The 72,089-nt window shown below is 42.8% G+C and overlaps 1 protein-coding gene across 1 annotated transcript; it reads right to left on the bottom strand.

Annotated features, from left to right (window-relative positions):
- Positions 1-40,081: 40,081 nt before the first annotated feature.
- TMIE (transmembrane inner ear) lies at positions 40,082-68,074 on the bottom strand. Its single transcript, XM_074157646.1, has 4 exons — positions 67,976-68,074; positions 60,392-60,509; positions 44,545-44,694; positions 40,082-40,446 (listed from the first exon to the last, which is right to left on the bottom strand). The coding sequence occupies exons 1-4, from the start codon at positions 68,072-68,074 to the stop codon at positions 40,082-40,084; spliced, it is 732 nt and encodes a 243-aa protein (XP_074013747.1).
- Positions 68,075-72,089: the final 4,015 nt, after the last annotated feature.

The following is a 72,089-nucleotide window of genomic DNA, read 5'->3' as shown; positions in this document are numbered from 1 at the left end:
CAGGCTTCCTGGACCATTTCAGGTGAACCTCCATTGACTATAATAGGAACTGACCCACCCAGCGCATGCAGTAGCACCAATGTAGAGAAACGTATCTTAATCTGTGAGCTGATGCCCACCTTAGGTGACATGGTAATGTCAAACATTTATTTTCCATCTTCCTTTCTAGTTTCACAGGAAATTGCTGACAGTTTTTTTCCCAATGGTCTTCTCCAGAGAACAAATATATGCAAAGTATGTGAAAATCACAAGCCACAGGGTGCAAGGAGAGTGGGAACAATGTTTCCAACATCCTTCCAGAGCCTGAGCTTGGGTGGTGTGAAATTATATGGTTGGCAAAGACTTGCACTGTGCTGGCCCTAGGATCAGAAAGAAAGCTGGGGCACAAGAAAATGCTATTTATTCTGAGACAGGGCAGCTCAATGCCATGAGAAATACATGGCAGCATCTCTTTGCCATGTTAACTTTCACTTGAAAATATCACCAAGAACGACTCAGTCCTGTTTAGGAGTTGAGCCCAGGATTGGGCTGTGTCTATACCCACAGATTAAATTGTGCCAGGTCACGTTGCATAGCCTTCATCAGTTATATTTTAAAATACTTAACATTGGGCCCTGGCGTGCTTTTGACCTGTCCCAAGTAGTGCTCACCTTGGTGATTTCTGGGCTGGATTTGGGTATCAATGCAGGCCAGAGGACATTCCCACTAGGCAATTTGGAAGTGGTCATATCATTTGGGAGGATAAGAGAATTTAATAGAGTGGATGTGGCCAGGTACTGCCTAATGGCATCGGGACAAGACAATGCGACCTGGCCCTGTTTAGTCTACTATTATAGATCTCACGTTTTTGTTCAGATGGCATAAGGAGGATGGCAAGACTGGTGGTTGCCCAACCTTCCTCAAGGACTGTAAATCAAGCACTGGATTCTGCTTTAAAAGAACTGGAGACTTTCTCTGCATGGGCACAAGGCAGGGTTCAAGAGCAGATGCTGTTTTTGTAAAGACAGACTCTTTACTGCTGTGCCTCTGCCAGCTTTCTGGTTCCTCACACTGTTTCCACATACCAGATGAGGAGTGACCTTTGTGAATTTCTGAGTTATTACTTAGTCCAGGATGGAAATAGTTGGGTACCACCAGTGATCTGAGCAATATAGAAGGTCTGCAAACTTTCTTTTATCTGGATCAGATTTTCAGTGGTTCCGTGATGGAGAGGAGCAATAAGGCTCACATTGTCTGATGAGGTGCATTGATATATGTAGATATTTGTAGTATCCTTGTATTATTTCACCCAGAGTATTATGGCTTAGAGAACATCTTTAATTTTGCACTGCATTTAGGGGCTCTGGAAAATAATATAGGACTTGTGTAGCCTTCAGATCTCTTGAGCAATCTGTGATTATGGGCTTGATAATAATCTATATGCTGTATATCTCTCTAATGATAGGGTACATTTGGAAGGAAGATTATATGTAATTTTGTTAGAGTTATTCTTATTTTTCTCCTAAATTTAGGATACCAAGAATGATCAGAAAGGAAGACCACACTCAGTCATCAGAAGAACCAATCCAGATTCACATTGGAGGAAGAAAGAACGATGCCAAAAAAAGTTAACATTTCACAGCTCGCTTTGTTGATCTCTGAAATTAGAACATTCCCTGTCCATTTGTCACTCTGTGGCCACTATTTCTGCTTACATAAGAAGTCAATTCAATTTTCTGATCCACAACAAAAGCATCCGCAAAGATGTTCATCCATAAAAGTGGTGTCCTGCCATATCTTCAGTGTTCCCTCCTTAATTTCCTCCTGCTGGAGTGAATGCAATAAAGAGGAAAAAAAAGAAATAATTAAAAAAAAAAAAAAAAGACGAAAAGGGAACCAATCCATTTTCTCAAAGTGATATGTTATCCAGGAGGTGCTATTAACTTACTGTGACATATTTTCCACAAGAACTCACAAGAAAAAGCAATACGTTCTGTCTCACAGAACTGGAGATTATGAGGACACGGACTCCACAAGAGGGGTCCTGTGGCATGGATGACACCAGGACAAACCATAGCTAAACCTCAAACTGCTTCTCAGCAGGGTGTGCAACTTGTTCTGGTGTCCTCCAGTCCTTCATCTTCCCATCCTTACTCTTCAGTTCTCTTTCTGGTTTCCTGATTATTGACCTGCCTTCTGGTTGTGATCCCGGTCTTTGCTCTTTAGGCTATATATTTTATCCCACCTCCATTTGGAAATCTGAACTCTAAGGCAAAAAAATCATTTTGGATATCACTGAATCAAACTCCATTTACTTAAAGCTGCTTCATTTTCCTTAGACAAAAGAAACTCCAGGAAAGGCTGGCCTGAGATCCAGTGAGTTTGGCAAGCCAGTTGGGATTGAATCAGAAGAAAAAGTTGGTTTGTAAAATCTACCACAAGTCAGCTATGGGGAAAAAAAAAAAAAAAAAAAAGAGGTGGCATTTTCCCAGCTATCTGAAGGGGTATTTTCCACAAAATGTTAGTCTGTCAGCATTGAAGCTCTCTAGCAATGGTTTGACGCATGCATGGGGGCAGGTCTTGTACGTAAAACTAACCTTGTGGAGAACATGTAGAAAGACATTGCCAGTGAATGCCATAGAAGTCACTGCCAGTGAATGCCATAGGAACTTCTATCCCATAGAAAATATGGCCAAACTTTGCATTCTTTGGGGAAAGAGAAGGGAGTTAAACCAAAATATTTTCATGATCAACAAAACCCATTGAATTTGCCATCTCTCCCACAAATCTTTATCTGGGCAGGTTTTTATTTTTGCAGTTTCTTCTACTTTTCCCCTAAAGGTGGTAGAAATTTCCATCTCTGAATGTTTATGCTTCTTGGCTTTGCACAGCTGGTTAGAAGACAGCAGTGGAGTCTGGATACTGATGAAGCCAGGAAAACAAAGAGAGCTGTGATAGATATCCATGAAACCTGTCAGGGACTAAGCAAGGAGCAAAGGTACCAGGCCCTGGTCCACTGTGGAAACAAGGCAATAGTTTCATACCATCCCTTCTGCCTGGAGAGCTGGAAAGTTGGCAGCCTGAATCCAGGGTTGGACAGACACACAGAGGTGTCTGTGATGCCAGAATGCCTGGGAAGGTGGGCTGGCAGGAGACCAGTAGACCAACCTGACCGCCTGCTTTCCACTGACAATCTTGAAGAAGTCATCACATTCCTGCAGAACATTGCAACACTGCACAGACAGCATTTTCCAACGGAAAACTCCTGCCTGAGAAACTTGGACCAACTCTACAATGGTGAGAGCAGGCTAAATTCTTGGAGGGCTGGTGCTGTATTGAGTTTGAAGTCTTAGCACTTGCCTGCGTAATTGTGTGGTTTCAAGAAAACACGAGCAAAGGATTAGTGATAGCTTAGATATATTCCTGGAAAGGGAAGAAGTTGGCCAGCTGTAGAAGAGACACAAGCTACAAAGCGTAGTGGGAAGAGGGGGAGGTGAAGGATGAAGAAACAGTGGGTACGAAGGTAGATGATCAGGAGCCAGGAGCATCTCTCTTATGAGGAAAGGCTGAGGGACCTGGGTCCTTTTAGTCTGGAGAAGAGAAGACTGAGGGGGGATCTTATCAATGCTTATCAGTACTTAAAGGGGGGGTATCAGGAGGATGGGACCAGTCTTTTTTCAGTGGTGCCCAGTGACAGGACAAGAGGTAACAGACACAAACTTGGACATAGGAAGTTCCATCTAAACATGAGGAGGAACTTTGAGGGTGGCAGAGCCCTGGAAGAGGCTGCCCAGAGAGGTGGTGGAGTCTCTGTCTCTGGAGATGTTCAAAACCCACCTGGTCATGTTCCTGTGGGACCTGCTCTGGGTGACCCTGCTCTGGCTAGGGGGTTGGACTAGATGATCTCCAGACATCCCTTATAACCCCTACCATTCTGTCGTTCTGTATGGCTGGAACAGTCCTCCATTCACCATGTGAAACGGGTGCAGACAGAAATCCCAGTGAGCACAGGGTGAGTTGTCCTTGTGGAAGACTACATTTTCCACCCCATGCCCAAGCAATGCCCTCTCCTGCCCATCATGGGAAAAGGCTGAGCAGCTCCATTAACACCAGGGCCACTGTGTCAAGTGCTAAATGCAAACCAACCTTTAAGTCCGAGTATTTCTATTCTGACCCACCGTGACGGAAGGAGGCAGATACAATTACCTGGCTCAGCAGGTAACAACAGTTCTTCCACCAGCTCAGATGTATGAGCCAGTTAGTTCATCTTGGTGGACCGTCTGCCACCTGCAGTTAGTGTTGCTATTGCTGTGCGAAAAGTGCTGTAGCACTTAACAACCTGAGTGCTATTCTTCAATTAGAGCTTCTGGAAGGCAGCGACTTGCATTGTAAAGGTGAGATTCCTCAGTTGGTGGGAAACGCTCTGGTGTGCAGCTGTATTTTATAGCACCGCCTTATAACATTTGCATTGTTTAATGTGCATTCTGGCCAGCGCCAAATTAAGCTTCCAGCTGTGATTGTAGCTAATTTCTCTTGTGTTTGGGGCTTAGATACTGAATGGAAGAGTGGGCTCTAATAACTTTCTACTTAAAGAGGAAGTTTGAATTGTAGCACAATATTAAATAGATGAATGTTATGTGAAAAAGAAATGTTGCTTTTATGCATGGTTCAACAAAAACAAGTCCAAAATTTAGCTAGGGTGAAAATAAAGGAACAGGAGCCTGACATATTAAGAGTGCAGTGAATTTAATGGCTTGCTTTCTTTTAGCTAAAAAGCATTTTTGTGACCCAGTTGGTATTAATATGTACCAATTTGCATTACCCACTTATCCATTGCTTCGTCAAAATAGCTCTTTTACAAATGAAAACTTGGTGTCAAGCCCAGATGCTGACAGTGCTGAATTCAACTGTATTCAGCGCAATATTTGAGCTCTGCTTTGTGTTCGGCTTTCTGATCCCACACCAGAGTAGTTGGATTGACCAAGCAAAAGGTCAAGCTGACCAGGTCATCAGAGAGGATGAATTATATTGCAAGGAAGACCACAGCTCTGAGTGGCTCACACACAATACAATGCTTTTAAACACTTAAACAGTAAGATGCATGGGGACATGAAGTTAAGAAACAAGCGTACATCTCATGTTTAATGCTTTTTTGGTGTTCAGCTGAAGAGGTGGGTAAAAGGCTCCTGTTCCTATCAACTAATGGAAATGGCATGCTGGCCTTAGTCAATTGAAGGGTTTGGTATGGCAGCAGCACTAAAAGGCCTTCATTTGAAATCTGCTTGAGCAATCACGCTGGAAGCTGTTATTTTCTCAGAACAAGGTGGTTTTGGCTGTAGCTGCTTAAAACAGGAAGCAAAATGGGGCAACTTAGAAAATGTGACAAACTTTGACTCTGCCTTCGATCTCACCATATAAGCTGGGGATGGGTGGTGGGAGGAAGAGCTTTTGCAACCTTCCCATGCAGAAACGTGATCATCTTAAGCTGAGTGCATGTGATAGCTGCTGCTGCTGACCACATCCTTCCCGTTGCCTGAATCACCACCTGCAGACTGTGTTTGGGGCTTCCTGTGCCACCACTGACAAGCCAGAAAAGAGGCAACAAGTTGCTTGCCCTCCTGCTCCCCTGCATGAGGAGGCTACAGACACACATGGTGGGGCCAACACATCGCTGGGGTCCCCTTGATACCTGCCAGGTCCCCAAAGCAAAGAAACAAGCTTTCTCCCATGCAGCCTTCATCCATTACAGCAAGTGCAGTGTGAATCTCACAATGCCAGATTTATAATGTATTTGACAGAGATTTACCTGGGGTTTAAGCGGCAGAGGAAGTGTAAGACAGAATATCAGCCCTGTGGTCCCATGAGCCCTGAACCTTGTCTCTGACAATAATTGTCACACAAAGATCACAGAATTGTAGAATCGCCCAGGTTGGAAGGAACCTTTAAGATCATCAAGTCCATCCACCAACCTAATGCTGACAAACCCACCACTAAACCATGTCACTCAGCACCATGTCTACACATCCTTTAAATACCTCCAGGGGTGGTGTTTCTACAGCTTCCCTAGGCAGCCTGTTCCAATGTTTGATAACTCTTTCTGTGAAGAAATCTTTCCTAATATCCATCCTAAATCTCCCCTGGTGCAACTTGAGGCCATTTCCTGTTTCCTGTCACTTGTAACTTGGGAGAAGAGACCAACTTCCACTTTGCTACAAACTTTTTTCAGGTAATTCTAGTTGAAAACGATCAAAGCAGGCAGCAGAGCTATAGCGTTGGATCCACCCAAACCCTTGCATCCATTGTTTACTTTTAGCATTGGTCATTGGAAGTCTCGTTGCTCTACATATGATGGAAAGGGTTCACGCACAGTTAAGGCTATGGGTTGGACTGAAGGCTCTGAGTTCTCTCCTCAGCCTGCACCCCATGTGTTTGCAATGGTGAAGAGTCTCTTGATCAGGCCTTGGCATTATGGAAATGCCAAGACATCTCCCATATACTATCTTAATATAAGATTATTATTCTCTCCCACATATTATCTTAAAGGGAATGGCTTTGCATCTTTGAACTTGGCCACTTCAGTTTATGGGTTTCCAATTTTAGGCCTTCCTGTGCATAGCAAAAAGCCCACAAGATACCCCAACATCAGTTTCTGTCCTTCTGAGCTTCTTAATGAGCAAGCAGCTCTGAACAGCTGTGGGGAGTTAACTCAAAAAAGATGTTTACCAATGCTCTTTAATGCACCTTTCTTGTCCAAACCTGAGTTAAAATTCATCTTAGAAGAAATATCACTTGTTAATCGTTTTTTGGAAGCAATCCATGCAACTCATTTCCCAGGACTGGCCTTGCTGAGCTGACTTGAAATAAATAAATGATATACTGGTGAGAGCACGATCAATACAGCATGCCTGTAGGCAAAAGTACAGATTGGATACTTTCCTTCCCACATAATATATGCATAGCATTATCAGAAATAGCATATTTCCCAGGTGACTGCAAGGGGTGTACAGAGGAGATAATTTTCTCTGGGGGCAATATTTCCTTGGTAGTGTCTATCAACTGCTACTGCACAGGCAACAGCCAATTAACTGGCAGATGTAAATAGCTCTCAAATATCTTCCCTGTCAGTGTTTTTTGACTTATACTAAATTCAATGACTCAGTTTTCACCCTTGAAGAACATAAGCACAGCGGTATGGAGGGAACGCGTTCTTGAAAGTAGACCATGTTTCTTCCAGTCTTCAGTGAGGAACGACTACTGATCACCCAAACAGCTGAGTCTAGGATCACCGGGTCTGAGTTTACTGGGAAGGAACTAAGAGGGATGAAAATACCTTAGTGGCTGTGGATAGAGCAAAACTAGGGCATGGTGGCTGCTCTCCCACTCCTTGGGAAACCTAGCTTACCGGCTGAAGACGGAAATCAGAACTCAGTTCAACATCAAAGCAGTTCTCTGAAGGTGTTTGGCCAGATCTCGACTGCATGAAAGAACTATATTTTTTATTGACCTTTCTTTTCCCGCCTGAGATGGGGAATGCTGAGGAGCTGGCTCACCTTGACCTGGAAGACAAAAAGTATTGAAGGTCAAGAAGGAAAAAGAAGCAATTTAAACAGTTAGTAAGTGCCAAAATTGCACTATTTCTAGACACGGTATCGTCCTGAAAGCAGCAGTGTAGGAATCAAAAAAAATCACAAAGAATCACAGACGTCATCTGCTATGAACATTACCATGCTGTGACACTTGGTGAGTGAAGGAATGGTTTTGGTATTTTCATACATTAGATACTCAGATCTCTTTGAAAGAGACAGAACAAAACCTTAATGCAAAGGGAAAAGGGACTGCTTTGGCTATGAGGTTACTATAAAGCCTTTTCTTTTACCTTACATAAAGTTTGTTCCCTTTTAGAACACTTGTCCTCTGATCTTCTTGTGTTTAAGAAAAACACAGGGCCTTTTTTTTCCTCTAGGGAATCATCTTTCTGACCTAGCCAGAACATAATACATAAAAAAAAAAAAAACAGAGCAAAAGGAATGGTTTGATAGAATTTCAAAAGAGATTCACATAAGAGAGTACTGAAGCAGCCTGGCTGTCGCTATATGCTTGAGACACTATGGTTAAGCTGAAGATGTTGGTGAAGTCATAATACCAAACGTACCTGTGTTTTAAGACTACTCTATATATTCAGTGTCCCTGGATTCAGTGCCATGGATTTACACTGGTTTTGCAGGCACAGTGGTTACCTGGCCTTGAAAAGCACACAAGCTGGAGAAAACACAATAGAGGAAGAGAAATATGCACAGAACTGGAGAGGGAAACATAAAGCAAGGAAGATGCTGAAGGAAATGAAGACAAACATTGCTACTTATTTGAAATGGACTGATCATCTGAAGGTTTCAGGAAGATTTCATTTGGGGACCAGAAAGACATCACATGCCCGAGATGATGGAATATCTGTATTAAATCCTGCTCACCCAAGAGAAATCCCGGGTCTGGTGTTGCCCCTAGAATTGTAAATGCATCTGCCAACATGGACCTACTGCCCTGCAAGATTTTGTTATGTCAGAGGCTTAATGGCCTCAAGTTACGCCAGGGGAAGTTCAGGTTAGATATTAGGAAATATTTCTTTACTGAAAGGGTTATCAGGCATTAGAATGGGCTGCCCAGGGAGGTGGTTGAGGCACCATCCCTGGAGGTATTCAAGAGAGGAGTTGACATGGTGCTTGGGAATATGGATTAGTGTTGGGTGGTGTGGTGGGGGGTGTGTGTGTGGGTTTTTTTTGTTTGTTTTTTTTTTTTTTTTTTTTTTCATTGGTTGGACTAGATGATCTTAAAAGGTTCCTTCCAACCTAGGTGATTCTGTGATTCTGTGATTCTGTGCTGTGTCACCAACCCGCACCACTGCCGAGACACCATATGCCACCAATACAACATGCTGTCAAGATGCTCCAATCCTGCCAGTGCTGACTGTAGACATTTTCTCCTGCTGTGGTCCCATGTGCCCTTATTATCCATATCAGTGTGATTATCTCCAGGAAAGCATGAAGAGATCATATAATCATAGAATGGTTAGAGTTGGAAGGGGTCTTAAAGATCATTGAGTTCTAATCCCCTGCCATGGACAGGGACACCTCCAACTAGACCAGGTTCCTCAAAGCCCTGTCCAGGCTGGCCTTGATCACCTCCAGGGATGGGGCAGCCACAGCTTCTCCGGGCAGCTTGGGCCAGTGTCTCACCACCCTCACAGCAAATAATTTCTTCCTGAGATCTAATCTAAATCTACCCTCTTCCAGTTGCGCCAATAGTGCTCTCTCAATACCTTCTCAAGGTATTCCCATTCTTCAACCTCTATCCTTTGGTCCTCTCGCACCTCCCTTTCCAAAAGAGGGTAGGATCCCTGAAAACAACATGATTTCTGGTTTTCTGCTGTCATAGCTCACAGAGTTCCCATCAACTGACTTGTCTTATCATCAGGAGTGTCTGCCAACTAATTTTATTAATAGGAAAAATAACAGGGATTTTCCCCCTCATCATTCAGCCATTCATCCATTCAAGTACTGGAATAGGCTGCCCAGGGAAGTGGTTGAGTCGCCATCCCTGGAGGTATTTAAAAGCTGAGTAGATGCTGAGGAACATGGTTTACTAGTAACTTGGCAGTATTAGGTTGATGGTTGGACCTGATGATTTTAAAGGTCACTTCCAACCATAATGATTCTATGACTCAGACCCAAAAGCAAGGACTGTAAGGAAATCCCTGATACCACAAGACTTAGAGCTGTGAGGAATCTTCCTTCCCTTAGGGCTGAACTAAGAGGCTCATCTGCCTTCTTTTTTTCCCCCTTTCAATCTTCCTGCCATTTTTAATCAGAATGTGATTTTTCATGCATTGCCCTTAACCCCAAGTGGCCAGGCAACAGCTCCTTCTTGTGCAGCCTGACGAGCATGGGAAATCTGTCTAACTCCACATTATTATTCATGAGAATTGTGAGCAAAAGCAGTACTAAAAGGCTCATCTGCTTGTGGAAAAGACAAATGACTCTCCAAGGCTGGAGAGGTGGAAGCTCCAGAGCATCATTCAGGACTGGCAAGCAATACCCGAAAGATTCATTTTGTCAAGCAAAGATTAGATGTCTCTTGCTGTTTACTTCTTGCAAGTGAAGCCTGCTAATCTCTCTCGAGTACATGGCACAGTTGTGCCAGAAAATAGATAACGGAGTAACATCTGTAGAAAATGGGCCCTGGAGAGACCAACAAGGCTTCACCATTAATCTTTCCATCAGCTGTAAAAGCTGGAGGATTGTCCGGATCCCTTGCAGTTAAAGATGAAGCACAGCAGCAGGACATGAGTCCAGCTCAGTGATGACCGTACAGACTTCTTGAAGAGGAACACCTTCTCTCGTACAATTCACGCCACCATCTGTCACAGGAGCCAGTTGGTTGCTGAGGACTCAGGTCTCTGCCTCCTGTACCAGGGTGCTCCGAGCCTCCTGGGTTGTGGTGCTGCAGGAAGAAAACATTGCTAAGTTATACTCAGAAAGACTAATTAGTCCTCAATTAAATCCACCTCAAGACATTTTTTAAGAGATTTCTCAAATATTCCGGTCATTTTTTTCCCATTTCTCAGTTCACCCATCCAAATGCTTCTTGGGAATTTGTGAGTTATTCACACACTGGATGGGCTACTCTCCTCAGAAAAAAAAATTTCCCAGCTGCCTCCCACATGCTCTGACTGAGGTCACCTTCAGCACCAAAAAGGAAGACAATGAATCCCATTACCTTGATCACTTTTCAGTGCAGATTTTTGTTTACTATTACAGTTTTATACAGTACTATTAAGCAATGACACTTGTCTCCCATGGTGCTCAGAGCTTTAATGATTCTGTATGACCTTGTCCTTCTTGCCATAAATACAAGGAAATTTTGGCTACGTAGACATCTGTTGGAATTGCCTGTCTTTTCAAAACCGCTGCAGGTTGATATCAAACTGCAGAGGAAGACCTAGAAGTCAGTGGTCTGGGGAGCATTGGAAAATTCTGATTCCCTGCTCAGAGCTCTGAGAGATGATGGAGAAATTCTGGCAGTTTAGGATTATTTTAGGAAACCAGCTGTCATGAATACTGCTGGTGTAATTAATGCTAGCTGAAGGGCGAATAGACTGGATGATGGCTGAAGTTCCTTCAAACCTCTTCCTCAAGCCCTGGCTATGTGAGCAGTTGATGTGTTCAACCCTGGAACTGGTGACTGTGAACCCTGTAGGCTCTGTACAGTCTGTACCAGCAAAGCTCATTAAGTGTTCTTTCTTTGCAGATGCTTTGTGTTCAATTTTTAAATTTTTGTAAAGTGGCTAATTAACAACTGTTTTGTACCTGATCCAAATTCCATTAAAGTCAGGGGAAAACTTCCCTCTCAATTTCAGTGAGCTTTCAAATGGTCTTTCTGTGTTTTCTTGTGATAAATACACTGAGAGCATATGCCTGACGCTAGCAAAATTGCAGTGCTCCAGCCTCTTTGTGGAAAAACTACAAATGTTTCCTTTATAATTAGGACACAGAATCAGCTTTGCTATCTCATTACAGCATTAATGATTTGTGTATGGGTAGTCGTTTCTGCGCTCTTTTTTCTTGCCTCCAGAATTCACTTAGCGTGGCTTTCATCGTTGTGATTGCAGATTATTCCCAACCACCTTCAAGCCATAAAAAGAAACAAATCATCAAAACACTTTGCGTGAGCGTAACAGGAAGCCAAGTAGGAAATGTTCTGCCTCTTACAAATGCAATACCCATAGGAAGATGTTTTAAAGCAGTGAAGTCTCTCATAACAACAAGAACAACAGAAAATGTGGAAGCTGATATGATTCAGAGCACGGCTATCGATTCCAAACCTCCCAGCACGTCAAGGGGGACTTGATCAGCAGGCAGAATACAAAACCTGAGGGAAAAAATATTAGAGGGGTTTCTTGGGCACCAGACTATGGTTTAAAATCAGCTGCAAAACCAGGTCTGGGCACAATTCCCATTCGAGCTAACAGTGATAGGCGTGAGTCAACTTGAACACCACCCCCAGCTGCCTTCTGAGGTCACTGCCTTACTCTGGTTCACCCACACACAGGAAAATGCTTAAAGTTATATAAAAGCATGCTCTTCCCTAGGAGATGAGGCTGCAATCTGTTTCTGCCCCGCTTGTTTCAGCTTTCTGCTCCATCTGACATGCGGTGATCGGCCAGGCTTTGTCTTTTGGAGCGATAAAGACATCTTTGTTCTCTTTTGGCACAGGACTCTTGCGCAGGAGTCAATATAACAAGCGGATAAACTCACTCGTTTGGTATTCCAGGCCCACCACATGGAGCTGTAAACTGCCGGTTGCCCAAATTAGAAGAGGATAAACTTTGTTTGCCTCTGTTCACCCTTGGCTACACTTCTGGAGATAGATAAATCCTCAGCGGGTGCCAAGCATTACAGCTTCCTGAATTGTAATGAAACAAGATGTAAAGCTCCTGTAATCAGTTATGCCTCCTGAGAATCAGCCTATTCGAAGGCATATTTGCTTTGAAAGAAAGACTGTAAAGCTATTTACTCTGGCTCTTAATAGGGCAGAAGCGGAGTCATAACATCTGTGTGCTCTTCTGCCTGAGGGACTTATCCCCACCGAGATGGGCCACTGGAGGAATTCCTTGCTCAAGGTGAAAACAGAAATATCCATCCTACCTTTGGAGTGCTTCTCATGACCCTGTGTGATGAATCTCCTTCACTCCATGCTGTGGCACGTATTAAGGATTTCTACCCCATTAACACTCAATGGGGTAGAAATCCCAGTTTGTTGCAATTGTTTCCTTTTTTTTTCATAAGAAATATTCTGTAAATCACGCAGTTAACTGGCCACTGCTGCAATTAAGAGAATTTAGATAACCAGATCAAATACACCAAGAAAAAACAAAAAATAGACTGTCCTACCCACCCCCTCCCAAACCTTGGTAGTCCTCTAAAGTTTCAGTAGAGTTCTGAACTCTTGCAGACAACGGAGATTGGAGGAACTCAAACCAACCAAAATTGATCTCAATTTAATAATCCTCATTGTACATAAAATTATCTGAAAATAAAGAGCTGAAGTTAAAAACAAAGGAATATTTTTAGTATTAGTATTAGTATTAGTATATTTTAGTATTAGTATTATTATATTTAGTATCAGCTATGCCTGGTTGGTGCAAAGAAGGTGGAGCTCCGAAAGAGGAGATGGTTTGGGCATTTTTAAAGTTTTTGTTCTTTTTTCTTTTTTTTTCAGCCAAGAGAGCAACAGTATTCTGTGTTTTAGCTTGCCATCAGCAAATTCTTCTTTCCTTGCATCATTTTGAGTTAGAGATAACCAGTCCTAGCGAGCGATTCTTCCCATCTATCACACTCCGCATCCCTGGGATGAAATTACTGGCTGAGACACGATACCTACAGCTGAGATGACTCCTAGCCCATTTTAGCTCATATCTGTGGCTACGAGTTCTTGTGATTCTGTGGCTTTGATTAGTTTCTTAAACGTCAATTTCTTAAACCTTTACAATCCTCATGAAAAAAAAAATAGCCCAAACAGACAGAAAAACTCTGAAATATCTTTGTACATGTGTTTGTGATTTATCAGTGCAACGGGTATTTTACAGTCAAAGTTTAAGGTCCATAAGAATATCCTGATTCACAATTTAATTATACATCTGTAACTCCTGGCAAAATAAGCAGAGGCTTGTTGGTTGGGTTGTTTTGTTTTGTTTTGTTTTTTCCTTAAGTTTGCTATTTTTGTCACTGTAATGATGGCAACAGTCTTCTCTGGATAATTACGCCTGTGCTGCTGAATGCTGTTTCTCATTCACGTTTCATGCCCAGCCACCAGATTTGTTCTGCTACCTGCTATTACTGCAAAGCTTCACAAAACCAACCTACTGTTCCATTTCCCATGATTACTCATTAAAACAAAGAAAAACTTAGATGTTTGTCAGAAAAGGCTGCAAGTTTTGCTGGGAGTTTTTGAAATTTGCTCTTAGTCAATTCTTTTGGTAACAAGAAAAACAAGCAGCTGATCAAAATGTTGTTATCTGAGTTAGAGAGAGGCTGTGTTTATCAGGAGGAATAGAATTTTAGGCTGGTGGCAATTGCAGATTAAGACTGACTTTATCCCTGTCTGTCACATTCTTTCCTCTTTCTGTGTGAAAACACCAAGTTCTTTATTTCTGCAGAGATTTTCACTCCTATGAGTGCAGGATGGGGAATGGCTGGTTAAGGTCTAGAGGGGAGCATGGACCCCAAGCTCCCCAGACACCTGCAATGTCACAGAAAGTACAAGTTCCTCAGAGTTTTAGGTGTCATGAGACATGAGGAGCATTTGGGGTCTCAGATGAGTACCTGCTTTCCTCTTTCCATGACCAAGATGTGTCCCTGAATCATGGTGACACCAACAAATGTGCCATGTGTCTATTTTTCACAGATTTTTTTGGCTCCCTCTCCAGTTTTTATTGCAAAGAATTATTCTGGGAAGCAAAGACAGGAGATGCAATCAATAAAAAAAAAAAAAAAAAAAAGGCAGATGTTTCACTTAAGACATCTGAAAAGTTTCCCATGTAAAAGCAAACTTAAAAGCATAAATTCCAAGTTTTGCCTGACAGAATAATATCCCCAAAGTTTGACAGCTACCAGATCCCATTCATTCAATGCCTTCAAAATAGCTATCTCATGCACCACCTTTCTGAAACTTTTTAGATACCGGTGTTATTTTTATTGAGCGAGCAACAGATGAACATCAGAAATGAGATAAAGTGGCTCATTAATAAAACAGCTTTAAGCTTTTATATAATTTTTCATCTGAGGACCTCACAGAAATCTTTGAACATCTGTTAAATAAGCGTCAATACATCTCACTGGCTTCCTTAGAACAAATGTTGTTCAACTCCAGCTACGTTTTGGTATCTTGGCATCCTTGGATGTCTTAAAAGCTACTCAAGCCATTGGAAATCTTTCTCTTGTCCCTTCTGGACTTTGGATCAGGATGTGTATTCAATACTACCTTGTAGCTGTGATTGATGGTTTAAAGATATAAAGAAGACAACTTTTACTTAGTATGAGGTTGGCTGCTTCTATTTCAGTCCTGAAAAAGGGGCTGAGTCTCTGGAAGCTCCTTTGTGATTTCCAGTTGTATCAGCTGGTCTAATAAAATACATCAGCCCTTACTACAAAATCTATTTTCTGTAGACCAAGCAAATAGATTTTTTTTATATGTCCTGAGAAATAATTAAGGCTACAAAGCACTTCTGAGAAGGCAGTTCCTCTCTGGTTGTGTTCTCAGAGCAAAACAGATGAGATTAGGCATTGACATAGTAGCCTTGGTGCAATGCAGAGAACAACAGGAGTGGAGCAAGATAGCAGCAGGAGGTCAGAAAGGCTCCTTGTCTCCAAAACGACTCAGAACTCCTGAAGAGTTTAAGCATGCATTCAGGAGCAGACCTTGAGCACTGGCCAGTGGCTTGGCTCACTTGTCACCAGTGCTGGTTAGACAACTTCTTTTAGCAGGCACTGCAGTGTCTGCCGCCTTTGCCAGCTCCGTCCAGACATATCCATAATGGCGACTCTCACAATGTCTTTCCTGGGTGGAAAGGCCGCCTGAGACATCTCTATCCTACACACATACAGCCTCACACATAGTCCCAGTGAGCAGTCAAGATCTGCTTGAAGGACCGTGCTGCAAATCTTACTGAGGAAATTATGTACATTAAAAAATAACCTCCCAGTGTAAAGAACAAAGGTTTGATAAAAGCTCAAATCCTTTCCCTCACTGGGTAAGATTCCGTATAAGGTTGGAGTTCCACAAACACTAAATTAACATTTCTCTGTTTGAAAATAAGTGGGTGATTTATCTTACTTTTTTTAGACACTTTCCCAATCACAGGAAGGATCAGCTTTCTGAATCTGATTCTAGAGGGAGCCTCAAGTGACTTGCCCAGAGGTAGATTTCTGGCTCTTAGATGGCTACCATTAGCCAAGATAAACCTCAGAGGTAGTGTCAGACATGTGACTTGTCAAGCTGTAGCAGATTTCTGTTTGAAAGAGCATCACAGTGTTAGCATTCTCGTTGCACTTAAGGACTTACGAATGAAAAAGAATGAACAGGCAAAAAGATGATTTTTTTTTTCTTAATCTCCTGAAATAAAAGTGGAGTTGCCAAACAATGACTTGGCTCGTAAAGGCACTTGAACAGTTTAAGCAGCTGCCAGGCAAGCAAGAGAGAGGAAGATTTCCAGCTATCAGTGGAATGGTAATGGGATATATATTTTTTTAAGATAATTCCTCATTTTTGAAGCCAGAAAGCCAAAATGAGCATTTCATTTTAAGTCAGTCAAAACATTTTGCTTAGCAACTCAGGCTCTCTGTTCATTACCTTCTCATCAATTTTGGAGTGGCCTCCAAGCTTTCACATTATGAAGACTTCACCACAGGTATCCCCAGGAAAATCAGATAGCTGGAGGGAAGCCATAAGAGCCAAGGCTGGATTTAAACAACACATGACAAGATAAAGAAGAAGCTCTCTAAGCAAATTAAAAAAGAAAAAATCTGCTCACAACATAGAGCTGCCTTTTTCTGTGTCACCTGCTGGTGCTCATTTGCCATTTCCTAAAACTGAATGTGCAGCTTCAGAGGAATGAGTTACCCTTGGTCAGTCTCTCCATGGCTATTGTACATGGAGAAGTTCTTAAAACACAGCAATTAAAGGAAATTCAAGGTTCCCTATTCCAACAGAAAAGGAACACCTCTCCTACGAAGACAGACTGAGAGAGTTGGGGTTATCCAGCCTGGAGAAGAGAAGGCTCTGGGGAGACCTTATAGCAGCCTTCTCATACCTAATGGGGGCCTACAGGAGAGATGGTGAGGGACTCTTTATCAGGGAACGTAGCGACAAGATGAGGGGTAAGGGTTTCAAACTGAAAGAGGGGAGATTTAGATTAAATATTAGGAAGAAATTCTTTACTGTGAGGGTGGTGATGCGCTGAAACAGGTTGTCCGGAGAAGCTGTGGCTGCCCCATCCCTGGAGGGGTTCAAGGCCAAGTTGGACGGGGCTTTGGGCAACCTGGTCTAGTGGGAGGTGTCCCTGCCCATGGCAGGTGATTGGAACTCGGTGATCTTTAAGGTCCCTTCCAACCCAAACCTTTGTATGATTCTATGAAAAGAGGGCTATGTTTCCTCATAGAGCATTTGGAACCTGGTGGGTTAAAATGAAAGGTGGAAGGCTGTGGAATAAGGGACAGATCTCCAGAGTAGCCCAGCGACTCACTTCAATTTTTTAAACCTCTTGCAATCTGGCTAGTCGCACAGATTCCTCAACAGCAGACAGTTTCTTCATGAGACTTCAACATGATTGAAGAGCTACCGTACAAGTACCTTGAAAAAGGTTGTGCAAAACACTTAGAATACAAGAATGCCTGTTGCATAGAATAACACAAACAATTTAAATCAAGCAAAAGGGTACAATTAGTCTTTTTCACCTTTGTTTCAATTTAAAGGAAAACACTCAAAATTGAATAAATTGAAGAAAGTTCATAAGGATTTTTTTCCAGGGATTTATCCTTTCAACCTTAATTTACCTCACAGAAAAAATACAGAATGATTCTTGGTGCTCAGTGCTCAGATGGGTTCATTGCTATTGTGAGTTGTGAGTTTAGAACCCAAAGAAAACTCATCAGCCTTTTGCTCTCGCTCCTAAGGAGATGTCTGTGCACTGAAAGAGTTATTTCACCATAGATATTTCATTACAATACAGTTCCTTATCCTCCAAATGGAAAAGGCACTGAAACAGTACTATGAGGAAGATCCCTTCTCATAACAGTAGCAGCTAGAGGAGAAATAGGAGGCACTGAAGTATGAAGATCTGAACATCGTAAGTCGAGACCCAAGTGATTGGGTCTATCGTCTTTTGACTGGCCGACAAACAGCTACTTTATTGCTGGTGCCCTGAAGACTGTTCTGTAGAACAAAAGTAGAACTGTTGGTTATGAGAAAAAGTCTGTTCCTACATTTCCTCTTGGTGATTATGCTCAACCAAGCCAAAAATCTGTATAGCCTGTCCTAAAAGGCAATGTATAGAGAAAGGGTGGAAGAAACATGGAATGTAGAGAGTGATCCTGTGTCTGGAATAACTTCCCAGGATCTGACACTACAAAGCTCAGAAGTTTCCTGAGCTGGAACTTGAATCCAGACCCTTGAATTAAATAATCCCACGAGATGGATCCTCAAGGGTTGTGTCTTTATTTTATGAGCCTATCTATATATTTGGACTCCACATCTTCCTGTGACAATGTGTTACAGGATATGAGCTTGGCAAAAAAAAAAGCTTCCTCTCATTTATGGTTTTGAAGTGCGTTACTCCAAAAATTCATCGGGTGCTCCATTTAATTGGTAGAAGTTCCTGTTCACTTTCTACCACCTCATCACCCTTCAGGAATTTACAGACCTATTTCACAAGGCAAAGAACAGGGGGCCTTTTTTCTGATGTGGCCATTTGACTGTCTCTGTCACCCTCCTCTGAACCTTTTCTGATCCCAAGGAGTCCTTTCCTGGGAGGAGGGGAGGACAAGCAAAATTGCCAACACCATTCAAGATGTGGATGCACTATTTAGCTCTGTAATGTTTTTGTCTTCTTCTAATACAGAGATATTTCTTTCGTCTTCTCTTCAGCTCAGTGTTTTTATAGTCATTGCTAATATTTATTATCTCCTTGAGCACTGAGCTGATTTACAGAGAGCTTAACACAAACTCCAAGATCACTTAACCTCTGTGCCTCAGTCTATTTAAAAATAAAATAAAAAATCTCTTGCCCCCTAATATGTGCTGAGTTAGTAAGAGAAAAGAAACTCAAGAGCAATTTGACTGAAGTAAATGATATTACACAGAGCATAATTCAGCTCAGAATCTTAAATTAACAGTGCTGTTAGGGTTCATATCTCCAAAAAGATGTATTAATTCAGAAAAAGGGTCATTAAAATAAGTAAAGTGAACTTCCTACTACATGACTCTGAAGCTGCTGGGGGGGCAGTGACCATGGGGTTAGCTGGCACTGAAACACAAGCATTAAAGACTAAGGAACTTGTTAATTAAAATGCATTACATGAATAATAAAGCTAAGGTCTGGGACCGAAGATGATAGAGACAGATCTGCAAGCCTTAACCAGAGAGGTATCATTAACAGCTTTCCAGTTCAGCTGGGGCTCTGAAAAGAGACTTGAAGCCCAACAGAGATTGAATGAAGAGAGTTCCAACCTGCACACCTGCCTTTGGGTCACCCTCTCTACTGAAAATAAATGTGCACACACTTTACCTTGATCTCCTCTGGAATGCCACAGCTTTTGTGGTGCACAGACTGGTATCCCATCAGATGATCACCCATGAGATGGTGTCCCCTCTCCAACAGTAAACTGCAGAAACTCTTTCACAAGAAAGTGAGAGAACTCTCTACAAAAAAGCTACGGCATCATCCACCCTAGACTTGTCTCGGGCTCTTGCTGCTTCAGTATGACTACTAGTAACTGCTTGGCCCTAAATTCTCAAAGTTTTAAAGCCAGTGAGCCAATTTGGCTCACAAGTTTTGTAGGTTTGGCTACATCACAATCTATGTTGGGGAGGGACTCTTTATCAGGGAGTAGAGCGATAGGATGAGGAGTAATGGTTTTAAACTGAAAGAGGGGAGATTTATATTAGATATCAGGAAGAAATGCTTTGCTGTGAGGGTGGTGAGACACTAGAACAGGTTTCCCAGAAATGTTGTGGATGCCCCTGCCCTGGAGGTGTTCAAGACCAGGTTGGATGGGGCTTTGAGCAACGTGGTCTAGTGGGAGGTGTCTCTGCCCATGGCTGGGGGGTTGGAACTCGATCTTTAAGATCCCTTCCAACCCAAACCATTCTATGATTCTATGATTCTATGATTCTATAAACATGCCTCCAATCCTTACAAATGGTCACTTGAAAGAGAAGATATTTCCTGTCTGCCTATTTATTTATTATTTTTGCCATCCTGTTTAGATTTGTAGCTATTCAGGGCAGAAGCCACTTGTTAGTAAATGTTTATGCAACATAGCATTGTGGGGCCCTGATTATATTGGAGGCCCCTACATGTTGCTGTGGTAGACATTCTTTTTTGCTATGTGAAGTTACTGTGTGATGAATGGGTCTGGAGCAGACCCAAAGGCCAAAGCATGCACACACACACACAGATAAAAGCAAATTGTTTGGATTAGCTCTGCAAGACTCACTGAATAAGTGTCATTGCTGCTCTTCAGCCAAACATTGCCGGATGCTTAAACCTTTTTAAATGGTTTTCAAAACATAATTTTGATCAGCTGTAGTTTGCCTATTTTAAAATGAAAAATAAGGAGGTGGTGTGAGAATAAGGGCCACATTCCTCTGTCATTGTAATCACATATGAAAGAAGTGATGTCTCAGATGACTTCTTGTCATATCTTTGGATACTGCAAATGTTAACATCAAGATGTGTCTCTAAAGTCATGTACCTCACTAATGCACTTCAAAACACTAGGAGGCTAAACACCAATCTATACCCTACTGCACTCTGATCCTTCTGGAACAATATGACTCACTTGGCAGGGAAGGGGATGCCACCAGAGATGCAGTGATCACACACCAAGTTTTGGGTATAGGTTTTGGGGGAGACCATTCCCCATGCCACCACCGGGAGAGGAAATCATGTCTCAGCTAAGCTTGCCACCAAGGACCTTGAAAGAGAATAATCATGTAGAGACATCTTTCCCATCTTTTTCTAGTTACCCAATGGATCGGTCATGGGATTGATCTTTCATGAGCACTGGAGGAAGAGCAAAGGGCAAGCTGCTACCTCCAGGTCAGGAAAGGACCTCTTGTATCACCACCTCCTCTACTGCGGGTCTCCATGTCCAGGCAATATGAATGTCCTCCTTAGTGTGTAACTTCATACAGAACCTTAGTCTTACTTTTAATTCCTTTTAAACCCGGGCAGAAACACACCAAGGGACAAATAAGAAGGTGGTGGTAGCCTCTCTGTTAAGCACCACCCAATAGAGCACCCTTTTTGCATAAGGTGATAGACAGTAACTACAGAAGTATTCCTCCATTCTAGGTGGCCACCAGGTCCCTAAACCTCCAGCTTCACCTAGGTCCTCACTGGTCCATAGCTAACATGCACAAAGAATGCATTTTTTTTTCCAATAGAGAAACACTCTTCTATCCTTCCACTCTCTTAATGCAGTCAAGGACTTAAAAAAATTCAAACAGTGCCCCAACCCTGATTGTTTTTATTTTTTTTTTAATCTGTTTCTTAGTCAAGATCAACATTTTCTGTAGAGAAAAAAAAATAAAAAATCTTGTTGACAGAATACTCAGTTACTTGCTCCAAGTCTTTCAAGGCCTTTTGGAGGTTTGAACCTTTGGACTCTTGACTGTCTGTAATAAGATACATAAGATTTTTGTATACAGCTTTGAGAACTGGTATGGTTATAGTTAGGAAAGTGATTCTCTAGGAACATAAGCCCCTTTCCCCAAAGATCTGTCTCATTGTGTCTTTGAGTCATAGTGGATTCTTTAGCAAGCAAAACTAATATTTTACTCCTGTTGGTTCTGCAGAGCCAAAGCCATTAATGGAAAAATCATCTCCATTCGGTTCCAGCTCATGCATCATCAACAAAATGGTTGGCCAAATTCCAGAGGCAGAACTTTTGGGGAGGACTTAAGAGGCACACACAAAAGGTTTTCATCCAAAACTGAATTTGTGTCCCTGGTAATTAGGGGAGGGGGAAGCACATCTTTCTTTTTTTAAATGAAATGGATGCAATCTGGAAGCCATTGAGCAAAACCAAAGAGGGAGAGAAAATTTAGAATTTTACCATTTTTATCAAGCTGATTTTCTGATGAATGGCTAGACTTTCATGTGAAAGTGTGTTTTTTTTTGTTCTGGCCTGTGAAAGGCTGCTGGATGTGGAATGAAGGATGTGGAAATGCATCTGTGTCCAGAGATCGATGATATTCATGGCTATTTTCATTTTGTTAAGGTTGCAGAATGGTGACATTAAAGAACACAGCTGGGCCACTTAATGTTTAAAGGTTGGCTATAAAAGCCTGGTGTTTCACTTTAATGGAAAGGCAATGCTTGTTTTTTTGCAAAAGAATCCGGTCTATATTGTTCTTCAAAGGCTGGAGTAAAAGTCATTCCCCACAGCAAATATTGTGATTCTTTTTGTGGTGCATAAAGTTTATGAAGTACTCACAAGTTCTGGGTCCTTTGACGTTGTTTTATTCTCAGAGCAAGGCAGAGCCAGAGATGAACACAGGAAGGTCTGTAAGTCCATTATTTCCCTTGTTGAACCCTTTCTAGGGCAGGGAAAGTCCCATGTGCTCTAAACAGGTAGTCAGGGAGAGAGAGAGTAGTCAGGATTTTAGAGGGAGGCAAGTTCTCAATGGCAAGATTCTTTGGATCACTGTGTCTTGATAACTAAGAATTGCAACCCTGGCAACTTGATGGTCGAGGTTTTTTTCCATTTTCCTTTCTTTCTCACATCATTACCCTTCAGCAACGGATGTTTTGTTATCAACTCAGGTTTAAGGACCCATTTTATGTTTCCCAGCTCTTCCTCAAGGCTTTCCAGGCTGTCTCAGGGACCACAGTTTTGGGATTCCCTGTACTGTTGCTATGCAAGTGTGTAACGTCGAGATGAGCACCCCAGGACTCTCAAGAATTACTCATCACGGCTTCCTCCGGCAAGTGCCAGACCTTGCCACCCTTTTCTGCTCTGCAATAGGACACCACGTGGAGACAGAAACCACAAATGCATTTAGATGTCCACAGTGCAACATACACCTCTGTTCTAGTGACCCTGGGCTCCTTTTGTAGTCAGTAGAAAGAAATAAGGCCTTTTAGGGAGCAATTTGTTTGATCTAGTGCCTACCTTAGCATGAGAGGAGCAGTGCCTTAGGAGCATTTATTTCTTTTAGCAAGCTATAAAAGAAGCCTGGGCTGCCTTCGCCAGCTATAGACATTGGCAACTCGGATGTCTGCACTTAGTTACAGAACTCCTGTTCTTGTGCCTCAGTTTACCCAGCACCAGGAATTCAGAGATCCTGGAACACACCGGAGATAGAATCAGTGTTTTTTCTTTCCCTCTCAAAATTGAAATGATTGCAAGAGCCAGCTTCACTCAGAACAAAGCATTTCTATAGCTGGCATTCCTGGTGCAAAGAGCTAAGGAGATTGAGAGCAGCACCAGGTTAATATTCTCATGTGGGTTGACTTCGAAATTCCTGGGATATTTGGCCATTGGTTTCAATAGTCTCATCCTTACCAACAGTTTTGCCGATATATCCATCACAATGATTTATATCCAGGCAAGATTTAAGGTGGTTCCAAATAAATCTGAAATTCTCCTTTAAAATACACTCTTTACATCTTATAGAGGCCTTACCTCATACTCTACAGAACACCTTTATCTAGTTAGGTTATTTACTTGCCAATTTACTTTCTCTCTTTCTCCCAGGCTTCATATTACTTATGTCAAGTTGGCATCGTGTTCCCCGAGTGCAATTCATTTTTACCCATACTAATGAAGTTCCTTTGTTTTAGTAAATGGATAGCCCAGCCCTCGAACCATTCTTCACATCAAATATTTACTGACTCACATCTAAGAGCACTGCGGGGAGCTAACCCTTAATACATTGTGCTCTCTTGACAAAGATTTTATTGACTCAAAATTGATTTTATTGACTCACTGACTGATGGCATCTCTGGGATGTGAACTGGTAAATGTTACGAACAGGTAGTGCCCTGGTGGGTAAAGAAACAGCTATAGCAATCTATAGCAATCAGATGTGAAAGCAGCAACAGAAGATAGGCATGTGTCTCCAGGAGGATGTGCCTTCATTACAGTTCAGCTGACCTGGAGTTGTAGAATTATAGAATGATAACAGATGGAAGGGACCTCAAAGATCATCTAGTTCCAAGCCATCATCTAGTTCCAAGCCAAGAGCATAATTTCTTCCCAGTCTGCCTGGGGCAAAAGTAACCAAGTTAGCCCGAGCCATGGTTTCACAGTCATTAAACCCATGTCTGTGTGTTGTTGAATCACTCAGAAGTTTCCATCTGATCTAGGTCATTCATGGACTCATAATTGCTCTTAAATCATCCAGGAGTCCTAGGTGTCTTTCAGCTCTGTGCATATACACCAGCTTCATATCAGGGTGGGAGGTGAGTTGACACCCAATTCAGCCTGAAGCCTGCAGATGTGTAAACTCACACTGCCCAAAAAGTCACTTTGACAAGGAAGGGTCTAAAAAACCCTGAGCAGCTTGAAAAGGGATCTATTTTCGCTGCCTTCTCCTTTACAAGTAGGGGACAAGAAATGAAGCCCATAGGAATCAGTCTTGAAATAAACATTGGTTCTTGACATAATGAGTCGTACACCTGTGCAATAGCTTTCTATCAAAGGGTGTCATGGATGAGGAAAGCTCACATGAGAACCAGATAAGACTGGGAAAAGACAAGGAAAAAGACACATTCAAATTTCCCAGAGCTGAAAATAGGTGGACATTAAGGAGGTGTTGCATAGATTTAGCCTACTCTTGTTCTTTCCTTTGGCACGTGAAGATGTAAATTTTCCTTCTTCCTGTTCAATCCCTACATACTTTTCCTGGTTTGTCCTTGACCTGTTCTGTAGGAACCGTGTTGATGTAAGAGAAAATAGGCTTCATTTTTTTCCGTTTGCTGGAAAGGTGACTTGGACAGAGACCAGAAACTTGTTCATGGACACTCAGAAAATTATTTCCAATTCTTGGAACCGGAATGGTATCCTTGTGCTGTTGGGTAGGTCCACAAAAAAAATTAGATCCCACATCCTTCAGTATTTTGGACTCCAGAACCTACCTGTACCCCTGATCACAAATAGTCTTTGAAATATGTTAGGTGGGTGATTCAGTATGGGCTGGGGTGACAACAGGTGACACCAAGGACTGTTTTCATTTCACTACATTTGAGCATGTAGTGCCATTTGACAGGTTCTGAGGTATTCAAGGCATCTCCATGATGTTGGCAGACCTTATGGGAGACTCAAAGGTACCTTATGACACAGTTGCTCTCTCCTGGTCCTCTTCTCTGATCTCTCCTACCTGCCTTTTTTCCCATTAGCCTCTCCCCATGGTGTGCTTTGGTATGAAATCTCACATCTGAGAAAGCCATGTATGCTTTCCCAGAAAAGAAATGTCAAATGCCTGTTACAAAATCCTGTTGAAAGAGAAAAGAGGAAAAGAGAAAGACTCCCAAAAACAATGACAACAACCAAAACCACTTCACCTCTGAAAACACAGATTTTTAAAAGAGTGAAAAACAGATGGGAGAGGTAAATAAACACCACTGCAGATGGACTGGTATTGGTAGTACCTTTAAATCACTTTGAAGTCATTCTCCTCTTGAGGTTAAATTCTCTAACAAGTGACACTGTATTTCATCATTTTTATTTTGTCAGTATTTTATCCTCGAGTCAGTTTCCCAAAGCCCACATGCGAAGGGTATCTTCTAAGATTTCCTGATTCAGTTGGCAACTTCCTTTAATGCTGCTTTAACAAGCAGTGTTTCCCTTAAAGGTCTTAACAGATTTATTCAGTGCCTATTCAATTCTAACAGAGTATTGCCGCTTTATATTTGCCTTTGAATTTCAAGGTTATGTAAAAAAAAAACCCAACCCTTCTCCCTGACTGTGTTGTGTAGTAGACTTCAGAATATCTATTTCCAAGATAGGGAGTTTAGTGTCTGACATCTATAATGTCTCTGACGTTTGTAAAACATTTATCACCGTGTTGTGCATGTGTCTAGTATCAGTGATTAATTTGGAAGAACAAAAGTCTGACAGCAATAAAATAAAACCTTCCACATATATTAAGAGAACGGGATCCACTAAACTATGCTGAGCCTATAAATATTGGATCTGGCTTGTTCCTTGGAAGTGCTCCAGTGGTTTCATGGGTTGTATCTACACTTGTAAAACAAAAAGGAAGTTGGAGAGTGAGTCAAGACAGGAGACTTCCATGTTCTCCATTCATATTCTTTGGTATGAACATGACTCTGGGTATAGATACATCTAAATCCATGAGTAAAATGGGTCAGGGTCTTTTCAGGACTCCTGAGGCCAACTGGCACAGTGCAGCCTACAACCCTGCAGCTGAGTTCTTTTACTACTTTTAGGTCGTGACAACCTGAAACAGGACATCTTCATGCACTGCATATTAGGAATAGTCCTTGGCCTGTGCAAACCTCAAAAAAGTCCCAGGCAATTGCTGGAAGGCTGCTAATTGGTATTGGCCAGGGACAAAAGAAATTATCATAGAATCATAGAATGGCTAGAGTTGGAAAGGACCTTAAAGATCATCTAGTTCCAACCCCCCTGCCATGGGCAGGGACACCTCTCACTAGAGCAGGTTGCTTAAAGCCCCATCCAGCCTGGCCTTGAACACTTCCAGGGATGGGGCATCCACAACTTCCCTGGGCAACCTGTTCCAGTGCCTCACCACCCTCACTGTAAAGAATTTCTTCCTTATATCTAATCTAAATCTCTTCTCTTCCAATTTAAAACCATTGCCCCTTGTCCTGTCACCACTCTTCCTGACAAAGAGTCCCTCTTCAGCTCTTCTGTAGGCTCCCTTCAGGTATTGATAGGCTGTTATAAGGTCTCCCCGGAGCCTTCTCTTCTCCAGGCTGAACAACCCCAGCTCTCTCAGTCTGTCTTCATAGGAGAGGTGCTCCATCCCTCTGATCATCCTCGTGGCCCTCCGCTGGACCCGTTCCAACAGGTCCATGTCCTTTCTGTGTTAACTATTTAGATGACAGAATTCTTGCAGTGATGGAAGTTCCTTCATACTCTTTAACTTATTTGAAACAAAACCTTTGTATTCCCAGTTTGGCACGAGGGAGAAATTCTTGGTTTGTTCTTTTAGAAGTTCCAAGTGTTTCTATACAGCAAGGGTGAATTTCTTTGCTGGCTGATTGGCTTTGGGTTTTCTTATTTAGCAAAGTATGTCACTCAAAACAAATACAGCTCTTCAGGACTCTACAGGAACAACTTCTAGAGCTCACTTGCTGCCAATACAACCATGCCAAGAGCCTGCTTTGTAGTTTCTTATGTCCTCCAATATTTTGCACCTACCTCAAAGATGATACCATGCTTGAGCAGTGACTGTGGTTGAGGCAGTAGAGTGATGATGCAGCTGGGATGGGTGAAGGATGGCCATGGAGGCCACAGCAATTCTGAAGGAGCCTGTCTGGGAGCTTTCAAAGGAACAAGGACTCCTCCAATCTCCCTAGGGGATTCCCTGGGAATAGCTGGTCCAGGAAAGAGGACTCTTACCCTTGTCAGGGGGAGTCCAAACCACAGATGTAAAAAAGTGAGTACACGGTATATAGGTGCATAAATACATTTACATTTATGTTTTTGAAGATACTTATTGGTTATGGGCCAGGCTGGTGGAGTGTTGAGTTCTGGCTCATGTTTTTGATCTTTTAGTTTTGACAAGAGCATGGGGCATCCTAAACCAGCCTCTCACAGGTGGTGATGAAGTGGGTAGGGAAATGATTCAGCAAGAACACAATATTTATGGCTATAAGGGCAAAACAACTTCTGTGAAGCAGGAGAATGTGAATTATTTTTAGGAAAGAAAGGACAATGAAGTCTTGTCGACATTGTGACTTTCTATAGCTCCCAACCTGTCCCAGAAGCTGTCTGAAATCACTGTGTAAACAAATCCCCAGAGTCAATGTTACCACCCCATTAATTTTAAGCAGATTTCACGGGTTTATGAGCTCTGTTTACCAAAAGGACTGCACCTTTGAGTTGTAATGCATTATTCCACACAAATAGCCTCATGAAATAGGGCAGAGTTCTTTCTTTCCCCTCTATAGAGCTGGTGACAGAACAGAGTGAGGAGAAAATAATTATTTAAGGCCAAACATGAAGTATGTGACAGAACAGGGTCTTGATCCCAAGATTTGAGCTAACCCTCTATTGCACTACTTAGTTCTAACTGTGCCCCAGATCTTTTAAAAAATACTTAAATTTTGGAAGAAGGGATCACTTGCATAAAAAAGATGTTATTTTTCTCTGCAAAGAAGATGACTGGTAGATTTCATTAAACCATAATTTCTCCATTTTCTTTGTATTGGAAGAACAAAGCCTGGAAATAAGGACTAAGAAGCTCTGAAAGCAGAAAGTCCTAGGATAAAAGGGCGTCCTCAAAACTGTATTTTTTTAAAAAAATGATTCAAACAAGTCTTATGAATTCTAGTCTGAACTGGAAATCTGGCACATCTTGTGTGGGCTAAACTACCACCTTTCTACTCAAGGCATTGTCTAGTTTCATGTCACAGACCATTAATAATCAGCTCCACCTAAACCAAGCATGATTTGCATCTAACCTGTTCTTAAAATCCTAAAATCCTATAATTAAGTTAATTTTCACTTGTTCTGTCCACAGTGGACCAGGGAAAGACAATATTTCTATGATCTAGTTAGTGATCTTTGAGGTTTTTGAAAACTACTTCCAGGCTTTTCCTTGGCATTCTCTACAGTAAAACTTTGAGTTTTCTTTGCAGGCCATTATTTCTGCTTCTCTGATGTTTCTTCTCACCTCGGTCTGGACCACTTTGACCTTCACTACGGCCTCCAAATGGAATGTAGGACGTATCAAACTTCTCAGATATTCACAGTAATTTTTCCTGTGTTTCAGCATTCATTAAAGCCTTGCCCATCATTTTCCATATTTTCCGCTCTCTTACAACAACGGAGTTGCATTCAACCACTCCTTTCCTATTCACAAATGTGTGAAAGTTGAAACAGTGTTTGGAAAAGTGTGTTTAAGTTGAACTAAAGGAAAGGAACCAAATAAAATAGAGGTTTAATTTTCTCCAAATCTTCTATAGTCCCTATTAGTCATTAGCTTCCTGCATCACTGAAATGCTCCTCCGAAAGTCCTCAGATTGAACTGTTGTGTATGTGCTCAGTAAGTAGAATAAAACGAACTCTTCTTTCTGTTTGTCTCACTCCAGTACATAACAGGATAAAATATTCAGTTTGGGGAATTTGTCTGAAAAGGTTTGGCAGCCTTCTGAGATTTTTTTGGCCAGTGGGACAATCTGATTTGGCAAACCAGCTAAGAAGTTGTTGAAAGAATTAAACTGTATTATTGGATCAGATGTGATATGGCTGTTTTGCCAGAACTGTGTTTTGGAGGTCTCCTTTCCACTGATGGGTATTTTTCAAATTATACAGGCTAGGTGGCTTTCTTATACGTGTACAGTTAAGAAGGTCCTCGGATCCCTCACACAATGAACGTGTTAGTCCGAAATGAAAACAGAATAATTTTCAAGCATTCTTTTTTTTTTTTTAATCTCATAAGTTCACATTCAATGTCTAAGTCATTAGGCCTAAATCCTATTGTAAATTTACAGTTTATTTTATGAGTTAAACCCCAGCAGACAGCAGGCCAGTACTTACATAAGCTGCATGTCCTTTATTCTTGCCAGTTCTTGTGCTTGGTTGAGTCTTTCAAGTCTGCAGAGGAGAATGGTTGGTGTCTGAAAGGCTCAGATCAGATACTTTCACTTACTCCCTTCCCATGGACAGGAAACTGCTTCCCTTTGAGGATTTTCCATGAGGAATGTGTCCCTCAAGACACTTTCACACTTGCAAGGGTCCTAACTGAAAAAAAATAGAGTGCATTTTGGGAAATGCTGGGCATCAATCACAGTTTATATTGGACAACAAAGTCGCAATGAGACTTTTACAGGGAGCAGGGGGACTGTGGGTTCTTTAAGAAAATCTGAAGTTCACCTTCTGAGAGGTTGGTCTCAGAAGGGTTTGAACCTATTGTCTTTGGTAAATGCAGGCGTTCTCATGCACCAGCTAAAACTCTCAAAGATTGTTACTTTTCTTTTAATCCAGGTCTGAACCCCCCGAGGAGACAAAAGGCCACCTTTTATTCTGACGTGGTTGTATCACATTCAGCCTTAGCTTCTATTCAGTCCTTGAGCTAATGCTTCATCTTTAATTAACTTCTAGGTTTCATATGTGCCAGAATGATGTAAGAACATACATTCACAGAAAATCCAGTGGTTTCATATATCTTTTTTTGCTAGTTAGCCCTGTTTAATGAGGTTAACCTGGAAATGTATATAAAGGCCACCTGTGGTAGGTGGGTATTAACTCAGATGTGCCACCAATCCAGTCCTCAGTCCTCTAGTCCTCTGGTTGGTTTTTGGTAAAGATAGCAATTTTGCTCTCTATTATGAGGAGTTATGGGCTATAACCCACTCCATTTCTTCATATCTCTAAAAATGAGAAGAGTGAAATGTGGCTGACCTTCTGCATCATCCTGATGATCTCCCAAATGTTAGGTGTAAAACCAACCCTTAGAAATGCATGGTCTTTACAACACCAAGGCCATGGACCTGGTTGATCTCAGTGGCATGGTAAATATCCCAGCAGAGATCTCTGCTGAAATCTGTGTGCAGGGATGGGAAACACAGCAGTTTATTCAAGCTCCACTGTCTCCACCATCTCTTTCACATCAAAGAAAGAAGAGTCTCAGCAGCTTTTTCCTTCCTCTATAACAAAGCTCTTAATACTCTGAAAGTGCAAATAAAGTTTTTCAATACAGGAACAGCACCAGAAATGCCTTCAATGGACAATTTTTCTAATATCCAAAGCTGGTACCTTACAATTCTGTGGCAATCAAGGAAGCTCATGAGTCACTATTTCAAATAACTAGAGGACATGAGGTCTCAGAATCTCCTAATAAGTTTCTTTCCAATCAGATATGGACAAATCATTCTATTGAAATAACTTCCCGTTTGTCCTCAAAAAACCCAAAATGTGTTGCTGTTGAGAAGATTTTTTTTTTTCCCAACTGTTCAGAAAAAAATCTGGATGGAAATTTTAAATTAAATTGAATCCCCTTCTTTATCTTGAGGTTCTGTTTTACAGTTGCTCATTTCAGGATGCCACCACTGGACTGTGAGGATCGATTTTATGGGCATCAGAAATCACCCATAGGGCAGCTCTTGGACACACAAATGAGTGAAAATTGGGAATTAAGCCCAGAATCCTTCTCTGAAGGAAGAAAAGAAGGAGAGGAAAGCATGGCAGTTGATTTATGCTTGGCAGGCAGACATTTGTAGCATGGGCATATCTCTGATGCATGGTGGGGAACCTTAACAGATCTACGGCAGGACTGACATTACATGGCTCTGTGGGCAGTGGTGTGGACTTGCAAAACACTGTACAAAAAGCAAAGCTTTTGCCCCAAAGTATCAGGGAGCCACATACCTAGAGAGCCTGCAAAAGAAGAGACAACCCCATGTATGTGGGGTCTGCCATCATCTACAACTTCCATCAGCAGTTGCTGGAACTGTTAACATTTACTGTCTTTATATCAGCAACTCAACAAGACCAGGAGATGGGCCAAACATTGTTCTAATACCACCTATGCTGTTAATTTTTTAGCTCAGTCTCTAACATGGTTTTGGCCCAGGTCAACTAATATCTTCCAAAAAACAATTCCTGGGTATTGTTCAGGCATTATCACAAGCCGGGAATCCTTCCAACTGCGCAACTTGGATGCGATCAGACCGTTTCAGATTTCAGCTTCGTGGATGGACGCCCTGGTGGGGCAGATGGCTTCTGGATCAGGGAATGGGTGCTGGCTCATATCTTTACCAGCGTAGGTGCATCCTCTGAGTGCAATGAGAACCAGATTTGTGCCCAGAGTTGACAAGTGTCTATCCTAAATTAGACTGCGCTTCATTATGTTACGGCCATTAATAGCTGGACTGCGAGAGTCAAGTTGTTGGATGTGTACATCCGTGCTTCTACTATTACCATATGTCTGGGTCCTTCTTTTCTTTTTTTTTTTTGCCTGGAAATTTTTTCCTCATATATGTCAGGTTGCTTACTATCTCCTTCCTTGGATCAGTTGGCTTCTTTGCCCTTTCCCAGCTGTCTGGCCTAGTGTGCACAGCTGCTTTTGAAGACAAAGCTGTAGCTCTGCTCCCTCTAGCTCTGAATTTCTAGCTTTTTTCCTATTGCTATCCAGCTCTGTGGGAGGTTCTTTTTTACTCTTCCCCTACACAGCTCTGTCTCATCTAGTGTCCCTTTCTCCACTATACACACCTCAGGAAGGAGCCAGGCTAAGACAACTAGTGTCCAAAGCAAGATTTAGAGGTGCATACTCTCAGCTGTGTTCACTTTTGGGCTCCTGGCTACAAGAAAGACATTGAGGTGCTGGAGCATGTCCAGAGAAGGGCAATGAAGCTGGTGAGGGGTATGGAGCACAAGTCTTATGAGGAGCGGCTGAGGGAACTGGGGTTCTTCAGCCTGGAGAAAAGGAGACTAAGGGGAGACTTTCTCACTCTCTACAACTCCCTGAAAGGAGGGTGTAGCGAAGGGAGGGTCCGTCTCTTCTCCCAAGGAACAAGTGATGGGACAAGAGGAAATGGCCTCAAGTTGTGCCAGGGGAGGTTTAGATTGGATATTAGGAAACATTTCTTCACAGAAAGGGTTATCAAGCATTGGAACAGGCTGCCCAGGGAAGTGGTGGAGTCACCATCCCTGGAGATATGTAACAGACATGTAGACATGGTCCTGAGGGACATGGTTTAGTGGTGAACTTGGCAGTGTTTTGCTAACAGTTGGACTTGATGATCTTAAAGGTCTTTTCCAACCTAAATGATTCTATGATCCTATGAAAAGCAAATATAACTTTTTAACCAAATGAAAAAGTTTTATTTGCCCTTCTTGATCATATCGCATCTAAACTCAACCGAATCGGGGCACTGACCTCTTCCCCCCTGTCCCTCTCATGCCCTCCCTCAGTGAAATAGGCTCAGTCTCATACTTCTCACCCATTCACCAGCTCCCCAGTCCCATGAAACCAAAGTCCTACCCCCTTCCCCTTGTCACAGCCACCGTGGACATCTCCCTTCCAATGTTTTCAGCTGCACAATCCAGCACAGCCACCACAAGCTGTTGGTTTGATGTGAGGAATGGAAGCTTGGATGGGTCACATCTTTCCAGCCCTGCAAATTATAGAGCCCCAGACAATTGCTTTTACCTAAAGCAAGTTCTGGCCCAGATCCTGTTGGTTCAAGGAACCCTCTCCGGAAGGGGGCTTGTTTGCAGGCTGTACTCCTACACTCCACATCTGTCTTTGGGAATCTGCATTCACAGCCTCCCCATCCAGCTCATTTCCTCACAGCCGGCTGTTAAAACAACCCCACATGGGCTGATAAGGACCATTCTGGCAAAGAGGTCAGCTTGTTTCTATCCCTGCAGTGTCCTTGCTAATTTGTGTCCATTCCTTCCCCTCCTGCCCCTTGGAGCTCAAAGGCTTCATAGCCTGAAACTTGCTTATCCATCACGCAATTCATTCTGCTCAGGGAAGGTGGGATTTCAGAAGGACCTCAGGGTGTACATCTGGAGGTGTGGGAGAACTTCTGATTCAGACCTGGTATGGATGGAAGGCAGTAGAAAGCTTGTAAGGTGCTGGTGTTTACCACAACAGAGACAGCATTAAAAAAACTGTTCTTTTGGACTCTTTTTTTCATCTTTATGTCTCCAGTATGGGAATGGATAGCAACAAATGCCTGCTATGTTTCTAAACATGCACCAAAGATGGTTGGTTTTGATCCCCCCAAAAAGGTCTGAGGCAATCAAAGACATGTCTGTTTCTTGCACCAGATGAAGATGGTCCCATGGAGCACATAGATCTCCTGGAAAGTGCTTCGTGGAGCTGAAGGGCTCATACTCCTCAGATGCTTTTTGCTGTTGCCTTATAATCTGTGTTCCCCAGGAGAGAGGTTCCCCAGGAGAGAGGTTTCCCAATGGCACTGCCACGGACAACATCTGCCTGGTATCTCTCTTTCTCAACCACATGCCACCACCCAGTGACTCAGCTCGGCCCAGCTTCCTACTTCTCTGACTAAAAGAGAAAATGAAAAGGGGAAATGTGTGTTAAGCCCTTTCATTAATAACCAGAAACATACAACACAAGTGACCCTCAGTGAACGTGTCCTCCCCCTCGTCCATGTATCCACTGTCCCCAACAGCTCGCCCCTGACTACACATTACAGCCAGGATAGGACTTGTACCCTACACAGCAGTTCTGTCCCTCTCCCAGCTCAGCGACTCATCAGACAGAAAGCCACAGAAATTAAATGATTAGTCTTTATTTCTATACACATGGGGCATTGATCCTAGGGTCTGGTTTATGGGCTGGGGAGGGGGGAAATGGGATGGGGACAGGGTGGGAGAGAGCATGAGTGTGTTTCATTTATAAAGTCAAGCCCTGTTCTAGTGAAAATGGAAGTTCCTGTTTCATTCCCTCTGTATTAGACTCCCTGTCCTCTTACAGGAAGTCTTAATAAAGTCTCCAGGGACGTTTAAAAGGAATTTTAAAAAATCATAATCCCCATATGGAAGCATTGGCATCAGTAAGATACACCACTGTGTGATAGCATGGAGCCAGGGAATATTTGAAAGCCTGTAAAATAAGCTCATTAAATTGGTATTCTGAATGCATTGCCTATGGAGAAAGCCCCCCATAAGCTACTTCCTATCTCTTGAGCAAAGAGAAAGATGTGACTGAGTTTCAGAGCTGAGCAGTTTGAGGCTGGGATGGAGGGAGAGCAGCACTACATTAGGAGGAAGGACAAACAACAGGGACAGACCCTCGCTGCAGAGCACAGAGCTGACTTTCTGCTTCAGGGAGTTTTGTTTTGAAGCCATCCCTCCTCATACCAAGGAACAAACAGTCCAGAGTTCATATGGTCAGACACAGACAGACTTTTCATGTGCAAGGGCATGGCAAGAAGTCTTCAAATGCTAGAAATAGTATCAGGTAGAGACCACCACAATGGGTTTCAGTTTTTGAGAGACAGCAAGGCAAGACCAGCCACCGAAGTGCTTGGAAGTGAGGGCTTCAAATGGCTGCAGACCCCAAGGAGCAAACAAGACACACTTCAGAGGATCTTAAGAATAGGCTACCTGTCCAAAGGCCACCAAAATCCAGTAACCCATCAGCATTTAATTAGCCAAAGGTCCCTGCAGCCCAGCATCTTGTCTTGGATGGTAGCACAAAAATGTCCAGGAAAGGCAAAAATAACAGGTCAAATACGGACTGAAGATTTTCCTGGAGGAGTCTCCCAGTCTTGAAGTAAAAGGAGACTTTCTCTTCCCTAGAATCACAGACTCAAGAGAGCTGTGAGTAACAGGCCAAGGAAAGGCAAATTACCAAAGTCATCATGTCTTGTTTCCCTTTTTCCCTTCACTCTCCTCAAAGCAAAATGAGTTCCTCCAGTCCACTGTATCACCTCTTCAGTTTCTCAACAGCAGATTTTGAAAGTGAACATGCATTTCTATTGTGTCTTAAATAGGAGAATTTCTATTGTGTCCTAAATAGGAGAATTTCTATTGTGTCCTATGACCTCCCTGCAAATAACTTTATTTTAACAGGCAGTTTTATGGTAAGAGAAGATAACGAAGTTCAGGGAGGCTTCGCCACTATTATTTTAGATCAAATCCCTGGAGCATCTTAAGAAGGAACTGTGCACAAAGCCCTCTTTCACAAGATCAGTGCTCAGGTCCCATCTATTGTCCCGTATACTGCTTCTGACATTAAGCAGATTGCCTTTTGTGCCCCAGTTACCCTGCGTGACACTTCTCAGTCTGCAGGAGTCCAGACTAAGGGACTCAGCTCATCATGGACTCAGCAAATGAAGATGATGTATTTTGTTTAGCCAGAAAAGATTAGGGCCATAAAACCCTTTTGGGTCTATGTGTAGAAATGAGGGGAGTGCCATGCAGAATGCCCTATGAAATTAGGAACAGTAGAGAGCCAGAGTTATCTCACAGTTATTGTCTGATGCATCTCTAAGACACCTTAGGGGTTTTGGAGTTGGACTTCATGAAGGTGTTTAGCTGGCCTGGTGCTTTTGCAGGAATATACTCAAAGGACCCCAGTTTCTCCTTCCACCCCCCTCCCCTAAAAAAAAAGAAGGAAAGAAAAATAGGGAAAGGAGAACTTTTGCAGCTCTTTATTTCTGAAAAAGACCATTTCCTCTAAGCCTACAAAACCTCTTTGAAAATGGCCACCCATGTTAGTGGCATAAAGACCAACCTGACCTATGGATGAAAAGCTTCATCTCCAATCCTGGAAACATTCGGGGGTTGATCCTTTTCTGTTTTGGACACTGGAAGGAAAAACCCATGGTTTTAACAGCTCTGCCTCAGGTTTGGGACTCCACACGTCACCTGGCGGAAGGGTGAATCTCCCAGTCCCAGTGAAGACCTCGTTTGTTCTCCATGGGTCTAACCAGGTGATCCAGATTTCTTCTTTGCTACCTCTCAAAAGGGAGCTGGGCACAAGGAGTTCACTTTCTGAAGGCAGAGCCAAGACACTTCTAATATTCAGATCTGTATAATGAAATCAATAAGAATCAGCAGTTCTTGTTCAGAGTCCCACTGTGTAAGAAAGTACACAAAGAGAGATCAAAAAGACTATACTTTTCCTTGAAAGCCTCTGGGGCAACTGTAATTTCTCCAGAGGATTTCATCCTTTGGAGAAAGCTGCAATTTAATGGTGAAAAGGTATCATGAATTTACCTAGCACTAGATGCACCTCGTGTAGTATCTCCTGGCAGATCAGAACCTGTGCTTAGTTCTTCGTTGCTTTTCAATAATACGAAAAGCAAAACCAACAAGGAAAAGGGAGCAGGAGGAAAATAATGTGGATAGCTTTTCCATGGGCTTCTTTCCCAAAGAAACCAGGAGTTAAATTAAAAAAACTTCAGCTTCCTATCTCCTCTATCGATCTGCCCATCCAGATTTATGATCCTCACCTCATCCTCTTGGGTACACCTGGCCAGGGTGACTTATGTTTTATCCACCAAAGCCAATGACTATTCTCTTGATGTCTCTTACATCAATAATGTCTTTGGCGTATTAAGTTACTGTCGGCTGCACTCTTACCTCTATTAACCAGTGGAAGAATAATACTGGAAGAAAATATGATGGCTCAGGTAGATAAACCAATGCCATGAAAGTCTTCTTTAAGCCAAAGAAGAGATTTTACCAAAGCCAGGCTTGATTTAACACCACAAATAAGACAAAATGTATCCACCACAAATTACCTTTAAAACTGTCATCAGATACTACAGAGGAAGAGCAAGGTCCCCTCTAGTGGAAAACTATGGAATATGTCGAGCAGGAGATCTTGCAAGTCCTTCCTCGTCCTGGATCTGTAGTATCTCAGTTTGTTTTCTCCACACCACCCTTGCCATGCACACATCATTAGGTTAATCTAATCAAAGCAGAACTACTGTCATTACTGCCTGGATATCTGAGCCTTGGGTCTTAAATCCTGCTCTTGGCCTCTGGAATTTGTCGTCTCACGTTTTTGGAGAAATCAGCATATCTCCAATCTTGTCATTAACAATTCATTTTGCAAAGCTTCAGCAGCTGTGGATGTAATTTTTCCAATGCAATTTCTCCATCTGGTGGTGTAAAAAGCAGCTCCCAAGCTGCTTCTGGTCAGTGTGCTCCACTCCAACAGTGTTATTTTACAGCCACCCACAGTGGCTTTCAGATTCCACCTGACCACTGTAATATAAGCCAGGGGAAAACACGCACCAGTTTTGGACTATGCCTATAAATTTACTTCCCCCCATCCTGTGGCTGCTTTACCCATAAACTGATATCTATAAGCTATAAGCATCAACCCAGGCCCCTCAAAATACATAGTGAGCTCGTGCAACCTTGTGCAGGTTCCAGAGAGGGACATATCTGCACACAGGCAAAGGGTATGGCCTGAATGCAGTTTAAAAATCTTTCTTACTTCATTTTCTTTGTGACTCCTTATGAAAGAAATCAATTAAACATGGAGACAACTGCAGAAAGCAGGTAACTGGAATATAATAATTGACACCCATCATGTTTCTGTGTGTCGGAATCAGTGTGTTTTCAAAACTCTGGCACTAGGAGTCTCTGCAGGTCCCTGAGTGAAGGTGTGTTAATATGAACTGATCCCTCATCAGGTGTTACACATGCGCATACACACACACACTAGATTACAGACTTGTAGGTTACAACCTGTGGGAGGTTGTGTCCTCCCCAACTGGCTGTATGACTCTCGTATTGCCTTTTCTTCCAGCTGAAAAAGTGGATAAAAGTCCTTTTCCTGCTCTTACTTGCAGCTCAGTAGTTGTCCTGAGCCATAAACCTGGACATCTGAGACTTCTCAGGCTGAGGAGAGGAAGGAACCAGGTCCTCTGCTCCTGCCTGGAGCTGCAATCCCCACTCATCTTCAGCCTTTGAAAAATTAGGGGCGGGACTGAGATTCAGACTTAAACACAGATGTCTCTAATGTACATATTCACACCCATCATTGAGTATCATTGCAGTGGTTGGAGATTTAGGGCTCCAACCACTTGTCTGCATGTATGGGGCAGAATTTCTGGCCCTGAATTCTCTCTGTACTCATCTAGTATGGCAGGTCCTGCCTGGAGGCAGTGAACTGTCCCCATTCATGGTCTTAGTAAATATTTCTGTGGTTGTGAACATCTTTCCCATCCTTGCTCCTCAAGTCCTACACCACCCCTTCAGTAGCTCCCATCTTTTATGAGCTGGCTGACCTCATTAACGCAGCAGAACACGCTCTTCATTTTGCTGGGTTCATTTTCTACCAGGATGGGTTGGGTAGGAGAGGAGAGAGGGGAAAGGAAAGGTGGGAGAAACGAGAAATATCTTTGCAGCGACAGACCATCTCTCTGTGTTGAAACTACAGGGTGAATAGAAAGCAGTTGGATTAATGTAAATTCCACTCATGGGGCCTCAGCTGGATAAACAACCAGAGATAACTCCCTCCTTGCCCTATGGAGCAGGCAAAGCCATGCCAGTGTATATATTCAAAGACAGTGCATAAAGCAGGGACAATAGGTAGAGCTTTAGTCATCACAATAACTTGCAAACTATCCCCCATCAGCTTTTTAACTAAAAACCCCATGGCTGTTAATCTTAAGGCATAAATTACTGAGATATTTACAAAACACACTAGGAGAAAAGCTGCTCCTGATAAAGCTACTCTTCAAAATTTTCCAGGAGGTGAGATAAACAGCAGCTACATGAAAGTGTAGCAAAATCCCTGGTTTCAAAACTGCTTAGGGAGAGAGCGAGGCTATGAATGCATTCAGCCCCGCTCCCCTGAGACCCCGAGTTTCTGCTGCAACATGCTGAGCATCTCCTATCCCCGTCATCCCAGTAGGGTCTTGTCGTCTGCTGCCTTTCCTGAAGGGATGATGAACTGAGGGCAGCTACTGCCTACAGCAGCACAGATGCAGTCTGCTTTTTTTATTCTGTGCACATCTCCTACTGCTTGATATTTATGTCTTTCATCAGAAAAGAGGAAAAAGCAGATAAATCTTCTGGGAGATATGCAGTTCTTTGTATTTTCTTCAGCAGCCCAGAGAAAGAGGCATCTGAGAAGGAAGGAAAACTTTTTTCCCATGTGTCTAAGCCCCCTCTCCGAAAACACATGAGCTATGGCGTAGAAAACTCCATTCTTTGGGTTTCAGCATTCAGAATTTACTTAGTCCCTAAAATTACCCATGTGCAAATCCTATTTAGGAGGAGATGAGCACTAGTACAAGCTCTTTAATATCCTCGAGAAGAATAAATTTTAAACGAATCATGTCCTCCAAGTAGTTTAGATCTTCATCTCTGTGCGTTTCCATGCTTATCCAAAACCGTGGTCCTCACTCCAGGTTCCAGTTGTTGTTATCACAGCTCCGCACCATGCAATTTATTTACAAGATACTGTGTAGCCAAACGGCCAGGTTTTCCTTTGGTGGACAAAAAACCACAGTGGCTTAGTCTTCAAAAGATAATAAATCCGCGCATCCAGTGGCACTCAACAGCCTGAGTATATGGAGACAGCATGTCCTGTCTGCTCCTGGAGCTCTACCCACAGCGATTCGACAGTTGTCCTCCCTGACAGACCGCCCCACTGTCTTTTAGCAAGGTCACTTCTTCTTTCCTGGGGCTTTGGCATTCCCACCAGCCTTGCCATTAGTTTTGGTGCTTCCTCCTGATTTTGCTGCTTCACCTTCTTTTTCACCTTTCTTCCCACCTCCTTGTTTTTTGTCATTAGTGTCCTTTCCTCCCTTTCCTCCCTTTTCTCCTTTTTCTCCCTTTTCTGCTTTTTCTCCTTTTTCTCCTTCTTTCTTTTTGTCCCCATCCTTCCCTTCTTTCTTGGATCCTTCTTTCTGGTCCTTTTCACCGTCCTTCTTCTTAGAGTCTTTGGATCCATCTTTCTTACCCTGAGCCTTGTCCACTTTTCCAGATACAGTGGGAACTTCTTCTTCTTTTTTTTCTTCTGCAGCCTGAGCTGTATGCAAGGATGGAAAAAGAAAACAGGAAAGCAGTTAACTTGGGTTGATACTAGCCAGGAAGAGGGCAAAACTCCTCCTCCCTGCTGGCAAATCTTGGACAAAGGGAAAATACTTCTACTGGTGCTTTGTCCATACAGCTGTTTTCCTCACTGACTACCAGATTTTTTTGTCTTTGTTTGGAAAGACAGAAAAATGGGATAAAGCAGAACTGACAATTTCAAGAACTGAGTTGTGAATCTGTTGGAGAAAATGGCTCCTGTTGGTAGGAACTGATCTATGAATTATAAGCACAGGCCATGAGCATTTCCCAGTAGATGTTCAACATGGAGTTGTCTCCTTCCACAAGAAGGAACACAAACATCTCTCATGCAATTCAGTACAGACCTGGCTTGGTTTTGCCTTGGTTTTTATTGTTATTATTGTTGGTTGGCTTTTCTAATTCTTTGTTTTCCTCTACGGGATATATCTCCTGCAGCTGAGAGTGGACAGTAGGGATTCTGCTGGGGATCTTTGCTCTCAGAGATGAACAAGCAGAAGATGGCTTGCCCAGTGCAGGACTACAAAGTACACTTAGCTTGTGTCCTGTGCACATCCAGTCACCATGGGACTGGCTTTCTACCTGCACCAATGTAATTAATGGCATATAGTAATTAGCTATAGTTCACTGTAAGCTCTGTTTTTGTATGTTTTAACATAAAAGCCATATTAGTTACAGGAATCTTATAATGCCTTTACTTATGAAATATTTTTACTTAGGAATATCTTGGGTTCTGTGCCCACATTGCAGTTGAGAAGACTCATCCACTGGATCTACAGACTTTAATTGTTCTGACACAGAATTTGGTAGCAGAAAACTTTTCCTCATCTTTCTTATTTTTCCTTTACTGAAAGTGGTTCATTTTCTCAAAAGTGTTTCTAACCTCGGAGCTTGATGCACTGAACTCTCACCTCAAGATGCAACTTGACACTTAAACACATATCATATTTCATATATTTCTTATGAAAATTATTTTCCTTTGCTCAAGACCAGCAGAGTATAAAGTTTTGCAAAAACAAGTGAAAATGTATTAAGTTTCCCATGACCTCCTTCTCTGAAAATCCCCAATAAAGGACTCAGAAATGTGAGTGGATAACTGTGTTAACACAACTTGTTAACTTGTACATACAAATGTGAGTAGAACAATACAGACTCTTTCTCACAACCACAGGGAAAATCCTGACATCTCATATAAAACAAAGGAAAAGGAAAACTAAATAAAAAAAAAAAAAACAAAAACAAAAAACAAACCAACAAAACCACTACATTGTCTGCTTCTTGAACAAATATGGTAGAAAACAGGTGAACTCCCCAAAATGTCAACTGAAGCAGCCTCAGACCAGAATACTTGAAGATCTTCCAGGCCATGGATCCAGACAGGACATCTCCACCTACAGCAAGGGCCAAATCCTGCTTGTACTTCTCCCACAGGCTGGGAGACAGAGGACAAATGCATAAATTTGTATATAACATTTTGTACACTGAACCCTAAAGTCCATTTTATTTATGTCCACTAAAAGGGCTTGTCATATATGACACTCAAAAAAGTGCATGGAGAGCCTTTTGGCAGTTCAAATATTCCGTCATAGTAAATGTGAAGTAGGGTAAAATAATGCCAAGAAAGGAGAGCATTTAAGCATTGTAATATATTAATGATTAATAGCATTTGACACTTACAAACCTTTAAAGCATTTAATGGCCACTCAGTAATTAAAATCACTCAGGTCATCTCTCTGGCCTTGACTGGGTCTACTGGGGGTTGTCACAGTATAAGTATATAAATAGTTGACAAATACATACATTATATTTAATGACTCCATAAATCAAGGATGGTTGCCAAATGTCAGGGGCAGAGCATCACACTCCGTACAGATGAAAATAAGAACACAGAGATGAAGCCCAAAGCTTTGCCTGCTTTCCATTACAACGCCTATCACGTAGTGATACGTAGTTTCACGTAGTGAAACTTTTTGGGGGACAGGATGCACACTAATCTCAGAAAGAGGGCAAACCAGGGGGGTTGACCACACAGAGCTTTTGGATGTAACACTTTAGGTGCTGACAGCCGAGTCAGTCCTTTCGGGTCCCCAAGACTGGACACATACAGGCATTTTTTAGGCACAATTTACCTCTTCCACTTTAACATCTCCCCTACTGTGAAAGGAATCACATCCGTTTTATTTTCCACTGTGGATAAAGGGATAAAGTTGAGACAACCAGTGCTGATGCAGATTTCTCCATAGAAGTGGGTAATCTATTTGTGGTTGCATGACTCCCACCCCAGTACCTTCACACCCAAGTCCTTCAGGACAACTTGGGCAGATGTATATCTGACCCCAGAGGACTTGGAGCTTCAGAACACATGTATTTATGAGCCACTACCAGACACTAGCAGCCACTCAGCAATGTGTTATCCACCAGCCTCATGCCCTGCACTGTGCCAGAACCATAATTCTGGGATTCTCAAAATCTCAAAGAGTGGTCAACTATTCAACTTGCACATTTAACTGGACAAAAGTTTAGGTAGTCTTTAATGGTGTAGCTGATTTCCCATAAATTGCTTTCTCAGGGTAATTTATTCATGAGTTCATGCTGCAATAATTTACCATGGTCTGATTAAATCTACACCAAAATAGCCAGCCTTTGGATGGAGCACATGTATGTGTTTGTGGATTGCCAAGGTTGCTTACCAGAGATCAAAATTTATTAGCATTCTGGGGTGAAGCAGCCATTCTGCTGCCCAAATGCCCTTTCTGTCACTTCTGGATATTCTCATCCTTCATTTCTTGGTTTTCCAGAAGTAACAGCCAGGCAGCAAGAGGGTGCAGCAGCAAATGACTGAATTTGGCTTTCTGCTATCTTACAGGCATGATCCTTCACACCCTCTGGGATCTACTGATAGCTGATCCTTACAAAGCCAGAATGTGGTCTTTTGGGCAGGAAATCGAAGGATACAACACTAAGCACTTCCATGTGTGGTAGCTCATAAGTGTAAGAGTGCATTAACTAGACTTTTGGATGACTTTTGACTTTAAAGTAGGTCAAGACAATTTCACTGTATTGACAAGAGCTTATCCATGCCAACTGGGTTCAGCTCCAGAGAGTGGTCTGGCCATCCTCAATTTGTAGTGTAGGCATAGTCAGGTGTCTGAAAACCTCTGAAATACTGAGGTATGTGCAAGTTCCTACTGTTAAGCACTTAGTTCTGTATTTTGCTGATGTAGGAATAAATTTCTACAATTATGTTAACTGCCTCTTTCACCGGTTTTATGGACTGAAGCATCACATTTTGAGTCAAGGAAACTCCCAGTTTCCATGAAGCTACAGAACACAGGGCTTGCAGAGAAACAGGAAAGAGAAAAAAAAAATCATAAAAAGGTATCGAGAAAACAGAGGTGAAATGCAGAAAGGGAACTGAGAAGCAGATAGTCCAAGGTATGATGGATCTCATCAGAAAAGAGAAGCCATAGACAGACAGACAGGAAGGCAGTCCCCTAATTTCCTTGCAGGGCCAATTCATCTTCTTCTTTCACCACAGGCAGGGAGTTGAGAAGTCTGGACTGGACATGACCAGAGAGAGTTAGGAGAGTTTCAGTAGAGCCTAGGGTACAGAATCAGGAGAGATGAGTGAGAGGAGCAGAGACCAGTGACAGAAATACTCTTGGCCATCCAAATGGGGTGAGCCATTTATGGGTAACGTGAAACTCTAACAACTCTTTTTTTTTTTTTCCTACTGATACCATCACCACCCCCCAACCCAGGAACTCATTCTTTAAATGAATCAGAATCTCTGGAAATTTTAAATATGAACTTCAAAGGAATGACCATGACTTGTACCATTGGAGAAGCTGTCCCTTTCATTTAAATGACCTAAGCTTCCACAGACACTGAAGGTTGAGTGCATGTAAATGGGAGGTGTTTACCACATTATGGTTGTGCCCAAGGAGCCACATTGTTTTACACTAAGGGAGGACCTAGCCCTTCGCATTCACGCATACAGAAAACCACCCCAAAGGAAGAGATGGGTCTCATGGGTAGGTGTGATCATGGGAAGTACCTCCAGGGATCTCTGTCAACTCGTTTAGAGGTGGCACAGTCTCCAGTTTGTCTGCATATGTCTTGGCTGCTTGCCGTTGAGCATACCGTGCCTCAATCTCTTTCTTTGTCCGGGGAATCCGGCACTTGAAGATACAGCACAACGTGATAACTGCGAAAGGAGAGAGGGAAGCAAGAGCATTCAGTTTAGTCAGCAGATCTCTGTCTAATACAGGTTGGCCCATTTACAGTGGGGAGAAAAATGAAGAATTTCTTCCAGTAGGAACCTGTAGCCAGTAGGAAGTACCTGCCTGAGGGATACGGTCACACAGTCTAAAACAATTGAGTTACCTGAAAATAAAGAATTACCACTCTTCAGCTGAGCTGTGGTAAAGGACTGAGCATGTCCTTCCCACCAAAACCAACGTAAACCCTTGCCTTAAACCATATACGCCAGTGGTGTTTCCAAGTATCAGAGCATCAACAACATAAATTCATTACCTCTTTGGAAAGGACAGCAGCAATTAAGATGTACTGTCACCCTTCAGCAATGTGTTATTGGTAGATGTTCTGACAGCCATTCATTTTTGTGATAGGTAGATGCTGGGGCTGTGGACCTCCAGCTGAAGAAAGCAATGAGAAGTTTGACATGGAAACACTGTAAACCCTTCAAAATAGATCCAGAACAAGAGCTCAATGTATGCTTTAATTGACTCTGATCCAAATTCATTTAGGGCAGGCCAAGAATTGAACCCAGATCTCCTAAATCCCCCCATCATGTGCTTACTATTCCATCATGCTTCTTTCCATGGGCTAGGCTTCTGTACACAACTTAAGGATATAGATAGTAAGATTTATTTTCCCTTCATGTTTAAACCTATACATTACTTCAGAATTTCCATCTGCAAATCTAATCATGATTCAGACATTTCATTGTAATGAAATCACTATTGGTTGGTTTCCTAGATTAGGAATTCACAGACTTGATCAGATCATCCATGTACTACCTCTGACAACAACAAAGCAACTTCAGGGAAAAGGTCAGAAACTGATAATCATAAAATTAGTTGGCCCTCAGGTCATAAACACATGTCAAGAAGCATGAGATCTCATGGTGTCTGTGAACTTTTGAGTTGCTTTTTTTTTTTTTGTGGGCATCCTTAAAATAGTTCAAGGGATTCTTCTAGTCTAAATAAAAGCTCAACATTCCAACCTACCTATATTCTTAACCTCAGTTATATACATTAGGGAAAAGGGTTCTGTAGGCAGGCAGAGCCTTGTGCCTGGAAAGATGTTGTGTGACCAGTTTGTCACACTGTCTCTTGTTTTAAGTGGAGTTCCCCAGTCATCATGAGCAATGTTGACCTTTGAGACTAATCCAAGGAAATGGGAGAAATAATTTCTATGTTTGGTCCCAAGTCTGAGCATTTCTCATTCACCAGGAGTGAAAAATATTGCAGACAGCACTCACAGCAGCAGCACATAGACCATTTTCTGATGTAAATTTTACTTCCTAAAATTTTGTCTTGTACCTGTCCAGCCTCTCCTAAATAAAGAGGGATCACATTAACCAAGAACAAACTCTGTGTGACCTCTTCACATAACAAAGGAGAAAATGAAAGTAGTAAAACACCTTTCTCAGTATTTTGAGGTTGGTGTAAAGTTACCAAGCAAAGTGTAGCAGCTCCTCTATCCCTTGGCTGAATTTTGCTGCCAAAAATATCACTCCCCTTAGACAGTTTGCTGCTGAGGTGTTGTAGTGGAATCACACTCAGGGCCATCTAAATGTCACAACAGGATGAAACAACTGAAGCTGAAGTGAATTGCCTAAAACACCATGAAATTGTAATAACCTGTAATTGGGGAAGCAATCAAGATGCTTTTATCCTTGCTCTTCCAGGTGGGTCAGCAACAAGATGAGGGTAATTGAGCTTTTCCTTGTCTTACAAAAGGAAAGCAAGGTACCCATATGGTGGTGTTGGCAGCAAAACATTGACAGCTTGCAGGTGGGTAATGAACCACATCTGGGAAGCACACAGCTAGGTCTGCCCCGATGTTCAGGGCAGCAGAATTTCACTGTGCACCTGCCCACAGAACCTGCTACAGCTACACCGCAACCAATGGATGGCACAGACAAAAAAATACCCAGTATCTGGGCAAGGACTCCAAGCAAGGTCAGACTAGACATAAGTACGGATTTTTAACAGTGACAGCAACCAGGGAGACAATTTACTGGGTGGGTGGGTGGAATGGGGTACGTGCTTTTCCTCTGACCACGTTTAAATCAAGATCTATTGTTTTCCTGAAAGCACTCCGGAATTCAGCTAAAGCAGGATCCTCTGCTCACATTACAGAAAAATTTGCCAGGAAAATGAGCACCATATTTCCTGGAGATTGATAAATGATAAGACCGTCAGCTTTCAAGTAAAACATGAAGAGATTGGTCAATGCCCTTCAAAGTCAAGGAGAAAATGCATGCCAATATCACAGTAGTTGGCTTAGCCCGACAGGAAGGAGTGGGGGTTGTTGTATCTCTTACAGTTCCACTTTTTTTTCAATTACTAAGGACAAAACCGGTAGTTGTTACATCACAGTCACGAGCTGGGCTCTCTGTTTAACTTTCTAATGGAGAAGAAGTATTACACTGAGGCACATGTTGTCTTGGGATGTGAAATGATTCATAACCAGCCACTGGAGCAAGAGGCTTATGTGAAAATAATGCAGTGTTATTCCTATCTCCGTCCCCCTTGTAAGTTGTGCTTAGTGTGAGGCTCAAGCCATGCAGGGGGCTAAATATTGAACTAAATGCCATTATCTTTTTAAAAGGACAGGCCAGTGAGTAAGATTTGGGTGCAGGAGCCTTAGGACACTGAAACTGATGCCAGAAACGATCGTTTCATTGCTAGTGGGAAGTTATTCCCTATTGGATATCTTTGCTTTTTCCTTTGGGTCAGACGTAGGACACAGAGTGAGGGGGATTCATCTGCTCCTGTTTGTGTGTCCAAAAGGTAGGGATTATGGTCTCAGACAGTCACTCCAGGCTCCCTTTATTGCTGATGGAGTGAAAGAAGCATCGCTACAGGGTAATTAATCTCATTTTAAGACAGAAATTTAAGGTATGCCAAATAAATCATTCTCTGAATCTGCCTCTCTCTCCATTAACCACAAAAAGAGCTTGGAGTGACCAGTCCGACACAGGACCCTGGAAGAGATGTGGCCTCCCTGAAGTGAGAATCAGAGGATGGACAATGTGCACAAGGGCTTCCCAAATGGCATCGGAGATCTACATTTAGGAGTGTGAATTGTTCCCTCATTTAGAAGAAGTGGATCTCATACTTTGGAAGTTAAGAGTGAAATGTTTGCTGCATATTAGAAGTGTGGAGCTATTTTAGCATCATTTCTGTTGTGCCTGGTAGATACTTTAAGTTTTTTCCTGCTTCACACCAGTAAGATTATATTTGCTCCACTGATAATTTATCCATCAAGTGAACCAGAAAGCAATGTAACCTGTAATGTTCCCTGGGTTTTTGTTGATGCCAATGTTAACATTATTTTCCTTCTGAAGACAGCCTGGGAAACTGAACATGCCTGTAAGGGTCCTGAGAGATTCCTCACTACCATTACCCTTCCTGGGGCTTGACTGCCTGGGTTCAGGGCCAGATGAGAAGTAATCATAGAATCATAGAATGGTTGGAATTGGAAGGGACCTTAAAGATCATCTAGTTCCAACCCCCTGCCATGGGCAGGGACACGTCCCACTAGACCAGGTTGCTCAAAGCCCCATCCAACCTGGCCTTGAACACCTCCAGGGATAGGGCAGCCACAGCTTCTCTGGGCAACCTGGGCCAGCGTCTCACCAGCCTCAGAGTAAAGAATTTCTTCCTGATATCTCATCTAAATCTCCCCTCTTTCAGTTTAAAACCGTTACCCATTGTCCTATCACCACACTCCCTGATAAAGAATCCCTCTCCACCTTTTTCATGCAGCTGGTGGCCTTCAAAGGAGGAGTTAGAAGTTAACTGAGTGGAGGCTCCCCTTTTCTTCTCTTGGAAAGACTCTTAAGCTTATTCTCTCATGCCTTGACCATGCTGGAGATGCACTGCAGTGGATGTTGTAGCTTTGCCTGTGTCTGGTCATGTGTCCCATTGACCCAGACCCTGACCCATGGACATGACTTTGTGGCTTCACCTCAGACCTCCTTCGTCACTGCTGATTTGGCTGTGTCTGACACCAGTTACACTTAGCCATCATGTGAGGATGGTTGATAATGAGGATTACTGTTTAAAAATAGCCATCCTGTAAGATAACAGATCAAGTATTGGCCTGTACTCTCTTCCATGAGTTAAACCTCAAAGCAATACTCTTACAAAAGCTTAGTATGTGACATGGCATCAGCTGAGCACAGTAACTGATAGAGTCATGTTCTCAGGATAAAAGAATTACAAGATAGAAAGAAAAAAAAATCATTAAAAAACATCCATAAGGTTTATATGTACAACGAAAGTAGCTTAAATTAAAAGGTTTTGTTTGGGATATGAATATATGCAAGAATATTAATTGCAACCCAGTTGAATATTGATAACGATCACTTTTGATTCTGGGTCCATAGGATGAAGTATTTGGGGGACCAGTTAGCTTGGATGCAACTCAAGAATTTGTTAATATGCTTTTCTTCTGGCAGGCAGATGACCTGACTTCAGGCCTCAAATGGCTGTTTCACATTAAACATTCCCCAATTCTCTTATTCTGCAGGTGAGTGCTTTAATCACACTGCTATCAAACAATATTTTGTCTTGTTCTTTCATGCTGTGGCTCTCCTTTTCCTTTCCAGGATTTCATCTCTCATTTTAATTGTTGAGAAGGCTTCGAAAATGCAGCCTGAGTAAACTATTACCTTAATGCCTGGTGAGCTTGAATCAATCTCTGGGAGATGTGTCAGTGCCCCATTAACACCACAGAAGGTCCACGAAAATATCAAGGTTTGAAACAGTGGCATTATTAATGTTTTCTCTGCTCTCAAACTACATAAAGCAGAAGAAGAAACACTCTGTGCAGTGGCATAATTTTCAATTCTCTCCCTTTTCTCAGCTTTTCTGTATTAATGATATATTGCCTTGTGATACTGGGATAATCAGCATCTTCCGTGAACTGCACAATTAAAATACAGGCTTTTTCTTTTTCAATAACATGCTGTGGACTGCTTTGCTGTTTGGCTTCAAAAAATAATTTTCTCACCTATTTTTTTTCCTTTTCAGCTACCTGACATACACGGTTGAATTCAGCCACCTCTTCTGAAGGAGCATTTCTGGTTTAAATTAAAAAGTCAGGTCTGATCCTGCACATGGTGTTCTCTTTCCACACTGAGGATTCAAGCTGACAATGTATCAAATCATTTTTCATTGTTTCTGCCAGGCTGATGATGTTAAATGCAATTTTTCAAGACGGAAACAAATATTTGGTGGTCCTTTATGAAATGGGTATTTTAAAGGAGTCAACTTTTTTGCTAACTATGATGACAAAAGAGGTATTGTAAGTGATGTATTTTCATTCTTCAGCATATACTAAAACCAAACCTGAATTGGGAAATAATGAAGGACTCTGAAGATTGTTCCTTTCTGGATTTTTAGCCTGTTTTCATTATTTTTACAGGGGACAATGTTTTCCTAATATTCATATCTAATGCTATTCAGATTGGAGGAGCTGAGAAACGGCTGCAAAAAACTCTCATCTGAAGAACAGTCACAGAGCAAATGTTAAACACATAATTTCCACCATAAACAGTTAGATGCCTGTGACTAAATAAGGGCTGTGTGTTTACTCCCACTGGCTAAAACTAAAATATTTCTTTTTCGTAATTGCTGCAAGCGAAGGGCATACGCAAAAGACTGAGAAAGGATCTGTATTGGCTTAAACCAAATATTGGTGCGGCCAAGTTACCCTGTTCATGGTCTCTTTTGTCTTTTCACTTACATGAATTTAGCTCATCAACAGTAACACAGTTACCTCTAGTTTAGCTGGGCAGTAAATTTAAAAAAAAAAAAAGGAGAAAAAAAAAAAAGGAAAGAAACAACCTGGTTCTCCTAGGAGCTGGAAAAGATGTAAATGAAATGTCTTCTCCAGAGACTGCCTGGTGTAATATCTCAGCAGAGCTATGATTGAGAACTGAACAGTTTCATAAATTGAATGGAAATTGGCTGCAATACACAGTAGGTTTGTTCCCTTTGAAGCTGAAAAAATACAGTCTGCCAATGAAGCATTTAATTAACATTTAGCAAAGTAGCCTGCACTGCTCTGAGTTAATTAGGCAGCCATTCCATTGTTAATAATGCAAGCAATTAATGCAGATGTATTCAATGGCAAGTTAACTGCAGCACATGTGTTTAAATGCTCTTTGAGAAGCCTGGAGAGTTGCTTCCTATATGACTACAATGATGCTTTAAGAAAAGAGGTAGCATATTTTGGCTGTTAAAGCTACTCATTAATAGCTGGCTAATTGACACAATGCAATGATTTAAGAAAATTAATTAGTGGTTGAGTGGCTACTTGTAGGACTGGTCCACCCTGAGTGTTCAGGTGATGCTGCTGGTGCCTGAACAACCTCATTTAAAGATGTCATCGGTGCTACTAGAGCTCTTGCTGAGATACTAGAACCTCAGAAGAGGTCCCTGAGGACTTTCAGAGGGCTTCAGAAGAAGGAGGCTTTCCCTCTGAAGGGTGTGCAACCATCTACAGGGCACATAACCGCGTTCTGGCTGTGGGTCAGGCTTGGGATCAGGTTGTGGCAATGGGGACTCGGGATTCTACTGGAAAACAGAGAGACATGGATGGTAAAAATGCCAGATCTGAAGTCCAGATTGGAGGTTGATTAGACTCCCTCTCAAAATATTTCTCAGCCCTGTGTTTTATCCCCCTCCATGGTTGTTCATTCACAGTAAATCTAGTGCTTGGCTTGATGCACCAATTTCCTAGCGAACCAAAATAGAATGCCAAACAATGAAGAGCTCAAGATTGTAGTCCCAATAGTTGTGCCAATATGACTTCAAGCAAAACGTGTTTTTAAGTATGTCCACCCTTGTAAAGCACCCTAAGGACATGCTGAAAGAACTGTATCAAGAGGTCAGGGCCGCTCCAATATTTGCTCAGCCGTTGAGCTTAACTATGTCTCTACACGTGATATTTTCCTGGTGTCTGGAAATGAGGGTCTGTCCACACCATTAGATCACATCATCTGACCTCTCTGCACATCACAGGTTATTAAGTTTAATTACTGCCTGAGTGAAATAACTTGAGTTGGATTGAATCCCACCTTGCTCTGGGGAGAGCTGTTAAGGGGTGGAGAGTGTGGCAAAGTTTAATCGCCCTCCCTGCCACATTTATTTCTCAAATTCTCATTTGAATTGACTTGGTTTTAATTTCCAGAATCTGCTCTTGCCTCTATCCAGTAGACTAAAAAGATTGTAATATACTTCTTTTTTTTCTCTTTTCTTTCTGAAGTCCTTCAATGCTGCAATCAAATGGCCTTTTGATCTTCTTTCCAGCAAGCAAACCAAGGTGAGCTCCATGGGACTCTTGTTTGAAGACCTTTGTCCAGGCACCGAAGAGAGGTGAGGATTTGGGGGCTTTTTTCTCCTGAAAGCCTTTGTTTCGTCAGGATTTATTTTCATACATAAGCAGAAGCACCTCACCAGGAAAACATACAGAGGTCAAAAACCTTCCTACCTCTCACTAACCCACACTAATACATTCAAATAACTCCTTACTGCAGCATTACCCTGAGCTGCGTTGCTTAACTGATTAATTTGCTAAATTTTACTAATTATCATTTAGTCACGGATTGCCTGTTTATTCTGTAGATGAGGTCTAAATTCTTTTCTCCCAACCATAGATCCTGGTTTCTGCTGTCATTCCCTGCATTTTGCTTGACTGGATTCAGCCAACTCCCTGCATGGCTCTTTCCACCTCTTTTTTTTTTTTTTTTTTATTCTCCTGTCTACTGGCAAGGAGGACATCTTTAACAGCAGCCACTTTATATTGATTCTGAGCTCACCAGTGAAAAATATGGCTTAGAGTTGGACCTCTCATCAGAACAAATGTTCCCTTAGGAAATTTTGATCTGAGAAATATTAGATTTCTGAGTTAGGATATGTTGTGTAGGACAAAAACAAGCAGTGTGGGAGCTCCCTGGAACATTCCTGTAGATCCAGACAGGGTAGCCAGGGCACCCGAGGACACAGGTCATGTCATCCTTAGGTAGACATCTAAAGCAAACAGATTAATTATTCCCACTTGTTCTTTCACCTGGTCACCTCTAGATGTCTACCCTGAAAGCATCTCTAGATAGGTGAGCTGAATCACAGAATGATATGGGATTGGAAGGGACCTCTGGAGATCATCTAGTCCAACCCCCCTGCCAAAGCAGGTCAATAGTGACAAAGTGAATCATAGTGACAAAGTCCATATTAGAGGCTTTGGCTGGAATTCTGAGCACTAATTAAAAAAATCTCCTAATTGCTTATGCTTTCTGTCTTTTTCTTGGGGTCTTTTATGCCTGGTGCAATAGCTCCTGAAGCTAGGGTGGAGATCTCTAACCTTCTTTCCCCACCATCCCACCTTAAAGGCTGGGAGCAGGGGTGGGATTTACCATCCCAGGGAGTGAGAGGTTTGGGACCGAGCCTTCTCCATTGCCTCCATGCAAGGAGAGGAGCTGTCACAAGGAGGAGCCAACACCGCAGCTGTGTGAGGCAAGATCTAAGAATGAATGTTTCATAATAATGAGAAATACCTCTTGTCCGGCATTTATTCCAAAATGGTCAATAAGCTGGGCCTGTCTTTTCTGTCAAACTAGAGATAGCAACAAAACCCAAGATCCCACACCCACAGCTAAATGTGTGACTTGGGAAGATCAAGACTAGATTTGCATCTAATCTGGGCAGCTCAGATGTGTCTACCCCCAGACCTCATGTAGTCCTATGGATATTCACAGATTTCAATTCATAATTAATTGCAAACAACATATGGCTGCATTTATTTACACCAGCTGAGAAGGAGGGACATGGGCTGTTATTTATCCTGCCCTTGGAATCTGCAAAATCCCTGTTGTTTGGTGTTACTTGGATTTTATGCGAGATGATGGATTGTGCCTGTGCTCCACACTGGGTAAAGAAAATGCACAGGGTGGGTCAGGCATGAAATTGCACATCAAAGGTAAATGGGAATTAAAATTATGATGGTTTATTGAAATAAGAATGGTAATAATAAACCAGAACATGAAGAGTTAACCAAGTGGGTTTATCCAGGAAGGGTGCAAATCTGATTTTCACTTTCAGATCCATAAAGCCATATGTAAGGGATACTCCTTGTTCCAAGCAGCTCTCAAGCGCACCTGTACCTCATGCACTGTGCCATCCAACCTCTCCCCACAGTCGCCATCTCTGATGCCAGAGTCCACCTGTGCACAAATCTGCACTCCATCACCCCATTGCCTTGACCATGAATGGTCACCGAGTGGGAATGTGTCAAAAGGGAAGATGAAGAAGCAGGTTAGGTGTCCATCTGGTGGGGACACCCATGTGGGGGCTGTTTTGGAGCCCCACCATGGTCCCACACCCCAGCTCTTCCCCTTGCAGCCCCCTCTCTGTGACCTGAGAGCTGTCACATTTAAGAGAAGCCAGCCTCAGGCAATGGTATCTCCAATGCTTTTTAGCTGATAGGGATCACAACAACTGATTTTGTAGTAGTCTTGGGTGTGGGTGTCTTTGTGTGGACAAGCACAACAATGGAGGTTTAAGATAACGTTGTATGAAACAAGAACAGCATAGGTTATTTGTTATAAAAATAAGTAGAAAGAAAGAATATTTACTTGTTATTATTGTATTGGAATACATAAAAAATGGTCCTTCCTTTGTAAAAGACGTTTAACTTTCTCTTAAGCAACCCTTTTTCTGCTCAGCTTGAACTGCATATGTTGATGCCAGTAAGTTTAGGGTCTTGGGCTATTTTGTAGGCACACAAGTGCAGGACAGCTTTAAAACAAGGAAATACCTCACGTGTGATAAGAGGCTTCCATGTGAGAACCTGGGCTGAGGGCAAAAGAGGAGCTCAACATATTATCTCCATTTAAGAGCCATCCCTTTCCCAAGTGACAGAGGACAGTATTCCCCCCACCCTTGCATCCATCTCTGTATGTATTATTCTGTGCACGCTGATGAGCATCTCTCATATGATGGGCTGCTGGTGCTGCAGTGTTTGAAGATAGATGGCCAAATCCTCTGTCGGAAAGGACCATGTGCAGCACCCCTGAGCCAGCCTAAATTATCCGTGCCTCGCTGGGAATCCTGTACATTAATGGAAACATCTGGGTAGTTTTGCCATCCAAAAAGTAATGGTTATTTAATAGTGTAAATCTTTTGCCTGGCATGTATACTTCAACACCCACAGCAAGTTGGTAAATAAAACCTCTAACACTTCAAATTAAACTGCACTCAGTTAATTGCATTCAAGATGTTTAACAGCTTTGTTGGTGCTCATTAAATAATATTTGATTCCTGGGAACATGTTAGTTCAGTGTGAACCTCCCTCCTTTGTACTCTCACATTATTTTATACTCCTCTTGAACCTGTGACAGGTTGAAGGGAAAGACTCCCAGTTTATGCAGGCAGATAAGCAAAAGCTTTGCGTTATGACTCCTAAGCATCCCTCCTGGCTTCCATGCTCTTTTCCCTCTACTTGTGCCTTTCACTCCACAGGAATAAGCCAGCAGAGATGTGGAAGTATTTTCCCCTGTGTTCAGACCCAGTTGTTGGGTTTCCTCTGCAGAAATCAGTGGGGCATTACTCAAAAAAGTGCTGCTGCATCCTCCCTGGTGGGCTGCTGTCAACAGACCTGGGGGTCTACATAAACAAGGAAACCAGCAGACCTTGAAACCCAAAGTAACATCCAGAGAAGAAATTAAACAACAGCCCCATAGGGCTGCTTAAAAATTTTGATGATGGTTGTGATGCAAAGGAAAGGGTGAGTCAATGGAGAGCACACTGGGCAAGCCTTGGGCCAGTTGGTGGCTTTCCCAGGGATGGATCAGGAGCACCCTCTCCTCCATCACTGCACTGCAGTTTGCGAAGGGCAATGTTTTTGGTGCAAAGTCCTCCCTCTCTGTGGCTGAAACAGGCTGTGCAAGATTCCAAGGTTATGACTCAATCCCATCCTATCAGGGTGATAGTGTTGGGTCTCAGTTCCCCATTTACAGCTTTCACAGGACAAAAAAAAAAAGAGAGAGAAGAAAAGAAAAAGCAAGACCAAGAAAGTAGATAGCAGTGCTCCTGAGTGAATCAAATCCTCTCGACAGCTAATCTCATCTGTGTGTTGGTGTCTCATCAAAGCCTCCCCAAGAAAGAGAGAGGCAGGTGAAACCCTTGTCTCTGCTCCTGCCTGCAAGGGGTCTCTTCTTATCAGCCAGCTCTCAGAGGAGCAATCCAGAGCAGCTGAATTATCCCGGGTGCTGAGAGACAGCCCTGATAAGGATTTCAAGGCACACTCTCAGGACGCTCACCAGCCTGCCTTGTTCTGCCTGATTCAAATACCCAAAAGGGAAGGTTTCCTTTAACCGAGGACAAAATGACTGACCTAAAATCTTGGGGGCAGAGGAGTGACAGCGAGTTGACCTGCTGCGTGTGGTACCCGAGAAACTTTCTTTTTCCTCCCTTTCTTTATAGATTTTTCCCTGTAGAGGTTGTGTTTGCTTTAAAAATGAGCTCTTGTGTGCCTTCTCCAGGTATAGCAAAAAGATCTGATATTCCTGATTATTTTAGTAGATAGATAAGAATTATGTAGTAATACACACATCCATGAGATTTATGGCTCCAGCATCACCTGAATGATGCTCTGGGTGTGCTACCAAGTTACATTTTCTAATGTGGGCTGGATTACTCCCAAAGTTTTGTTTCTCTCGTGACGTATCCTATCCCAGAGCAGAAACACAGAAAACCGATAGAGTTGGATGGGTCTGACATGGGTCTGATGGGTCTGGGATGCTTTCATATGGCATCTGAGAAAGTTGGCTGTCAGACACAGAAAAGCCTTCTGCTAACAGTTGTGCAAACATTTCATCTCTTCTCATCTCTGCCGGGTAGATCTAGGAAGAACCTCATTTGGTTTGTCACTCATCCAAAAACCTTTTTATGAGTTAAAAGCTCCAGACATGGCCTTTTTGCCCATTTCAGGCATGTGCGTTGATATGTACGGTGCCTTTATGTGGTTTGGTTTTTCTTTTTAATTTTTTTTTTCTTAAATTAAATATGGAAATGTAAGAGAGTTTTGGATTTGGCTTTTTGTGCTTTTTGTTATGCGATGATGCCATCTTGTGGACGTTGCTAAACACAAGAGTTGGAAGCCACGCCTAAATCATAGCTATGTTTGCAAGTCCTGTCACTCACAGGAGGAGCAGGTTTGTGGGGTGGAAGAGCATGGAGGATCTGCCATCCACACTCTCTAGTTTGATCCTGTGGCTGCCCTTAGAAATTATCACGCATATTTGGGGCCATACCGGAGCCACCATCTTCTATTTTCATTTCAACTGAAAGGCACCCAGTTCAAGTGCTCCACAATCACCCACACGGAAGGAGCTAGAGGCATTAACTCTAAAAGCATCTCAGTTCCTCTCCTCAACCTCATTTAGTCCTCACCTGGATTCACATGACAAAGTAGACACACCCTTGATAAGAAGGTGATATGGTAAACCATTGGGATCTTGTGTAGGCCCTCAGAAGCTCTGGAAAGGATGCTTTTCTGTCTCCTAGTGCAGGGGGTTAGTGCTGTTAGAGGGTTGTGCTACCCTCTTGTTCTGACTGGGAAGGTGCTCCTGGAACCAGGAAAAGGAAGCCATTCTAAAGCTTTTCTCCAGTTCTTGTCCCATTAGAAAAGGAGAATATTGCCTAGTTTTTTGGGACTGATACCAAGGAAGCCTCCAAGACCTCGCTCACAGAAAAACCTGTGTCTGGTCCTGAGAGTTGAAACAAAGCTGGTAAAGCTGGGGAACCACCAATGCTTTGGGGATCGCAAAGCAAAGGAGGAGGAAGATGCTTCTGGAGCAAGACGCAAGAAATGGGTGAGAACCGATTGCATGATTCCATTGTTCTAACGTCCTTAAGGTTGAACCTATCCTGTATTGACTTGAGCCACAAACTTGGTTAATAGTTGCTGCCTTCACCAAATACTTGGGGTTTTTTTTTGTAAAAAACTGACTGAGCTGGTGCAGTTGCTTTCAAATCCCTTCTGTTCATTGAAAAACAGAGCAGCAGTGTCCTAAACTGACTCCCTTCCGTGTTGTGATTTACTGAATCTATTTATCACTCTAAGACTCAGCAAGCCAAAACCCTGTGATCTCCTAACAAATACTTTCCTACCCCTCCACTAATATATATCTGTAGCAGGCAGACATAATAGCCTGATTTTTGATGAATTACCTGTGTGTGTTACTAAGAAGTCAGACCTTAAAGAACATGTTGCATTATTGAATTGCACATAACCTATTCATTTTTTTCCTTGTCTAAACACAGATCCTTAAAGGTATTTTAGGTCCTCATCATTCACCACCTTCAGCACTTTCAATACCTAGGCAGTAACTTTGTATGTTGTTTTCTACAATATGTTGTAGATGAGTAAACTTTCGTGGGTGTTAGGTTCTTGCTACTGATGCTTTTAGGTAAACTAAGGGGTTTTTTGATTCTTTTCTGCAAGTGGTGCATGGTCTGATGTGTTGATTTGCCAGCTTGGGAGGCTTTCCATGCCTCTAACCCTAAATAACCTGGTAATGCCAGAGCCAATTTTTAACGAACAACAAAACAATCAGGACAAAAATTTCTTTATGATTTGATCCCTCTGAACCAAGAAAAAACAGCTAAATAAACCCCTTTACTGGTCTACCTGCATTCTAAAGCTCCTGCTGTTAATTTTGAGGCTTATTTTACATGGTGTATGGAGTGACCAGAGTTAATTTTGCTCTGTGGAGTTTCTTGTGATTGTTTGCAAAGGGTGTTGTGGCATGTGAGGAATTAGCATAAGCTTCGTTGATTGAGATCAGAGAAGTTGTAGGAGCAGTTATCGTTCAGACTTTGGGTGTAGGGTGTGGTATTTGCCCAGGAAGAGCAATGAGGGGAAAAGAAAACAGAGGAAAAATGCTTGTACTTACTTTGAAAATGTGAATGTCTGGTTTAAACAGAGTATGGGGACGTAACAGGAAGGCTATCAGGGAAGGACTGATACAGGTTACCTACAGCAGCAAAGAGGTGGCTGTGGCAACAAGAAGTGACTTGATTCACCCAATACTAGCAGAGACAACAACAGACAGATGGCCATGCTCTTTAATTAGATCAGGGCTACAGTTAGATGCAGGTTCTAGCAGCAAATTAAAAAATAACAGGGAGCACTAGAAATCATTTGTTTACAGTACTGTGTTTTAGAGCTGGCCCAGTAAACCCATATTCTCCTAAACAGGCTGCTTTTAGGTCAGGGCTGGCATTGCCTAGGGGTGTTCCCCACCGGGAGCTTGCGTGTGGCCACTCCGTTTTGGAGAGTGCTCATCACTCATGAGGAGTGAGAGCAGAAGTGATGCAGAAAGCTAAGGCACTCAAGACCTTTCTTCAGTCATTTTAAAATGCTTCATTGCTCCACTTATGAAATTAGCAATTTTAATGAGCAATTAGGGACACAAGCCAGAATAAGAGAATGGTTAAAAAAATGTCTACAAGTTGTAGATGTATCTCAGTCCATAGGGCTGGATGATGCCCTTCCTGGTTTAAGTACGGATTTGAGGTGTTCTGTGAGTTGATGGAATTTACTTTCAGGGACTGGGGACAGGCTCTGTTCCTTTGCTCACCTGTCCCTAACAAGAAAAAGAGGAGGTCCAAGGGAATTGTAGATGAGTCAGTGTAACTTTGTTTGTTGGAAGTCTAGTCTTTGCAAAAGTCTAGAGAGTAACAAGAAGGTGGGGAAGAAATGGATTTATCACACTTGGCTTGTATCAAACTGATATGTTTTTTTGTTTGAAGTTATAGTTGACTCAAGGAGAGAGCAGAAGATCCTCCCTTTGAATTTTGATGGGGTTATGATGGTGTCCTAAGTGATACTCTCGTAAGGAAGCTCGTGATCATAGTTTGCAATGCACAGTGAAGCTTGGTTTACGTTCTTCTCAGAGACTCAGCTGCAAGGGGATGAAGCTGGATGGAGGCACTCAGGTGGGGAATTGGCCATACTTGGAGAGATCCTCAAAGTGTGCTGGGAGAGTGTCTGACCCCATGTCACTACAGTCACCAGGGGTGAGCCAGTGTCTTCCTAGTGCCTGGGTCCAAAAAAAGTTTTTTAAGTCCTGAAAGACCTGCTGAAATCACACTGAAAATCTTGGCACCCGGAGTAGAGTTAGGGAGATTAACGACAGAACTGGCTGTCACTGCAGACCTCTTGAGGCTTCTTATCTCAGCATGTGGGACAGCACCACAAGAGGTCACATATGGTTTGTATGGTTGTGTGACAGGGCAGGACCATGGCTATAACATGCATTTGGGCCTGAATGTGGTACTGCAGCTGAAAACGGTCCCAGCTGATGCACAGCCCTATAGTCTCTCTTATGCGCTGGGGTGCCACCAGCTAGGACCTGTTGATAAGTATGTTGCAAGTCATGGTGGCCCATCTGTTGTTCCTTCAAAGACCCCACCTGCCTCTCTCTGTCTCAAAAACCACTCAGTGTGTTGCCCTGAGATGCCAGAGACCAAAGAGCCTCAGCCTGTGACCTCCATGACCATCTGGTCTGTAGTCCTCCTGGAACAAGTCCTACTTGGGGTGGTGCTGTGGTTGGTGCAAGGCAGAGAATTACCACTTACTGACTGCCAGGACAAAGATGGCAAAGATACCAATCACCTGCCAGAGGCGCAGCCCCCAGATCACCACCGTCTCCGAAGTGACAGGGTCCGGTTTCTTTTTTGGGGGTTCTGTGGTGGCCTGGGAAAGAGGGAGAAAAAAAAGAAAGAGAGAGAAACGTGGTTTAAGATTTTCAAGGGTCCCTAAAACAGTCAGAAGATGCCAGTAGCACAGGAGATGGTGGACCCCAGTTTACTGGCCCCCCAGTTTTAAAGTCTTTGAGGAATAGAGATTTCACTAAAGAGCTTGTATCTAAAGCTCCACTGGCTATTGAGTAGATCTTCAACATCATGGGAGCATCTGGGTCAAATAGCCTTACAGATACCTGCCTTTGGCAGAAGAAACTTATCTGGAGTGACCATTTAGATGGAAATGGGACAAGGACCTGATGGTGCCCATAGTAGCTAAAAGTTGAATAAATAAGGAACCTAAATTTCATTGCAGACTCAGTCCTTAGTTCTTGTGTGCCTCAGTTCCCCCTCTCTGAAATGGGGTTGAACATGTTTCACAGGTGTGTTAAGAGAACAAACAGGTTGTTAGACCAACTCATGTGGTCCCAGTGCAGCGATGATATGGTAGGGTCACACAACAAGCAGCATTTATTCTCTTGCCTTACGGCTTAGAAAATCAGAGGTTAACAACCTCTTGCTGCTAATGAGCTTATGTTGTGATGTGTTGTGGTGCAGGAAAGCAGAGAGTTAAAACCTGCTAGTGACCTTTCAGGAGGGTTGTTAGCAAAACACCTTCGTTGCCTTATATCTGAATGTAGGACCTGATCTGCATTGGCAATAGCCTTTTGATAGAAGCTAAAACACTTCAGTTCTAAAAGAAATATCTCCTAAGCAGGCACATCCGATTCCCTGCTGTGCCCTTCCCTCCTTAGCCCATGAAAGTGCTGTTAAAACACAGTGGTAATGGATACCACAGAGTCAATTGGAGCTGGGGCTGCTCTCCAATTACTTGCCTATTTCTGCAATACAAACCATATTTTAGTCTCTTCCTAATGAAGGATGCTTCCCGCTGTGTCTGGAGCGCTTTGTCTCCCGGGGCACCCTATTCAGAATCCATCTGTGGTGAATAGGATTGTTGTCTGAGCTTGTCTCCTTTAAGCTGCCTTGGCCACTGCTCATTGCAATTTGTGACAGCCACCGTTCTCCCACAGTGCAGGGACTGGCCATGGGGCACGCGGTGGTTAAACCCCAGAACTACAGGTGAACTGAGGGAGAAAGAAAGTCTGGTCAGAGTGGTGTGGGCTTGTGGAGGCCTCTGGGACAATCAAAGAGGTAGGAATCTGTGACACTCGACACTGAAAGATCTCCCTTTTCTACTCCTTACAAAGCATCCAGTGATGAAGAAAAGAAATTGAAGAAGCTGGGGTAGACAGAAACCCTGGGGAGGGATCAGGGCACCATTTTAGGTTCAGAAATTTTTGTCTAATTAGAAGTGCTGATCCCAGAGTTCTAAGTTTACTTCCTGCGTTGGAATCAGCTTTTCTTCCTTACTACTGATCCTGGAGTTAACCTCTAGGGCAGCCTCAATCTGATTCATAGGAGACACTTCATTTGCAGTAGTTGGTGTAATTTTGGCATTTTGTGAAGCTCAGCTCTCCGAAGGATGAGTCTTTTCTTCCAGACTTATCTCTGATGGGCAACTGGGAAAGGGAGCCAGATATAAAGAGGAAAACTGGTGAGAGAAGGAAACTGTGGGGCTTCTGCGGGGACTCTGTGTCCCTGGGTAAGCGCACGAAGAAAGGAGAGGAGACAAATAGGGACATGGTTGGTGTTAGTCCTGCCAAGTTACACCAGATGGGAGCAGAGGTGAAGGTTTAGCTCTGTTGATGGCTGGAGGTTTAAGGCTGACTGTAGATATTGCTCTAGACTTTCTCATGAGCAAGTACCCAGAGGACCTGCTGCAGCTCTGGAGGTCGTCATGCACGTACTGCCTGCTCAGCTGAGCCCTGAGCATTCCCAAAGGTCCTTCCTCCCATCTGCCTCGCTGTGGCACTTGCAGGCCTGTGTTGCACACAGCAACACAATGCTCCAAGTTTTCTTGAGTATGGTGGGACACTTGGCATGAGTGGTGGTCTGCTACGAAGAGTCCCAAGACAAGAAAGAGGCTGTAGCATTACTCTACATCCAAGAAGTGTGTTTTCTCATGAGGGTTGGCTCTGAAAAGACATGCTCATGGGTATACTCCCAGTCTACAGCTGTGGAGAGCAAGCCATTTTGTGGGTCATGTAACCTGGCTCCCTGTCTCATGACCAGCCACAGAGTATCTCACGCATCAGAACCTGATGATCTTCAGCATGTTGTTTTACTTTACCATTAATAATCATTCAGCAATAATTATAAATATCATGTCCTCAAAGAATACAAAATAACATAAAGTAAAAAAGGCATGTCCCCAGGTGTGGTGGAGGCCAGGCGTGGCTCCCCCATCCCAATGGGTCTCAGAGTTGCACTGTGTGCAGGCATCCATCACCTTTGCAGCTTCTCCAAGTGCCCAGCAAGGACTGGGAGAAGGAAAATCTACTCTATAAGGAGATGGATCTGAACTGACATTGGACATTCAGGGCTGTAAAACATCTACTAAACCCCCAAACATTAAATCATTTCCAGGCAATTTGAGTTTTTAGGTCAGAACAGTTTGACACTGGTTCTTCTAACTAAAAAAAAATAATAATAATATATATATAAAAAAAAATCATGCTGGCTTTGCTTCTGATTCATCTCAGGCAGGCAGAAACTGTCAGTGGTGCTGGTGGGGGAAGCAGAGGTATTATCCCCAGTGGAAAAGGAGATAGTTGTTGAGACAGGAGTTTTATTCGCTCCATTAAGCAACAGAGAAGAAAAATTGTAAAAGGCATGGCTTTTCAAGGTCCTCATTGTCTTTTTTTTTTTTTTTTTTTTTAATGCTCCTTCTAATTAGGCTTGACTGGTGTTGCTTTGCCTGCAGCATGGCTGGGCCTTGAAAAACTAACAATGTTTATTCCTAATTGCATTTGATTACACATATCTAAAGACCACAGACGGTTTGGGAGGACTGAGCTTTAAATAAATATACGTGCACACTCTTTCCCTTCCCCTTCTTCCAAGTAACAAGAAGGAGATGGACAATGTGACAACGGACCCCCATGTAGGCAAAACTTATTTAGTGAGGCCATGAAAATCCTCTGCAGTGGTGGGGAAAACCTGGCACGGTCCAGATGAAGCACTGAAAACACAGTAATGATAATTGATCTGTGGCTTCACAGGTCAAGGGCCAATTTAATTGGCTTAGTATTTAGGAAAAAAAAAAGGCTGATCATAGTGACTGAATTTAAGTGTGATAACTCCTAAATCTAGTAATTAACATTACATCACGATGTAGATATAACTCTTGCCCTGGTTGTGAGGCTTGTTTGTGTCAGGGTTGCTCCTGGGCTGGCCAAAGGACCCCCAGTGTGCTCTCAGACCTCCAACCTCCCCAGTTCCTTATGGGAACCTCATTTTTTCCCTGCCTGGACCAGTTCATGGTCCTCTGAACAGCAGTTTCAAACTGAACCCTGATGCCTCTTTTCCTCTGAGAATGGCAGCAGTCACACAACAGCCTCTTTAGCATAGCTGTAGCATTCAGGATAGTTGTTTATTAGCAGAGAAAATAGATTTATTTATAGATGCAATCTCTCTGCAAGTAATGAAAATGCTCTGGTAGCATGTCTAAGCTTTTCCTTAATGTTTATGTGAGTTTGGGTCTGGGAGGCTTCAGTGACTTTGTAGCCTGTCTCTGTCCCTCTCTCTTGAGCCTTTCTCCTCAGACAATGACAAGGAATTTTCCAGAATATACCTTTTATAATTTTATATAATATTTTGAATCCAGCTGACCCAAAATACTGATATCTTCCTTAAAGATGCCATTCTCAAAGTGAACACTTATTTCGAGTTGTGTGTGTTCCTTTGTATGTCTTCCTGAACTAATATTTTCTTGATTAACTCAATAGCTGGCAATAAGAAAAACAAATCTATGCATCCACATGGGAAATCACCCTCAGGAGTCCATTAGAACTACTCAGTAATTTTACCTGCCTTCATTTAAACTACAATCACACATGAGTATTTTTAGATTATTGCATAGAGCATCACATCCATCACATTCACTTGGAGGCTACAAATGAGGGTTACTGTCCCTGGTGTCCAACTATACAGAGCTAAAAGTGTAGTATAAACTGAACTCCACTTAACACCTTGTGTAGAAAATATATCATTTGTCTGTACAGCAATTTGAAAGTGAAAGGTCCTGGAAAACATCTGAGAGCTTTTAATTAACCCCCTCCTTTTTTTTTTTAAAATGGCCTTCAATTTATCTTGCAGGGATCTTCTTGCCCTACTCCATCAGGACCTGCCTTTGCTCCACTGGAGCTACTCCTAACTAGTAAAAAAGCTTCTGAAGAGTTTCTTTCATGTGCCTTCCAAGGACAGAGCTTAATTTCCTGAATAGGAAGCTCCAAACTCCAATCCCAAGAGTTTAATAAAGATCTGCCAGATGCAGAATTGACTCAATAAGGGGATCATTGACTAACCCACACGCTACCTCCCAAACACCCGATTCCTTCCCATCCCAAACTTCACACCTGGTCTAATTCTTTTAAGAGCTGACCTCATGCACATTGTCCTGATCAGGTCACCCTGATTGTTTTCTCCATGAGGAATGCAATATATCTGGGGCCAGCGCACACTGTAATAACCTATGAGGCTGATGGGCCTAAACTCTGCCAAAGAAGATGGACCTCTCCTATAAAACAGTGGGGATTGCAAAGGCCCAGTTTTCAGACTATATATTTTTCATACTTGTCTTTATCCAGCCTGATTCCCTCTTATAGGTACCTGTGCGCAGGCAGAAAAGTTTATAGCCAAGGAGAAAACCCAGGTAAATCAAATGAGGGCTGGGAAAAGCCTTGGGGTAGGAATGAGAAGATAATTATGTCAATAAGGAGTTCAATAATGAACCATATGGGGATGACTGGAAAAATATGGTCTGTTCCAGATGGTTTATCAGTCCTTACTATCAATAAAGTGGCTCAAATAAGCATAGAGATTTCCCTGTACTTTCCCAAAGTGAAGTCCTAATGGCTTTTCTGTTATGCTGCGGAGTAGACAATTTCTTAAGCTGATTCCAAAAAAGTCATAAAACATTATGGTTTTAATTTTCAGCCCTGGCCCAAAAGAGAGCTGAATCAAAGAAGTGATGGGGTTTATGTTGGCGTTTATAAGAGGAAATTTCTGATCTAGATGCACTGGAAATGTTGATGTTCCTCCATCCCAAACTTGTCCTAATTCTGGTTCCAAAGCATCCCTTGGGCATGTTGAAGGTCTGATGGGCAAAAGCAACAGCAGTAGTATGAACTGTCTTATCACCTCATCCAGATTTACCCAGTACCAGAGTAGTTTGCTAATCCTCAGACAGTTAGTTTTCAGTTTGACGGACTGAGAATCTTCCAAGAGGCCTATGAAAGAGGAAAGCTTTTTGTCAATGCAAATAGATTCAATATTCAGAGGCTTTTAGTGCCTCTTTGCTACCAAGTGGAAAGTGTACATGAATCTGAGTATTTGAAAACACTTAAACACCATTAAACAAGAACATCATCTTGCTTCTTTACTTCTCCTTGCTGTGTGGGGTTGTGTTTTTTCTGGTTTTGGTGGGGTGGTTTTTTTGAGCTCACTGAAATGCTCAGATTTCCAGCCCCTTTGACCTTCTTTCTATTTGCTGAGGTGGGCTGGCCTAACATAAATTGAATTACTCAAGATAACTGCATCATATAATTATTTGAAGTAAAAAGTCCTTGCAGAGCTTTGGAGCTGCCTGTAATTCATCTGCTTTTAGAAATACAGAAACTGACTGTTCTTCTAATCTCATTTTTGGATAACTGGTAGTTAACCTGCCACACAACTTGTGTTTCCAGATGAGAGATGCTCCTTCTGATGTGCTATAAGAAGTAGACAAGTTTTCGAGAAAGTCTGGTATAAGGAAAGCAGACCATAAAATTACCCCTGTTTTATAACAATTTTCATAGTTTTGCCATTTATCTTCATTTTGCTTTGGCATGAGGATGATTCCTGTAAAGCATGAGTCTGAAACATAATGAAAGGGAACGTCTTTCTGGTGGGGTGGATGCTGTGTCTGCACGTCGCCCTGGCTCCGGCGAAGCGTGCTTTGTGAAATGTGCTCTGTAAGAGAAAGTTCTGCCTCGCTTGTCACCTTGAGAGCTGCTGTGGGCTGAGCAGCTTGGAAAAAAATATGAAAAATGTCTTCAGCAGAGCATGTATTAGTGTGTAAAGGAGTTTAAGGTTCCTTTTTGCCTTGCTGGGGATGTTATGTTGCGGTCAGATAGAATCTGTTGGTAGACCCATTTGAAAAATCCTGAATTAAGTAAATTTTAAATGAGACAACCAGAGGGTCGGGGCAGAAGATGGACCATGGGCTCCACATGATCTCAGCATGGTTATCATTGGCTCTGACATGTTGGTGATGAACTGCTAAAGTCTGTGGGGCAAAGGCTGTGGAGACCAGTCCTGGCTTGATGCGAGGCCAGGTAAGAGGCAGGGCAGCCAGGGAGGCAAAGTTTTTAAAATGTTGGGAAAAAAGTCTTTTCTTATGCTAGTCCATCAGAACCCTTAACACAGGCATGATACACAGATATATTTTTTCAAGCTAAAACCAGGAATTTGACCAAAGCAAGCTCTGCTGCAAGAATACATTGGCACTGTAGCTCTGGGGCTTTGACCCTAGACCAATGCAGCAGCTGCCTCTAATGTGGCTCAGATCTTAGGAAAAGTGATGAAGAGGTTGAAAATGGCTGGGATGACAAATTTTTGGCAGCTGAATTTCTGCCATTCCAGATAGGATTCTCGCTTCTGAAACTGCTGGCAATAAGTTATAACTGCTACCAGGGCATAGTCTTGGGTTGTGAAGCTGTTCTTCCCTCTCGGTTCATCCCAAATTTGCTGAAGGGAGCTGGGGCCATGGGAGCACATAGTCATCCTCAGGGGAAAGCTCTGAAACTGAGCTGTGGGTGAGGAACATCACCTCAAAAGTTAAGTTTTGGCTGAAATAGAGGAAATAAGCAAAGGAAGAAGAAAAACACAGCCCACACATTTACGTTGGGCAGGTACATCCAGAGACAGGATCCAACTGGGTCATACCTGGTCCTTCTCCTCTTTCCTTGTGCCTCTGATGTGGGGCACTTGTTGGGCACACAATATTGGGCTAGAAAAGGCTGTGCTGTGACTTTGGTCCTTTGCACTGTACCAAGCCTTCCTTGGGGCTTAAAGAAGCTCTTGAGTGGTGATTGTTCTTAGCAGTAACTATTGGTGTTGTAAAAGCACATTCCTTCTAGTGCTAGGCCTGCAGAAAGCAACAAGCATCTCCCAAAGAAGCCTCTAACTCCTTGGAGCCACCTTAAATCCCCTGCTCTCTGCCCTCCCTGGCCTCCTTGAGTAACATATGAGGGAAAAAAACATGATTTCTGGACACCCCCGACCCCTCAGCGTGTAAAGCAAGTTGCTCCTTACCTCAATTAACTGTGCCATGGCAGCTCTTGAGCAGGACAAGAAGAGGGAGGAAGACCTCGCCCAGGAGAGAGGATGCTGCAAGGGTGGATCCCACGCCATCTTCTTTTCTCAGTATCTCTGACTTCTGCGCCGTAGCCCAAAGCAGGGGAGGTTATGAATAACCCAAAGCAGGGGAGGTTATGAATAACCCAGCCAGCTCTCGGCAGCAGTCAGCATTTACCAGAAGCAGTCGCGTGCTGTCCTGGCCCTTCTTTACTGCCTTCCTTTCGAACCCAGCAGCCACAGAGCTGACGCCGGCGAGTCATTAATTAATTAGACTGGTGTCGCTTACAGAGTGCTCTGCTGCTCCTCAAGCCCAGGCTTTGTGAAGGGGGGGACGCAGGGAGAACAGTAGTGCTCAGAGCTCTCGCCGCTCCCCCAGAGGAAGGAGATTCACTCATTAAGACCCTGTCTTTAGCTTTTTTTTGGTTTGTTTGGTTTTTTTTTTTAACAGCTGTCTGACTGATTCCAGCTCCCTTGTTCTTGTTTTTCTCCTGGCCTGTTGAGAGAATTCTCTTCCCCTTAATGAAAAAAGGCTGTAAGCCAAGATGATGCATCATCAGCATCAGAGCTGCCCTATGCTAGCAGACTCTGGTGTTACTAGAGATGATTATTTGACATCTGGGGATGTTAAAAGCATTTTTCATCCCTGAAGGATCTTGTGGATGTGTTGTTACAGTCTGCAACTACACCTGGACTTGTCTCTGAAGGGAGTTGAAGAAAACTGGGAAGAGCACGTGCATAGGAGGCTGTAGAAGCTAAAGCTGCAGGGCCACCGTCTCCAGCTCAGCTCTGCTTGAGGGGCTCAAGGAAATTATTGGAATCCAATGGATAGGGAATGCACAGCTTGAGGGGGTTGAGGGAGCGTGGGACTCTAATCTGGGCTGTCCTTCTACCAAAGAGCAAACAGCCCGGAGAAGCTGTGGATGCCCCATCCATGGAAGGGTTCAGGGCCGGGTTGGACGGGGTTTTGAGCAACCTGGTCTGGTGGGAGGTGTCCCTGCCCATGGCAGGGGGTTGGAACTGGATGATTTTTAAGGTCCCTTCCAAGACAAACCATTCTGGAATTCTATGAAAACCTTTGGCCACAGAGTGAAAAACAGGGTCAGAAGGAGAGTGACTGGTTGAACCAGGTTTGCTATATTCTCCTGCACTCAAAGTAATTTATTCTAGTATTTTTTACTGGGAGAAGGCCAAGATTTTAAGCAAGAAAACAAATACTGAGTTCCAAGAGGATCTGGTCACTTCTGCTACTGTGTTCTAGCACTTTCCGAGAACTAAGCACAGTTTCAGAAAAAAATATCCCCATAGCAAATGAATATTTTACAAGCTGCAATAGGCGGGCCAGCTTTAAGGTTTGCATTACTGATTAGATTGTGAGGATTAGAGGAGGGTGGAATGAGGCCAACGTGTGCATTGCTGTGGAGGAAAAGCAGCTATTCGCTTTGCCACTGCGTTTGTGCTCGCTGCAGGCTTAGATGGGGGCTATTCGCTGCGTGAGATGATGGGAAACTACCCACTCAGAAACAAAAAATTGCTGTAAGAATTGGGTGCAGCAGAAAGGGAACGCAGGATGCTGTGTTAGGAGGTCTCATCAGCAGACAACAGATGGTGGCAGCATCGAGACAGGGAATTATGCATCTGCCTCAGAAGCTGTGCAGCTTGGTCCTCCTTTCCCTGATGCGAATGCAGTCCCGGGCTCTGAGATCCTAAGCAGTGATTCTCTGAGCTGGTTTTAATGTTTTTCAGCTTGATTTCTTAAGGAAATGGGGCTTTTGGACACGATACTTTGCTTGCCGTTCTCTTCCCTCCTTCCCTCTGGAATTCTAAAACTTTGCTGGTTTAATTCAGCTGAAATAGGCCAAGGGATAAAAGTCTGTGAGGTACTGAATTTCTCTAAATTTCCATTGAAAAAATTGTGCCACTGGGTAGAAAGTTAAATCAGTTGTAGACCCCGTGGAAGGAAGAAGGACAACATGTGGGTGATTCTTGCTGGACACACTGGGCAGAGATGCTACAACCAGCCAAGCCACGGGGAGCTTTGGTTTGTGCCCGCGTCTTGCTAGATACGGGACATAAATCCACAGCGAACTGGGCTGCCAGTCCTGCTGCTTATGGGACTGTTTCCTTTCAGAAAATGTTGTCGAAGAGCGAGTCTGCTTAAGAAGAACTTGAGGAAATGCACCTGCTGTGCCCTGGGTCAAACAGTACGAGCTCGCAAAGCCTCTGGGTTGTTATTTCCAGAGCGCAATTTATTATTAGTGCCTTGCCCATGGGCTGGACTTCAACATTGTTCCCATCCTTTTATTCACGGGTTCTCAAGAGGTGTAGTTTTTTGTTGTTTTATTTTGGTTTTTAATGCACTGAGTAAGTGAGACTGTGACTTTCCTGCAGCTGATGGGGATCTATCTCCTCTCTGTGTGCTCATGAACCAGCCTGCCATGGCATCAAACCACTGCTGGAAAATATTTGTGCCAAAAGCTATGCAAAAATAGCACAAACGAACCTGATCTTTTTTTTTTTTTTTTTCCCAACCTCCAGATTTCTAATTCTATATATGGGTCACTGAAGTGGAATGCCTCCTTCAGGTTTCAGGGAGAAAAAAAAAAAAAAAAAAAAGTAGATTTCTGCAGACTCCAGCACCTTTCAGCACTTTGTAACTTCATTTCAGCTTCTTTCCTGGGGATAATTTCAAAATACCTGGAGTAGGTCAGTGCACAATCTCCTGCTGGCATTTTATATTATAAGATTTTATGTTATTCCTTTGAGTTTTCAGAGTTGTGTGTGGGTTTTTTTCTTCCTTTTAAATTTTCTTTCACGACAAGGAGGGGACAAACAAACTCTTTATACGCAAGCGTCTACTTTTAATTTGATGACCTGACTTCTCAAGCTGGATATTTTGTAAAGATGAAAAAAACAAGTGTTGCAAATCTTTTGAATTTAGCAACAGTGAGGAAGTGGACTTTGTAGAGAGAAGGGAAATAGTTGTTTTTTGCCATATACAGCCCTACCAGCAGTGACCTCTCACCGGATAAGGTTGCTCACAGCCCACATTGCACATGCTGTTATGTACTCACCGATTAGCGGATGACCACCAATCCCTTAGCGAAACCACAGGCGCTGTTGAACTTGTCAGCTTCCTATTTATAGCTCGGGCCTTTTGCATCCTCTTGGGAAATAAATGAAATGCGGCTCTTGCTAAACATGTCACCTCGCCAATCACTGCAGCACTGGCGTTGCTACGCAAAAGCACGGCAGTGCAGTTTGGGAGAACATTTGGGAGAACATCTTGAACTGTGAGAGAGTTTGCTCAGCGCCCCAGGGGTCAAACAACTGCAAAGGGATGTGGTTCTCGCCTGCTTCATCATCTCCCCCATCCTGGGGCTTCTTTGCTCTCTGCTTGCATTTGGAAGGATGGGCAAATGGATGAAGAGCCATGGGGGGACTCGAGGTCTGGTATCCTTGTAAATGCACCAAGCACAGAAGAAGAGAGCAGGAAAGGGAGTCTCCTGGTTTTTATTGATATCTGACAAATAGAGACTTCTAATGCAAACGTCTTTTGTGAGAAGGTTCACAGAGAGAGAAGCTGCGTGTCCCACGTGTGCTCGTGTTCACTTACGTGTCACAAAACACTGATGATGGAAATCTGAGACTAGACCAGTGGGTAATTTTTGTGCACGTCATGGCTCTGTTACACTGCTCATTTTTCTGGGTGCACATTGATTCCTTTCCTTCATGGGCTTCAAAACACCTTGAAGCCGTGGTGATGGGCACTGTGCAGGGCTACAGCATTTAGAGAGGGAAATGCCTCTTCACCATGTAGAATGCATGTTCCTGAATGAGTAGGAAGTAGGCATTTAGGGGAAGGTGGAGCGTCCCCTTTCCTGCCCAAGTGTGGGATCATGTCTGTCCAACCACCCCCAGAGCCCCCATGCCCTCCAGCAATTAGTTTCAGGATTTCTCTACTCTCCTCACTCTTTCCCCAGAACATTGAGGTCCGAAGGCCATGTGCTTCCTTGCTTTCCCGGGTATTTGGAGATTTCCAAGGAGACCAGGCTCCCAGTTCCCCATCGCT

This window comes from Numenius arquata, chromosome 12 (assembly GCF_964106895.1).
Source record: "Numenius arquata chromosome 12, bNumArq3.hap1.1, whole genome shotgun sequence".
NCBI classification, from domain to species: domain Eukaryota; kingdom Metazoa; phylum Chordata; class Aves; order Charadriiformes; family Scolopacidae; genus Numenius; species Numenius arquata.
Note: the sequence above shows the minus strand (reverse complement) of the source record. Positions and strands in the feature narration are given on the sequence as shown.

Excerpts from the sequence above, each read along its gene's own strand:
- TMIE (XM_074157646.1), bottom strand. The coding sequence starts at position 68,074 with ATGGCGTGGGATCCACCCTTGCAGCATCCTCTCTCCTGGGCGAGGTCT. Across the intron at positions 60,510-67,975 it reads CCATGGCACAGTTAATTGAG|GCCACCACAGAACCCCCAAA; the intron begins GTAAGGAGCAAC and ends CCTCTTTCCCAG. Across the intron at positions 40,447-44,544 it reads GTTGACAGAGATCCCTGGAG|CTCAGGCTGCAGAAGAAAAA; the intron begins GTACTTCCCATG and ends CCTTGCATACAG.